This window comes from Eleutherodactylus coqui, chromosome 8, assembly GCF_035609145.1.
Source record: "Eleutherodactylus coqui strain aEleCoq1 chromosome 8, aEleCoq1.hap1, whole genome shotgun sequence".
In the NCBI taxonomy this organism is placed as follows: domain Eukaryota; kingdom Metazoa; phylum Chordata; class Amphibia; order Anura; family Eleutherodactylidae; genus Eleutherodactylus; species Eleutherodactylus coqui.
This window is the reverse complement of record NC_089844.1, coordinates 111,717,821-111,771,383: the sequence shown is the minus strand read 5'-3', so window position 1 is coordinate 111,771,383 and position 53,563 is coordinate 111,717,821. Positions and strand designations below refer to the sequence as shown.

General features: G+C 45.9%; 1 protein-coding gene across 2 annotated transcripts; it reads right to left on the bottom strand.

Annotated features, from left to right (window-relative positions):
* Positions 1 to 580: 580 nt before the first annotated feature.
* Positions 581 to 29,960, bottom strand: GSPT1 (G1 to S phase transition 1). 2 transcript variants are annotated; one of them, XM_066576211.1, is made up of 15 exons: positions 29,564 to 29,960; positions 14,452 to 14,499; positions 12,794 to 12,835; positions 12,191 to 12,418; positions 11,983 to 12,016; positions 11,680 to 11,757; positions 9,843 to 10,023; positions 9,311 to 9,465; positions 7,774 to 7,917; positions 5,091 to 5,184; positions 4,366 to 4,446; positions 2,455 to 2,628; positions 2,036 to 2,125; positions 1,776 to 1,944; positions 581 to 1,078 (listed from the first exon to the last, which is right to left on the bottom strand). In XM_066576211.1, the coding sequence occupies exons 1-15, from the start codon at positions 29,754 to 29,756 to the stop codon at positions 1,026 to 1,028; spliced, it is 1,764 nt and encodes a 587-aa protein (XP_066432308.1). In that variant the 5' UTR covers positions 29,757 to 29,960; the 3' UTR covers positions 581 to 1,025. The 2 variants fall into 2 exon arrangements, with proteins under 2 accessions (XP_066432308.1, XP_066432309.1); XM_066576212.1 differs by having other exon boundaries at positions 12,191 to 12,415.
* Positions 29,961 to 53,563: the final 23,603 nt, after the last annotated feature.

Genomic DNA, 53,563 nt, shown 5'->3' with positions numbered 1-53,563 from the left:
GAAAGATTCAAGCCTTCATATTATACAACACAAAGACTGAACTACGGCTGAGAAACGAACCCTTCTCAGGTAGTAATAAAAAACGTAGCTCTTTGTGGGTGGGATGGGAGGGGGGGGGGATTGGTGGGAATGGAGCTACCTAGATCTTCCTTGTGAATTGGAAATCTGAATTTTCAAAAACAGCCATTCACTCCCTTAAAATTCCAGAATTAATACAGATTGATGCCCTGATGCAATTTCCATTTTTTTCTTTAATACACAGAGCAAAGTTACAATTGGATTGCCGGCCATCAAGACTATTACAATTAAAGCAGTATTAAGTTTGCTTAAATATTGTCTCCTTCAATTAAAAAAAAGGGCAGTTTAGTTTCTTTGAAACTGGTGGTGTTAGAAACTGTTGGAAGTCCTTTAAATGGTCGGGCCACTGACTTTAGTGGTAAAGAGTGGGGGTTGAGGGAAATCAAAGCCGATAGGCTAATAAAATACTTGGAAGTTTAAAAAAGTTAATGCAGCAGTGTTACATTCAGGTAAAAAAAAAAAAAAAAATGAAAGCATTCAAAAGCAATTCAAATACCGAAAAAAGGTTTCAAACTGATATTTTATTAACACGGTAGTTTTCTCTGTAACATGTGCTTACACACTGAGCGGTCTGCTTAGAATTACGGTGTTTATGTACTGGACATGACAGGGAAGTATTGCATGTATTTAATCATAGAAAAAAAAAATTCTTAGGTTTTCATTACTGTAGGCAATTTTGTCCACATCACTTATGAAGCTATTGCCAATTCTTTCCAAAGGTTGCAGAATTTGAAAATGGAATAAAATAAAATGTTGAGGGAGGGAACTCATCAGTGGCATAGCAGAGCTCTCAATATGAGAAAGCTGTCTATGTGGACTTGTTTTCTGTTTTTTTTGTTTAAAAGGGGATACCAGTTTGTCAATGGGCTGAAAATAAGAAGGCGATGTGAAGTAGGTTTCCGTAGAGTCAATATCCTCACAGTATTGTGCAGGGTCAAGAGGAAAGCTTAATCCTTTTCTGGAACCAGTTTCAAGACCTTTCCAATTGCGATGGTCTTACCTAATCAAGAAAGAGAACAAGTTAGTAACAGTCAACATAAGAAAGCTGTAATCCTCTGACAATTCATTGCATATCAAATATTCATGTCAAAGACCACAGAATCTGCAGCACTTGATAAAGATACAGAGACCCCTGGCAGCTGAAACTTCCCTTTAAGTGGTTATTCCAGAGAATGTTTTTTTTAGGTTTTCATCCATCTGACTACTCCCCCATCCCCCATGGTCCCAAAAATATGAGTTCTGTTGGACTCCAAAAGAACGGAATTTCCACAAGCACACTGCCACTCCATTTCCATCTCTGGCACTTTAACTAAAATAGATTGGAGGTGAGCGGTCGTACCCCCATCTGCACCAATCTCGCAATTTTCACCCATCTAGTGGATGGGTGAAATATTAAAGTCTCCAAAATACCCCTTTAAGGAGGGTGTATGGGATTAGACAAACATCGCCGCTTTCTTCCTGAAACAGTACCACGTTGTCCATGGCTCTGCAGTTCGGCCCAATTTGATATGGGCTGAGCTCCAATATCACATACCGAACAGCAGTTTTAGTTGTTCTCTCGTTCAGTCTCAAACTTAGTCTATTCTTTAATTTGATCATAAAGTTTTGGTACATAAATATACCACCAATAACTGCAATGAAACAGTTGGCAAAAAATAAAATAAATCTAAAGTTGTGTCAGTCACAGAAGTTCTCACCTTCGTCTCGCAAGGTAAACCGTCCCATCTGAGGGAAATCTTTGAATGTTTCAAGGCAGATAGTTCCCGCTGTCCTTAAGCGGGCAATGCATACTTGATCTTGTTTGACAAAGCGGGGTCGTGTCTTACTTTTTTCCCCTGATTTTTTGTCTACCAAGCAGATTAAGGCCTTAAGAGGGGTAAAGAGCATATACCATTGTTAGTTCATGCATCCGTGCCCAAGGATACAGTTTAGAATGCAGAGGAGCAAAGTCACTTACGGTAATTTCAACTTCTTCAATACATGTATGAATGTGCAGCACTGCATTGTAACCAGGACAAATGATTGATTTGTGCTCAATAATCACAATCTGAAAGCAGAATTAAAAGATTAAGAATAAAGTGCTGTAACAAGAAGAAAACGTACATACATACACACAAAGTTAACGCAACACGTATGCAATGTTTTGTGTATGCACAGCTTTGAATACGTAACCCACAGAAAACAAAAAGAGCTGTATCCGCGTAATATGCAATAAAATAAAACATGCGTCTTTTTGCACACAATGTATATATGCTAATGTAAAAGGGGCAAAGAAAAATCACTGTACTTTCACTGACTCCATTCACCGCATAATACTTGGTGAAAATAGGTTCATGGGAATGATGCCTAAGGTATTTGAAAATCAGATAGCTGTACCTGGGCATCAAATGTGCGCCCAGAATGACAAAGGTTGTTTGGGTCGCAGAGAATAAATCCTGGAAGAATTTCCTCTTCTTCTATTCCTTTGAGTCGGAGCTTCAGATTTTCACCAGGTGCTACAAGCTCAGTCTCTACTTCATCGGAGAGCAAGCCAAGAACTTCAACGGTGTGCTATAAAGAGAGAAACCAGGACCAACACAGTTACTTGCATAATCCGGTCTACCATCAACTACATTCTGCCTACCCCCTGGAAGAAGCCAAGGGCAAAATGTTCGCATCAGGGTGCAGGGATTTCCAGACCCTCAGTCACCTGGTAACACTTTACTATATGCATGACATTGAGCTTGGTTGCACCTATTGTAGGAGCAGGATTTTCTTATACATGTGTGACCTGTGGTGATGCTTTTCCCTTGTATTGATGCTGCATTTCCTTCATGTTCGGTTTTAGTTTTTAATTAAATTCTAGTTTGTTTAGGTGTTTGTATTGTGTGTTAAGTGTCCCGTTACACAAAAATCTCTAATAAAAAGGATTTGAATAATAAAAAAAAAATATATATATAGTTTATTGAAAATCACATATTATAAGGATAATTTCTGCATTTGTTTGAACATTGATTTTGGGATTGTCTAAATACGTAGGACTGACATTTTTGGTCGGATTAAAGCAGTTTTCATATAAGATTCATCAACGAAACGTAAGAAACATTGTACTACTCAGTGCAGAACAAAATACAAAAGGCCAAGACACAGCTCCCACCATTCTGTTCTATGGGAGTTATGGAAACAGCTGAGCCAGCATCAGCGTTCAGTGGGATTCAGAGGTAAAGGCCCATTTACATGGAGTGATGATCGCTCAAACGACAGTTTGAGTTACAGTTTTGAGCGATCATTTTGCATAAGTTATTAAGTAGTTACTCAGCTACTTAAAGGGGTTGTCCCGCGCCGAAACGGGGTTTTTTTTTTCAAACCCCCCCCCCCCCCTTCGGCGCGAGACAACCCCGATGCAGGGGTTAAAAAAGAACACCGGACAGCGCTTACCTGAATCCCCGCGCTCCGGTGACTTCTTACTTACACGGTGAAGATGGCCGCCGGCATCTTCTCCCTCCGTGGACCGCAGGGCTTCTGTGCGGTCCATTGCCGATTCCAGCCTCCTGATTGGCTGGAATCGGCACGTGACGGGGCGGAGCTACACAGAGCCCCATTGAGAAGATAAGAAGACCCGGACTGCGCAAGCGCGTCTAATTTGGCCATTAGACGGCGAAAATTAGTCGGCACCATGGAGACGAGGACGCTAGCAACGGAGCAGGTAAGTGAAAAACTTTTGATAACTTCTGTATGGCTCATAATTAATGCACAATGTACATTACAAAGTGCATTAATATGGCCATACAGAAGTGTATAGACCCACTTGCTGCCGCGGGACAACCCCTTTAAGAGCAATTAAGTGTGCAAATGAAGTCTTAGCTTAAAGCAGTTAATAGCCTGAGGGTTCTTATCAGCTTTCAGTTCCTTACTTCTCCAACGGGAAACAATGCTATCAGCACTACCCGTGGAGAACTGCTGATAAGGCTGAAGGATGATATTTAGGTTGGACTGAATTTAACTAACAGCTAGCAGTGCATGAAAACTGCACGATGGGCGCACATTTAGACGCAACGATTATCGCTCAAACGATTGCTTTTTAGCAATTTTTGAGCGTTCGCTCTGTGTAAATGGGCCTTTAGGCATTTTTTAAACATGCATTGTATTCCACAACAGGAGGGCTATCTATATAAAAAGCTAGATCCCAGAAAACCCTGTAAACCAAGAAGAAAAACAAAGCAAAAGAGCCATCTAATGTAATATGTTTGCATCAGAATAGCCTTCTCATGCAGTGTTCCCCAAAGCACAACGCAACCAGACATTTACCTTGTTTGGCATCATGACCAGCTGCTGTCCTTTGCATATGGAGCCCGACTCGAGTTTTCCTAGAACGACTGTTCCCATGTCCTAAAGTTAAAAAATGACAAACATGAATACCCTGCAACATCCCCAGCCATGAAAAATGTCCGATACCACAGCGACACCTATATATTCTAACAATGAAGCACAAGTACTTATCACAGGGCTGATGTAAATCAATGCTCTATGTAGTACAGTTATCACCTGTATCCCCCTTTAATGTAGATTTCATTTCTTAACTGAAAAAACAATGAATAAACTGAAGGATAAAAATGGTACACATTTACGACACATCACAGACCCCAGTACTGCAAGCCAGTATTTCCAGCATGTGTGAAGCTGGCCTAAGGGCACTTCTATACACAGCGTTTTCTGGAAGCCATTGTTTGTGGCAATTTCCAGGGTTTTTCTTAACCAAAGCCAGAAGTAGATATTAAGAGGAATGGAAAATATGAAGGATGGGCTTATACTTTGGCTGGATGAGCTTTTTGTTGGTCTCCAAAAAACTACATCAAAAACAGCAGCAGTAATTCTCTAAAAAACACTGAAATTATGCTTTAACCAAAAAATTTAAAAAAAAATTAAAAAAACAACACTTCAATTTTATCTATTAGAAGCCATTCAACCAATTGTTAATCTGTATAAGTCAGTTACTATTCATAGCTTCCAGTATAAGGTAAATGTTGAGTCACCTTGTATTTATCCACAATCGGAAGTCGGACAGGTCCATCATATGATCTGTTGAAGTTTGGCAAGTTATCAAGATATGGAATAAACGGTAAACCACTGGAAGAGAAGTTACATTGTATTACTTAAACATATGAAAAGGTGGTGAGGCAGACAGTCAAGACCCCTACGTGCAGACAAAATGCACCAAATTAGGACCAGCGAACAAAACTTTAGTCTACACAAACCAATTCCTTGAAGACTGGAACTACTGCTAGAGGTTTTAAAACAATTTTATAACATACTTTTATAAGGTTTTTTTTTTTTGCAGGACTAGTTCTTTTGGTACTTTTTGTACATGTATGTTAGCAAGTAAGTTTATACTAGCAATTAAATTTATGTTAAAAAGGGACTGTCCAAGGGGAAGGAAAAAAGGGCAATGGTGGAAAATGCCATAAGATAATAAAAGCAGTACTTGCCCATTGCTTTCCCTGCAGCTCCAGTACCACTGAGGCCAGGGATTGGCTGCAACAGTCACGTGTGTCAACGTGACGTCAGTCCTGCAGCATAGTAAACACACCGGCGGGGAACACCGGAGCTGGAATGGCAAAGTGTCTAATAGGTAAGCACTGCTTCTTTCATTACTTGACAGCATTTCCCACCAATGTCTAGTTTTTCTTTCATCCCAAATAATTCCTTTAATAGTTTGACAGGAATATAAAGTCCTACTGCACTTTACTTAAAGCAAAGGTAATGGTGACAACCAATGTGTGTATGTTTGTTGCAATTTTATAACAATGTATTATATGTAAAAATACAGTTTGAATGTTTTCAGTGATTTTTAACTTTAATTCCATAATGGGCGTTTTTGATCTTACAGAATGTTCTGCAATATATACATAAGTATATAGGCTATGTATTCTCTAACAGAAATCCTACAACAGTTCTAGGGTCCTTAAATTGGGCCTGCACCATCTGCACATGCTTATAGACAGTATCATAGGAAGCAAGAAGCCCACAATTCAGCATTGTTCTCTGCTGGTGTAAACGCCATCTACTAGTGTCAATGACCTTAGTGGTAACGTCAGCGCTCATGCAGTTGATTAGACGACTGTCGTCCCGTCTAAAATGGGACATTAGTAATGTTACAAAACACTTTCCAAGTTCCAGTCTGCATTATTGCCCAGGACAGTATTTTGCTTACCAATAATATAAAGGGCCATTTACATGGGATGATTATTGCTCAAAATTCATTCACACAAAAAATTTGCGCCATAGTCGTCGTGTCTAAATGAACAGCCATCGTGCACTATTAATTTACAGAGTGTTGGTTGCTCACTTTTAACCGGCATGCAAGTCGTTGAGTGTCAACACTTCCTGTTTCATGTGAAGCGCTGATGATCTGTGATCCTTTTGTCTAAACGCTCTGCACGAGCGCCAACAACCTAGCAGTGACGTGAGCTCTTTGGTTGGCCAACACCCCTAAGGACTCATTCACACGGCCGTATACAATTTCAGCCCATGAAAAAAAAAAAAAAAGGACCCTTTTCACTGCATGTTGCATCCGTTTTGTGCAAGCGCTTTGTGCCATCTGTGTATTAATTTTTCACAGCAGCAAAAAAGGAAAAAAAAAGGCAGCTTTATCCCATGTGATGTTTTCACTGTCTTCCAGCAACATGTATGACGACACAGAACACACGTAACATCTGCATTCTCTGCAGGGTTTTTTTACGCCCCCCATAGAATTTTATGGGAGATTTAGGTCCATGAATGTAGACCAAAATAGGTAATTTTTAACGCAAATCAGTCTGCATATGAAATTGTCTAAATATAGCAGTTCACTTAATTCCGTTAGAGGCAACCCCCCCCCCCCCCAAGAAAACACTGCAGCACACAAAGGGGAAATATGACAGGGCGAATGAACCCCATTTATACTCTCCACTCCAAGTAAGGCCTCATGTCCATGGCACAGATGGAGAATCCAGCACAGAATCTGCCCATGCCCGCTGTTGGCGACCTTGCGTACCTGTCCATGTCTTTTCTTCTGTACTGAGGATGTGCCGGCCGTCAGACATGCGCAGTACAGTTTTTTTTGTTTTTTTTTAAACCCCCTGCTCTTCCTACGGAATCCGGGTCGGACGGCTTCCGTTAACTTCAATGGAAGCTGTCTGTGTGGGAACCACAGTAAAATGAAGCATGCTGTGATTTTTTATCCACAAGCGGAAATTGCAATTGGTTTCCGCTCGTGTGCATGAAGAATTGCTTATCCATAGCACGCCATTGGGGGGGGGGGGGGGGGGTTGTATTGTTGCGGACTTCGGAGACAGACACTCGCTCCAGATTCTGCAGCAAAATCCGTGCAAACAGAATGCTGAATGAGGTGAGCTTAGACAGTCTGTAGAATAATGTGACTGATAAAAATCCCACCACACCACATTTAGACCTCATGCAAATGGTAGCAGTGTGCTCAGAATCCCTATAGCTTCATAGTATGAAGCCAAAGGCATTCCACACACCTCCGTAAGTCAAGCATCTATGTTAAAATACAGAATCAAAACAGGGAAAACCTCCTAATGGAAATTGTGGTATACCGAAATACATTAGGACCTCAGATTGCTGTGTAAGACCCCCTGTATAAGGCATTGGTTCTGATGAGCCGCAATATGCATGTGGGTCTTGAATCAGGGGCGATTTACTTTCTATACTTACATGTACCATGGGCAGGAGGAATCCACTGGGTCCTTTAAGTTGGCGCCAGTCAGACCAGAACATGGCATAAAGTGAATATCTTTTTTAGGGTTAAAACCAACTTTTTTCAAAAAGGGTACAAGTTTTTCTTTACATTCTTCATATCTGTAATAAATAGTCAGAATTAGTTTGTAAGGAAACAAGACCATCAATGCAGAGTGGTCCACGCACAGCCGTTATTACTAGGACAAAGTTATCTATACAGAAACGCTCATTTATGGATCAAACACTGAATATGGTAATGCAGCACAAGCAGCCAGTTTACATAAAGACATTACCAAATAAGAGTACTTACTGCAAACACAAGTGTTAGTTTACCATTACATGTAGAAACAAAAACCATCCCATGAAATAGTTTTACCATTCCTTAATGCCCATTTACACATCCGCCCATGAGAACGTGTGTCACCCAATACATAAGAGCACTTCATAAAACTCGCATGGCCAGACCTAGGATACAGCAGGCTGCTCAACTGTGAAGCTGACCATAGGAAGGAACCACTGAAAAAAACAACCTATTTCACCCTCATGTCTATGGAAACAAAACATCTTGTCAGGGTAAATGACTTGAAATCTTGTATTTTATTTAGAGCTGGGTGATGTGGCCTAAAAATAAAATTAATTTTTACTATATGGATTTTCTCTTTATTTTTGACAAAAACGATAAAAATATATGTCTAGGAGACAAAACAATTGTATCAAATATTTGTGTACATTCATTTTACATAATCGTACTTAGTTATTTTTCATCCTAAAAGCCCCCAAAAAATTATAATACATTAAAAAAAAAATGGAATGAACAAACAAAAAAAACAAAACAAACAGAAACGACTTGCTGTACCTACAGGACACTCCTACTGAAATAGCAATCAACACAAGTGGTATTTTGCTGCTAGGTTACCGTTGGTAAGCTACTGTGATGGTACCATAAGCAATACAGAAGCACAACAGATATTATAGTACCGGAAATAGGGCAGCGCAAGTCGCTAAAATAATGCCAATGCCTAACTATATTACTAGCACTGCTATTGTAGCTAAGTGAGAATAGTATTTTAACACTGCCCCCCCCCCCCCCCCCCTCCTTTTGTAAAAATGAAAAGTGCGATTCTGGCTGTTTGTGTAACATACAGCGTACACCCTACATCGGAGACAACTTTGATTCCAGCTTTCTAACCTCTCAGATGACCGTGGCATCTGACTGGTTAAACAGAAGGAATGTCAACCCCATCGTTGTGCCTATGATTGCAGGTTGTTAGGGCAGCTGCGCACCTAATGAAGGCCTCCAGAGCTGCCATCTTTGTACACCCATTAGTCCCTGGAATGCCGATAGGCATAATACACTGCAGAGCCAGAATTGCTGTTTGGGGCACTTTCCACAAAATCAGAATAAAAATTGATCAAGAAGCCATGTGTACCCTAGAATGATATCAAAAAGAAACTACAGCTTGACATGCAAAAGACTAGCCTTCACACACAGCGATTACACTTTTGTGCATACCTGTCATTGCTCCAGTTAACGGTTGGATCGTCCATTTTATTAATAAGAACTATTAAATGTTTTACACCAGCTGTTTTTGCCAACATGGCATGTTCTCTCGTCTGTCCTCCTTTCTCAAATCCCGTTTCAAATTCTCCTTTTCTTGCAGAAATTACCTGGGAAGAAAAAAGTAAAGTTCTTGAGAACTTGCCAAGCTCATACAATATTAAAATTTTGTTATAAAGCTGTAACAAATGAATCAGGTAACCAAGTACCAAAATAGAAAAAAAGAAAACTTTATAAAGCTGACAGGATACTGTCCCAAAATCCACTTCCCAGGTTTTGGATAAATGCACCCTGCTTCGGTGCCAAGTACCCACGCTATTCTTAAGCCAGAAGCTCAAGATGTTGGACTGAGGGCTACAATTAAAGATGGGCATGTTTGCCAAGTTTCACCAGTGTGCAATCCACACACCACTGGGATATTTTGAGCAACGCGCATATAATTTTAAGCCACGGATGTTTAAGGCAGAGAAGGACAAGACAGACATACCAGCACAGCCAGATCTGCTTGTGAGGCTCCCCCAATCATATTGGGAACAAAGCTCTTGTGACCGGGGGCATCGAGGATTGTGAAGTGTTTCTTCTCCGTTTCAAAGTAGGCACGGCCAACTTCTACAGTTTTGCCCTTGTCTCGCTCCTCCTGGTTGGTGTCTAAAGCCCATGAGAGGTACCTGAAAGCAGAATATTACCATTAATACAGCTTCAAACTTGTCAACAGGAAGGGAATATCTGCAAGGGAAATATTACTATATCCAAGGTGTGCAGGCAGCATTCTGAAAATGCATGTAGCTCTAAGGTGGTTGTTTTTTTTTTTATACAGACATAGCTACTGATACCCCATAACCCACTGCCCCGAACATCTTGGATCAACTGCATTCTACATAGTAGTATTGGAGGATTTCAACAGTGTTGTCAGACGATACAGACTGGCATAGGCTATAAGTTGTATTTTACAGGCACTGTGGCTGCCTGTATTCAGGTCTTGGGGACTCTGCTAACAACTAGTCTTAAAGAGGTTCTTCAGCAAATACTTTTTTATATAAAAGCTAGAGAAAGCTTTATACTTCGTTTCATGCGCCTGGCCGTTTCCACTCGCCTCTAGGCAGCTGTTCACGTGTCATCTAAGCACAGTTGTATGCAAAATGTTGGTTTTCAGTTTGCCGCTTCAGTGTTTAGATCTTTTAGTTGGATATTTCTATGGTTACTGAGGTACAATTATAAGCATTTCATAAGTTTTTAATCGTTTGACAAATAAACAAAGTTAAGGCAAAGACTGAGGCCGCCTGTACACGGCTGCGTCAGATTCTTGCGGGATCTGGCCCTATGCCCAGCCGGTGACCCCGTGTTCCTGTTTTGTCTTTATTTGTACTGCATGCGTAGTACAAATTATATCGCATCATTGCTAGGTGATGACGTGGATCCCGCGGCCTTTCCGCAATGATGATTGCTGAAGGGCTGCTGGTCGAATGGTTTCTATTCACTTCAATGAAAGCCATCCTCACGTAATCCACCGTGAAATATAGAGAATGCTGCGATTTTAATCCTGCGGGCAGAAAATCCACTTTTCCATGGCATGCTATGGAAGGAATTTGCTGCGGAATCCAGAGGTGGACGCCTGCTCCGGATTCTGCAATCTTCTGCAATTCACCCTGGAATGCTGAAGATCAGCTTCTGGGCCAATTCCTGAGTAATGACAACTCATTCTTGTCCACTCAGTGCTTGGAGTTGATCACATTCTTTGCATTTTTGTTTGACCACAGGTTCTCAATGGGTTTGAGATCCGGGGAGTTTCCTGGCCATGGAAATAAAGTGGCAATTTTTGTTCACCGAGCCACTAAATCACTTTTGCCTTGTGACATGCTGCTCCATCATGCTGGAAAAACATTTTTCATCACCAAATATCTCCTGGATGGTTAGAAATTGCTTTTGGAGAAAGTTTGGATATTCTTTATTCATGGCAGTGTTCTTAGGCTGTGAGTGCCCCACTCCCATGGATGAAAAGCAACCCCACACATGAATGGTCTTAGGAAGCTCTACTGTTGGCATGACACAGGACTCGAGCAGTAAACTTTGTGAAAACCAAAATTTGTGTGCAGGCCTCAAAACTTTTGGCCCCAACTGTCATCGCTGTAGTCACTGCTTGGCCTTAGCACTGGTGGTGGATGTACGTCTAAGGGGCTGTTAGACATTATTCTAGTATTGAGCAAGCACTGCCCCACGCCTGCTGTTGATATACAGAGATGGCTGAGATGCCAGCACAATGAACTTTCAGAACATGTAGATAGCCCTGGAACAGTTCCTCTATACAGAACCATTACATAACTCACCAGGTTTCTCTGTTCTTCTCTTTTGCTTCCCTTTCATATTTCTCTAGTGTTCTTTTGTCTACCATACCAGTCAAATACCTAAAAAAAAAAAAAAAGAAAAATTCAAGTTAATATAATTGACTGTATAATGAGGTAGAAACCAAATAATACATAGCACTGGCCTCTAAGCTGTGGCTCTCCAAATGTTAAAACTACAAGTACCAGCATCTCCCAAGGCATGCTGGGAGTTGTAGTTTATCTGGAGACTTCTATTCAATAAAGAGTCATTTTTCATTGATCAGAACTGAATAGTAATTTACTTACATAATCTGTCCTCCAATAGTTGATTTTCCAGCATCTGGTGGGGAAAGAAAATATTTCAAAGATCACAGATGTTATGGTTAGCAGTCAAGTTGGACACAAGTTTTGCTATGAATGGTAATTCAGGTATTACCTACTATTAGTATTCTAAAACATTACTTATTCTGCCCCATTTTCCTTTAGCAAAGCTGTGAGTCTCAAGTCTACACACCTACGTGTCCGATGAACACTACATTAACATGTTCTTTTTTGGGTGCATCAGGTGGTACAGCAATAGTTTTAGGTTTTGGAATTTCCTCTTCTTCCTCCATCATTTCTTGAGCAACTTCTTCAGAGGAGCCCCCGTCTCCCGAGAAGCCGCCTCCTGGCTCCGCTTCGCTCGGCTCATCTTTGTGGTCCCAGGACTCTTCAGGTGACATCTCGGTCTCCCCATTTTCTACTAGAAGGACACCAATGTTAGACAGGAAAGTGAAGCTGCACAGTTTCTATATATCACTTCCCTATGAATGATGCCATCTGCTAGTGTTGGCTGCTTTTTTATCTCTACTCCATTAGGGCAATGCTGTGAGCTGCTTTGTCAACAAGCGAGAATCTGAAATACTACTTTTTCAGAACTTAAAATGCCTCTGTCAATCCCCCATGTGTTATACGGCAGCCCTTCTTCATATGCTTTGAGCTCATTATGGGCCTCTCTTTATGTACAAGCAAGTATGTGGCTACAAATGCCAACAGCCTCAACTCAGGATGGCTACTTCACCATGGTCAATTTGGCTTTAACTTGGAGTACATGATGATATAATAGAGTGCTACTTACCTACAGGTTCAGAGATCTCCATGCCAACAACCGCATTGGAACCTGCATATAGAGAATATGGAAGGTGGAATATTTTGCAAGATTCACAAAGTTTCAAACAATTACAACTCTTTAAAAGAGGTTATCCAGCAAAACTTTACACCTACCAACACAATAGGTGATGGGTATCTGATCAGTTGAGGTACAACTGCTGGGACTCACTGATCAAGTTAACAGGGGGGGGGGGGGGGGTGGAGGAATTCAAGTGTCCCAAAAATGAATTATTTGGTGGTCACATGTGCACCACCACTTCACTCATCTCTATGAGACTGCAGAGAACTGTACTCCGCTATCTTCGGCAGCCCCTTGATAGTTAATTCAGCGGTAATGCACACGCGTGACCACCGCTGCGGTAATGCAAGACCCCAGTTATGGTGATCGATGAGGGTCTCTCCAGTTGAACCTTCACAGGTCAATTACTTATCACCCATCCTGAGGTTAGGTGATTGTCAGTTTAATGGGACAAACCTTTACGCCAGCTACACATGCATTTTTGGAACACACGGACAAGCGTATTGGTATTATTGTATCTTTACGCCACCAGAAGTAGTGGTGGAGCCAAGATACAGGGTGTTTGACGCCCCATGTTCTTGATTGGCTGGCTGCCTGTCTCCCCGTGCTCGGCCTGACAGGTCCTGTAGGCGCCGCTAGGCTCCCTGCAACGCTGAACCTGATGCTGTGCTCCCTCCAGTGACTGGTTGCCGGGTGCGTCGTAGCTCCTGACAGCCGGTGGTCGGTATTTATCTGCGCTAGCCCTGCAGGAAGGGCACAGCCGCCTGCTGTGCGACATCTCTGCGCTGGGCTTTCAGGAAAGTGGCAGCCGCTGGACTAAACTCAGGAGCGGTGGTGAGAGGGGCCAGGAGCGGAGCTTGTTACCCGCAGCGCCGCCCAGGGGAAGGCACAGTTTAAGGAGCGCAGCTTGTTGCCAGCGACGGGGTGCATGCGGGCGGGGCCGGGAGCACAGCGTCAGGAGCGGAGCTTGTTGTCCGCACAACCACCGGGGGCAAGGGGAAGGCACAGTGTAAGGAGCAGAGCTTCTTACCAGCAGCAGTAGCGGTGGGGTGCATGTTCCCAGGCCACCGTGTGCATGCATTTTTGCCTCAGCTGCAGGTTTTGGGTTAGGGATTTGTGTTTAGCCTTACATTCTTTGCAGTTAATGCTTCCATGTTACCGCTGTAACATGGAAGCATTAACAGCTAATAAAGTAAGCTTAACAAGAACACCAATCCCTAAACCTAAGCCTCCAGGCCAGGCAAAAGTCTATGCAGACGCTGCTGCTAGGACCTTCTTGAATTTAGCCAATCAGAAGCTAGGGGTGTGAGAGGGGCAGTCCCCAGTCAAAACCCTAGCTTCTGGTGGCGTCAAGATACAATACCAAGCGTATTAATATGCACAGCGCAAGGGGGCAAGAACAGGTTGCAAGGGCTTCTCCAGTGTTATGCTGACCCTATGCCTGGATTCAGATGTTCGCCCGATTAGCTATATCAAAAGGCCAGACAGAGCCGTACATAGACAAGAGCTGCTTTGTGCATCATGTGGCCGAACTTACGATAAACACAATTTGATTCCAAAAGAAATGCAACAGCCCAAATCAGCACAAAGTCTGAATACATAATTACCTTCTGAAGACTGGGACTTCTCTTCTTGCGCAGAATTATCTGTTGTATCTAGATAATAGGAGGGAAATGGAAACCAGTTAGGTGACAACAGTAGTTTAGAGTGAACAGTAAGCAGATGTCACTTTTTAAACTGGCTTTGACAAGATCTGTCACCAGAGCAAAAAAAAAACCAAAAAAACAAAAAACCAGAAACAAAAAAAAACGCTCAAAAGAACAATTACAGGCGACTGTCGTTTACATGAGCCACTTAAGTTACTAAGAGCTATGCAAACAGTGAAGCCCACCTCCAGGACCCGCACCTTTCAGACTCTTATGGTATATCCTATGAATGTACCATGAAAGTCCCAGATGGGGATACCTCTTTAAAAGGAATATATAAATCAGGAAATTACCCCATGTATAAAAAGGAACGGTAAAAATTATTTTTTTCCTTTAAATTCTTGATATCACAATCTACATTTAGCCTAAAAAGCTGACACTTCCGGTTCTGTTGAGAAAGCTTTTCAGTAATTTCCTTATCAAAGGCAGTATTACAATGAAAGGTAACACGCATGTTGTAAGGTATCAACCATTCACAGTTGTCAGTTTCACAACTCACCTCCTCCCCCTCCCTGCAAAATGACCTTTGTACAAGTTACAGAGCACGCCCACAACACTCTTCCGTAGAAGAGGAGTGCCTGTCTATCATGTGAATGACGCAGTAGGCTGGTGTAAAGACTAACTCTGCATCTCAGACAAGATGGCCACCCTTAGTCATTTTTTTTTTTTTATTCTTCTGTCTGTAATGCTACTTTCAGAAAATAAAACCCAATTTTCACGGTTTAGATAAAAGATATTTGTAGCCCAAGATTCCATGTGCTAACCCATCTGAAGCCGAGCTACTAATCTGGAGCGCGCACCCAGATATTACTGTCCATAGGAATGGATGCTAGAAAGCCTCTGCTGCAGTCTAGTAGCTATTTTTTTTTAATTTATTTATTTATTTATTTTTTTAATTGCGGCATTTTTGTATAGCAGTTAATATTCTCCTCCATAATGTTAAAGTATTGTACAAAAAATCCAGTGTTCAAATCCCACTACAAGACTAAGACCACTGCAATGACAGAATTGCTGGACTGTCACCTCAACTCCCCCAAAACCTCACAGCTCTGTCAATTTGGGAGGGGGAAGAGTTGAAGGAGTTATCCATTGAGCGCCTGCTGGGATGTAGCAGAAGCGCTGCCCTGACCCTGTGTACCAGCCGGTACTCCTAACTGCAAGCGCAGCTCTCCTTGCAATCAATAGGAGCTGCACTTATAACTGCAGGCACAGCTCCATTGATTGCAATGAGAGCTGCAATTACAAGAGCCGGCTGCTACACATGGGTCGTAGCAGCGCTTCCGCTCCAACCCCATGTATTCCAGCGGCTGCTTCCTGGATAACCCCTATAAGGCAAACTAATTTTAGTTTAAGGGCTCATGCCCATGGACACAGCGGGATATGCCCACGGTTTTACACCACAGGAATCCCGAGGGTATAAACAAAAAAAGTATCGCTGGCGATCACGGAAAAACACGCTTTTTATCATTGTCTCCATTAATGCCATATTAAAGGGGTTGTCCCGCGGCAGCAAGTGGGTCTATACACTTCTGTATGGCCATATTAATGCACTTTGTAATGTACATTGTGCATTAATTATGAGCCATACAGAAGTTATCAAAAGTTTTATACTTACCTGCTCCGTTGCTGGCGTCCTCGTCTCCATGGTGCCGACTAATTTTCGGCCTCCAATGGCCAAATTAGCCGCGCTTGCGCAGTCCGGGTCTTCTTCTTTTATGAATGGGATCGCTCGTGCAGGATGCCGGCTCTGTGTAGCTCCGCCCCGTCACGTGCCGATTCCAGCCAATCAGGAGGCTGGAATCGGCAATGGACCGCACAGAAGAGCTGCGGTCCACGGAGGGAGCAGACCCCGGCGGCCATCTTCAGCAGGTGAGTATGAAGACGCCGGACTGCCAGGATTCAGGTAAGCGCTGTGCTGTTTGTTTTTTTAACCCCTGCATCGGGGTTGTCTCGCGCCGAACGGGGGGGAGGGGGGGGGGGGGGGGGGGGGGTTTAAGAAAAAAAAACAAAAAAAAACCCGTTTCGGCGCGGGACAACCCCTTTAATGAAGACTTCCCACAGCGGAAAAACGCACTAAAATAGAACATCTTTCCCCGGGCGTAAATCCGCAGCAGAATCCCACATGTGAGGACTGAGCTATTAAAGGGGTTGTCCCGTGAAATCAAGTGGGGTTATACACTTCCGTATGGCCATATTAATGCACTTTGTAATATACATCGTGCATTAAATATGAGCCATACAGAAGTTATACACTTACCCACTCCGTTGCTGGTGTCCCCGTCTCCATGGCTCCGACTAATTTCTGCATCTTCTGGCTTCTTTAGACGCGCTTGCGCTGTCCGGTCTTCTGCTCTGTTGAATGGGGCCGCTCCGGCGTGCTCGCACCGGAGAGCTGGTCTGCGCATAGTCATTGTAGCTCCGCCTCCGTCACGTGGTGCCGATCAGCCAATTAGGTGGCTGTAATCGGCAGTGGAACGCAAGAAAGGGGAAGATAATCCACGGTGCACCATGGGAGAAAACCGTGGTGCACCATGGGAAAGGACCGGCGGCCATCTTTAAAAGAAGAAACTGCCCGAACGGGGATGCAGGCAAGCGTTTTTGTTTTTTTTAAATAACAAAGGGATTGTTTTTAACGGGGCACAATGTGGGGGTAGGTAGAAAATTTTTTTTTGATTTCGCCGCGGGACAACCCCTTTAAGTCGAATAGAACCCAATAGCTGCGTTATTCTGGCGCGGGGGACGTGGCATAAATCTGTCCGTGGGCGTTAGCCCTAATGCTATTTAATGGGAGCAAGCTGCAATACCAAACTGGGTCACTGTGCTATAGATCTCATCTTGAAACGTCTAATCGCTTGTATTCTCTTTTAAGTCTATTTTTAATTTTTTACATCACCAATAGCAGATCAGCAGGGATCCACCGCTCAGGACCTACGCCGATCTGCTATTGGGGACCTATTCTGAGGAATACCCCTTTAAATATTTCCATCCATAATTTCATGAACGCGGGTTTTGTAGAAGCAGGTTATTGCTGGGGAGCAAGCAAGATTACTGAACCGAACGCATGTCACTGCTGTATTCTGGCAACAGTTTTATCTTGTCATGCAGTGGACTAAGTTAAATCTTCTGGATGATCTGTAACAATCTCATTCACACTTTGTATCTGAAGATCGCGCCTATATATGAACAGAGCGGATGCCCCAAATTATAATCTAATCCTAGAAGTTTACTTATCCAGGCCCAACTCCAACGGCTCCCGCTGGCCATGTACTGTCAGCGGAAGGAGGTCGGATTAGTTCCAGCAAGGACAACAAGCATCCTTACACATGCCAGTGACATTTTATTCTCTTCAGACAAGCAGAACATGATCACTAGATATATACACACTAGTAGGCAGTGGGTGACAGTCACAGGGCAAGACGAGATTGCATCATCTACCTACAGCCCGTTAAACTTTGTTTTACGTACTTCTTGCACGCACTTCAGACATAAAACTCACTTCATGTATTATGAAGAGTCCAAGTTTTCTGAACTACTTTGTGCATTTTCGAGATCTCTGCATGTAGTCAGTGAATAAATATTTCTAGTTTGCTTCCAGGGGGCTGTGGGTACATGTGGTGCTCGGCTCTGATAACTGTTGTATAACTTTTCACCATATACTAGAGTGACGCGAACATAGAACGGGTTTATTCACATTTGCAATGTTTCCCTGCACGGCACCATGTTTGCGATACCGCCCATTGCTTTCAATGGAGCCTGCGGCAGAAGTGCCGGCCCAGTGAAAACGATGGGAGAACATTGCGTTCCTCTGCCGCAGCTCTCAGAGCCGCGCCGGGGGATTCGTCTAGGCCCACAGATTTCTTGCCAGATTTTCAGACTAGAATAGCACATGTCAATGTACTGCGTTCAGCATACAGACAGGATGTCCCAGTGCTGCCCAATGCGAACTGCCCACAAGAATATCAGGGGCACGTACCCTTATGGAGTGGATTCACACAATAGCGCAATTCCACGCCATGGAATTCTGAACGCTGCTTGCTGTCACACAGCTAGGATTATAACCCACTGCATCAATGCCAAGTGTGAATAGAGGCAAACCTGGTGTGCATTCGCAAACACATCCTTAGCACACAACTCCGGCTAGGTACATGTACAGAACTAGAAGTACTCAAGCCATGTCTCCAGAGGAAATAAGGAGAAGGCTCATAAGGCGATCGTTTGCCCTTTTGGATGCTCATTCCTCATCTGCCTACAAAAGAGGAAATATTTGTATTTTGCTGATCTTGCCGTTTATGCGGGCATACAAATCACTGCTTGTGAGCAGCACATGGGCTGCCGAGAGTAGTGCAACTATGTGCCCAAGTGATGCTACTAATGATCAGCCACATCCTGCACCAATAACTGCCCGCGGCGCTCAGCATAGCGCAAACCAAACACCAGCCTACTTGCTATGGTTGATCCTCATTAACAGTGAAAAAAAGTAATAATCCCAGTGAAAACGGGCCTTCAAGGGAACCCGTCAAACTATGCTATGGGGCACCTGGGGAGTCGTGCACAGGGCTCTTTTCAACTCTTTTCAGCCCACTCGATGTGCGTGCGCCATATTTGCAGGGACATAGCACTGGATAGGGGTGCCCAGCGAGTACAAAACCGCTCCCCAGACTCAGCTCCTTGACCTTTGAGCCCCATAATGTAGTTTATAAGACTCAACGGTCATGATAGTTTCCCTTTAAGACATTACTAATAAAGGCCAATTCACAGTCTTTGGGGGGGGGGGGGGGGGGGCTGTGTTGTCCATAAATTGCACGGACAGCACTATTGTAACCTTTGAAGCTATGCACAAATTTTCATGTGAAGCATTGGTTTGCGTGAAAAAAATAAACCCATGGCATGTCCTATTCCTTCTACGTTAGAGCCAGCAGGCTTGAAACACGTATGTAGTCTAAGGAGCAGGAGTCTGTTATGTCTTTTATATATTAGAGATTCATGTGGAATTGACTTCCTTTGCTGGAGATCTATTCACACACACAATGCTGTAATCCTCGCTGAAGCTGGTGCTGCCCCCACGCGCCGCAGACTGTAAGTGAGACCGGTCATATAAACCACGTCTGCAGCAGTCATCAGTTTCCTTATGTCCTATTCCCATAGGGTTTCACAGACCGGAATATGACATAGTGTCCGTGAACAAGTAAACTGTGCTGTCGATTAACAGGTGCTCCTGAGTTTCTTGAGTGCAACTCACTACAATTAGGTGCCTTTGGTCTAAATTTTATAAGAGTCCTCTAACTAGAGCTCAGCGTTGGGGCCTAAAATTCTAAACTAAAGGACGATTTTTGATTTAATCTCAATTTTCTTCTAGTTTTGCCAAGCAAGCTAAATAAATACCACCACACGTTTGGACCTAAGGGAATTGCATGCACAGCAATTCCTTAACACTACATATACCAATTACAATTGGTATTTGCAGGCATCCTCACTATGGCTACACCACTGAGACTTTCTGCAGCGCTACAAATTGATTTTTACCCATCAAGTGCCATTTGCAGTCCATAAGATTACATCGCCATCAGTGTATTCTTTTGGGCTGTAGATTGTTAGTTAAAAATCTAACAGTAAGGCCGCCTGCACACGGGCGGAAATCCCGCGGCGGTATTTCCCGCGGGATTTCCGCCACTGAAAGTTTGCATAGGAGTGCATTACAATACGCACTCCTATGCAGACGGCCGCGGTTTGGCCGTGCGAAATCTCGTGCGGCAAACAAACCGCGGCATGTCCTATTTTTGTGCGGGGCACGCACTCACCCGGCCGCCGGCTCCGGTCTGCGCATGCGCCGGCTGCACCGCAGCCGGCACATGAAACAGCCGGGGCCGCCAGGCGCGGGTGAGTACGCGCTCGTCCCTGCAGGCTCTCGGGTCGGGTCCCGCGGCGAGAATTCTCGCTGCCGGATCCGACCCGCTCGTCTGCAGGCGGCCTAACGCTCTAAAACTTCTGGGTGGTCCTAAGCTTGTAGGAGTATTCCCTTCTAAAACATTTAGAACATGGCCACTAAATAGGCCATAAGTGTTGGATAAATGTGGATGAGCAGCGTCACGAGTGTAGTCTTAAAATCGCATCCATGTTGATGCCTCTTTATTTACTCCATAGAAGTTTGCAGCACAACGTTTCAACCCACGCAGGGGTCTTTCAAGTTCCTTGAAAACTTGAAAAAGACCCCTGTATGGGTTGAAACGTTGTGCTGCAAACGTCTATGGAGTAAAGAGGCATCAACATGGCTGCTCGTGCTTATTTTTGCATTGGATGGATATAGAGGGACTAAGAGTCTGGTCTCTTTACGAGCTTGGCGTCTTTTTCTTCATTTGCCTCCCACAGTTGTGCTTTACATGGTAGTGCCGCAGTGACATTATTTGCTTTTCTGACTGGATAAATGTGGGTCGCAACTTCTGGACCTAAATCTATCTCCGAAATAGGGGGTACTGGCAAAAATAGAGGTAGCCTCATTCCATTCACTTCAATTACAGTGGTAACTCTGGGGGACAGATAATATAGTAGATGTGACCTCAGTCCTATGTAAGGCTTTTTTACATGGGATGACTGTCAAGTCCCATCATCACAGAGCGGGACGGGGATCATTCCAGCCCACCCACCTCCATGCACAGTAAACAGGCAGTCATTCATAGATGAGCGACTGCCTGTCTACACCGACTGATTACGCATGCATAAAACCTGACTGACAAATTGATGAGTGAACTAATTAATTCAGTCGGCACACGTATTTACACCAAACGATAATCGCTGGAATGCTCTCGGGAGTCTGACCGATTAATCAACCCGTGTGAAAGGGATCCAACACCGCAGAGAACAGTGCTAGTGCAGTAGCTGCTCCCTGGAGTCCTATATGACACCACAGAGACCAGCGCTAACGTATTAGCTGCTCCCTGCAGTCCTATGTAACACCACAGATAACACGCTGGTATGACAGTCTCGGCTCTTGCGCCTGTGGCTAGCTTTGGAAATGACACTTGTGACCCGTTGCTCCTGTTCATGTGAGAGACGCAGGCACAGGTGTAAGTGTAAGATCTAGCACCAGTCAGCACATAGTCCGTCACCACTGATGCCAGCCATCTCTAAGGTAGTGGCGCCAATATCAATTTTTGCTAGAAACAGAATCTAGCTAGGTTGAAAGGACGGATTAATCTTAATTAATTTGATTAATTGCCCAGCCCTACCTATAACTCCGAGGGCCCCAAAGCAGACGTTTAAAGTCCTTCTGGATTTGTTCCTATGATTTATCAAGCTATTATGATCATACCAATATTTTATTCATTTTTTCAAAAATTTATTTGGCTTTTAACAAACCCCATTTACAGCGCTTAAAAATCTGCAGCCTCTTCCAGACCCGCTGGGGACCAAGTTCACAACATATCCATTACAATACAATGAATGAAATTAGGTGAAGTGTGACCTCAGCCGTAGGCCAGGCTCACACAGCCGTAAGGGTAAACCGCTGCAGAGGTCCCGCAGTGTTTTACTGCGTTTTTGCAGCTGTGGCGCTGGCCATGACAGTTCACATGGGCACCAAATATATACACTGGGTGCCCAGCAGCACTCCTCACCACAGTGTTGGCCGGACTTTCAGTATGCATCAGTCGCTGGAAACCTGAACATATTCTCCAATGCGATGGAAACATGAAATAACGCGGCAGCATCCAGGTTGCAAGTGGAAGTATCCAAAATCATTATTCTCCCATGACAAACACAAGCCAGCGACGTTTCGACTGGATGGTCTTTTTTATAGTTCACATGGGCACGGGACACAGCTGCACCCCAAGTTAAAAGGCTATTTAGCCTAACTAGCCACTGGTGTGTTCTTTTCACCGCTTAATAGCGCCAATGGGTCTTGGGTGCGCATTCGTGCCACCCCCATAGACCCCAGTGGGGCCTTTGGTGCGCAAATAAAATACAGCATGCTTCATTTTTTTGCACACATGCAAAAGCAAAGATGAGAAAGAAACCATTGAAAACAATGCGTTCCATCCTCTGTGCATTGCATCTGTAGGTTTTATGTGCGCAAATACGCCTGTGTGAAGCCGCCCTTATACAGTGACCGTTAACGACTGAGCGATTTCTCGTTTGAACGAGCCAACGATGCATATCTGTATAGACAGGCTGCATGAGTGAACTCCGACATTGTTAGCGTGTTCAAACGATGAAATCGATTGGTGCAAGTCAGCGTTTGGCTAACTGCGATCCTCATAACCCCCAACAGGCCATGTTCTCAAGATATCCTATAGAAGACACCTGTGGCGACGTCTGAGGCGCTGACGATACCAAAGAGTTCCTGAAAACACGATCTGTTTGGGAGTCCTGAAGGCTGGGTTCGGAAACCTTGGTGCAAAGGGACCCTTGGAGGTGACTGGTTCGACTGCAGTCCGGAGTCTACTGCAGTCTTCCTATATTGCCATTTTTAGGATGCCTTTACAGAAAACTATCAAAAGACACATTAAAACAGCGAGCGGTTTACAGCACGGTTATTGGTTGCACCATGTAAAATAAATAGGTTTCCTCTGTAAGAAGCCTCGTGGTTTTGTCACCAGGGATCCCGATATGACATAAGTCACATGTAAGCCCTCGCCTTCCTTGCATGAACAGAATGTGGTGACGAGGGGTACCAATGTCGCCACCTCACTAGGACTCGACAATCCCTTCACCGGCATGGCACAACACCTCTGTCTTCACGATCAGCTCCGCTAGTGGCTAATGTTAACAAGGCGCCGGTTTCCCACGTAATTGTGGCTCCTGCAGCTGCAATGAAAACCGGCACCATAAAAATAAAATTATAGCGTGAATTGTCTTCCAGAGGTTTTTATGACCTCTTAAAAGGACACGTTATGTAACAAAAAAAAAACAAAACACCCCACAACTTAGGCCTCCTGCCCACGGGTGGAATGCCGCCTTTGGATTTTGTAGCAAATTCAGCCGATAACATGCTATGGAAAAATGCGATTTCCTGCCCACGAGTGGAAATCCATTGCGATTTTCTGCTTGCGGGAAAGAAATTGCAGCATGCTGCGATTTGCCACGGAACACGCACGGCCGGCGTCCATTGAAGTTAATGGAAGCCGTCTGCGCCGCTGCCATTTTGCAACCATTGCGGAATCGCCACAGGAGCCGTGTCATCCTCTCAACTACGCATGCGCTGGCTGGCACATTCACAGGACCAGGAGGCTACGACATCACCATAGCGACAGCGTGGTGTCCCCTGTACTGCGCATGTGCCACCCGGTAAATTGGCAGCACAGGAGAAGACGCCAGACAGGTAAGCAGGCCTGGCACCGAGTCGATCTCCGCTGCGGGAATCCTGCATGCATGGGTCTGACCCACCCATATGCAGGTGGTCACCGGGTCAAACTCTGCCGTGGGAATCTCACATGCAGGATCTGACCCGCCCGTGTGCAGGAGGTCTTTTTTTACGCCTAATGAAATCTGCACACCCCGAGTTGCCCATGCGAATGGAGTGGTGGGGCGCAGTGACTACTGCACCACTCACTTCTATTAGATGGAAGGAGGTTGATGCCTTTATCAGCTCCGTATTATATTCACAACTTATGTGAATGAATCCATTGACATCAATAAGTTCTATTCACTTTGTATTTTAAAAAAATATAAAAATCATAACTTATTTTTCCGTCGCTGTATGAGGGCTTGCTTTTCGTGGGACGAGTTGTATTTTCCAATGATACTATTTAATGTATGATATAATGTACTAAAAAAACGTTTAAAAAATTCCAAGTGGAGTGCAATGGAAAAAACAAGATTCCGCCATCTTTGGGTGCGTCTTGTTTCTACGGCATACAGACTGCTACAAAAATGACTAATAACTTTATTCTACGATGGTTTGATCACTCTTGCAAAATTACAGTATACCGCAATCTGACAGTCAATCAAGCCACGCTACAGGCATGGCTAGGCAATCTGCAATGGCAGCCCTAGAGGTTTACGGAAGGCCTTACAGCCCCCCCCCCCCCCCCAGACATCAATCTGGGCATTTAAAGGGTTAAACGCTCCGATCCATGTCGCTGCAGATTGCAGCCGTTGTGGGCGGATGTCTGCTGTAAGAGCCTCCTCCATAGACGCCACGGAGTTAGCGTTAAGGACCCTTTTACATAGGATCACGTTCCTCTTATGGCTCATTTCGCAAACATACGCCCTGCTGGCAGAGACCGCGTATGGCTGCGAGTGCACTGCGCATGCCTGCGTATCACACGCACATGCACAGTGTTGCTTTTTAAATTCCCCGTTCTGTTTCAGAGCGTGGATGAGTTTGTGCATGGGCAGCGGTTTCAATGTATTGCCTATGGATAGTATATCATACGCAACCTATACAAACGTACAGGGCTCACGCTGCGCGGTACACAGAGGAACGAGAGGGTGCGGCCATTTATTTCTCTTGTGTATCTACACTTCGGTGTGCATGGATCAAGGAAAGTCTATTGACTCCATTCACCACATCACTCGTCTGTGCAACACATGCGTAATACGTGGTGCAAACACGGTCGTGATCATGGACCGTTAACGTTCATTCGCCTAATCACTGGGATGTGTGAAGCTGGCAGCAATCAGCCAATGCTAATTTGTCAGGCGATGGCATTTTTTGGGCAACACTTAAGTCATCTGCTGTCAGCCGCACATTGCTCTGTGTGAACAGAGATGAGATGCTGATAGCGAGTGGAGCTGTATGTGTCCAAACACCGAGCATTCAGGCAGGTACAGTAGTGCTAATGGCTTCATTTAAATGGAGCTGAAAGGGCGCTGATCAACGTGCAGAAGTGTTGATCAGCGCTCCTTCCTAGCAGAAAGCCTGCTGATGTAGAAGGGCCTTATACAAAAAGTATTGGGACCCTCACCAATCCTGTGCCATTAGGCGCAAATCAGATGTGTGAGCATTAAGCTGCCTGCACACAGCTGGGCTGGATTCCGCATGCGGGATCCTAAAGCGGAATCTGCCCCGGTGCCCAGCCGGTGACCCTGCATACCTGTCCAAATTCTTTATATCCTGTACTGTACTGTATGTGGCGGCTGTTGCACATGTGCAGTATATATAATGCCGCGTAGTCATTAGGCGATAACGCGGATTCCGCAATGATGATTGCCGAAGGGCCGCGGGTCAGCAAGTTTCCATTGACTTAAATGGAAGCCATCGACATAGAATCTGCCTAAAAATAGAGCATGCTGCGATTTTTCCCCTGCAAGCGAAAAATCACAATTGATTTTCACTCGTGGGCTGGAAAAAAAAAACACTTCCATAGCATGCTATGGCAGATATTTGCTGTGGAATCTGGATACCGCAATGCAAATCCTTTAGGCCTCATGTCCATGGGCAAAATAAGAATTAAAATCCGCAGCAGATTTTAACTCTTCTCCTGCCCGCGGATCCGCACCCCATAGGGATGCATTGACCAACCGCGGGGTAGATAAATACCCGCGGATGGTCAATAAAAGGGATTTAAAAAAAAAATGGAGCATGAAAAAATCTGGACCATGCTCCATTTTCATGTGGGTCTCCTGCGGGGACGGCTCCCGCGGGCTTCTATTGAAGCCTATGGAAGCCGTCCGGATCCGCGGGAGACCTAAAATAGGAATTTAAAAGAATTTACCCATCCGGAGCGGACCGGGAAGGTCTTCTCTTCCTCACGGCCGCATCTTTCTTGCTTCGGCTCGGCGGATGTGCCCGGCGCATGCGCGCAGCACGTCGGCGACGTGCCGCAGCCGTGACGAGTTCATCTGCCGGCCGAAAAAGAAGATCTGGCCGTGAGGAAGAGAAGACTTTCCCCGCCCGCTACGGATGGGTAAATTCTTTTAAATTCCTATTTTCAGCACTCATGTCCGCGGGGCAGGAGGGACCCGCTGCAGATTCTCCATGTAGAATCCGTAGCGGGCCTGATTTTCCCCGTGAACATGAGGCCTTAGTGTGCAGACAGGTTCCTGGACAGCGGTTTCTCCTTGACTGCATCATCCCAACAGTGAAGTTTGGAGGAGGTTCTGTAATGGTGTGAAGGCGTTTCTGCCAGAGCCATTGGTTATAGTCAAGTCCCTTCTCAACACCAACGGGTACAGAGACATTCTGGACAACGTGGCATCACCAAGTCATACAGCACACAGTGTTGAGTCTAGGTTTGAGGAGCAGAATGTCTGCAGACTTCATTGGCCAGCCCAAAGTCTGGATCTCAATCCCATTGAGCATCTTTGGTATGAACTAGACCGCCATATCCGTGCACGCCCAACATCCCCCGCATCACTAGCTGAAGCTCTCCTTGTGTGCAAGAACTTGTCTCCATTCCTCATCTATCGGAATTTGGTGGACATGCCTAGGAGGGTTACTGCAGTCACTGAGGACAAAGGCGGCCCAACACCGGATTAATAAATGTGAACATCGAATTTCATCATCTTCTACATGGGTCCCGATACTTTTGCCAACAGTGTATATAATGACATTGGCGTCACATTAGACCCTGCCCACGCTACTATCATGGCTTACAGTCGCACCTGTCTGCTTTCTGGTAGGATTGAGGGGAAGCTTAGCTCTGCCGGCCGCATTACTCTCACTGCTAAAATACTGGAACCTGCACAAAGCAAATAAGGCGCTGTTTACACTGATGTTATCTCAGCTAGTTGGGGCTGCTGGAGTAGAGTGTGAAATCAATCATCTTACAATCTCCCATATGTTAGAGGAGTTTGGTTTTTACGATGTTCAATTACTTTCAATAGAAAAGTTTTTTCTCAGCATATTCGCACGTACGATACCGGAGGCCTTGGATGGCGGAATGTGGACAATGGCGCTGTATGGTGCCTCCATGTATCAGTGTGTTCTCACCCACATATTATAGGTGGGTTGACTTCCGTTATACACGGTGATTATTTTTTATTTCTCATGGATTCCATGATTTGTTATGCAGTCCCTTCCATATTAGGTTATTTACAGTATTGTGATATATGGTTACTGCAACATCTAGCGCAATACTGTAAGAAGAGAGGATATTGCCCTGCGGACTCACCGGCTATGATCTTCATAAGGATAGGAACTAGAGATGAGTGAGCATACTCGCTAAGGCAAACTACTGGAGCGAGTAGTGCCTTATGCGAGTACCTGCCTGCTCGTCTCTAAAAATTTGGGTGCTGGCGGGGGAGAGCGGGGAGGAACGGGGGGAGATCTCTCTCTCACTCTCTCCCCCCCACAACTCACCGCTCTCCCCCGCCTGCACCCGAATCTTTAGAGACGAGCAGGCAGGTACTCGCATAAGGCACTACTCGCTCCAGTAGTTTGCCTTAGCGAGTACGCTCGCTCATCTCTAATAGGAACGATCTGTTTTTAGCAGGATTGTTAATGTTAAGGCCCTTTAACACTGCAAAATAAATTGGAACGCGAGTGTGACCAATGGTGAAGAGCGATCATCTATCGTTCGCTTGGCATGCATCTACACTGATAGGGTAGTTTTGATCGTTCGTTGTATCATAACTACACCTCTAGTCAATACATTTTATGACGCCTGTTTATACTTAGACTTGCTGTAAAGGATTTTTACGTTCGCATAAAAGATCCAATCAGCGATAATCTAACTAATTATCACTAGCTGTTCGATTGCAGCACACGTTAACACCTAATTAGTGGGGGAGGGGGGGGGACAACACACTCATCGATCATTCGCAGGATAATTGTGTCATGTAAAAGGTCCTTTACACGGGAGAATTGTCAGGTGCGTAAGCCGATTGGTTTTTAGTTCTGCTAAACTCTTGCTCCGTGCCCTGATGGTGCCCATGTGTACATGGGATAATATCCCCCAAATTTGCTCTTTCCAGTGAGAATTTGGGCAATCACTACCTTGTGGAAAAGTACATTTAGTCAATGAAAGTCACAACCAGACCTTCCCAGGGCTCCTCTTATTTATCAGACATCACAGTCGTCTTGCAAACAATATAACGTAACATAAGGGAAATTTTCTAACCGCAGCACTTCCTGCGCTGGGTTTAATATAATTTACAATGACCCATGAAGCGTTGCACACCTCTATATATTCGGGGTCCCTCCATGCGCCTTCAATGAAATGTACGCCTGGTCCCGACCAAGTGTGAATTTCTGGCACAAATTATAAATCTGTCGGTCCAGGGCAGCCCCACCCCCTCTCTGTAGAAGTGGCATAGCTATCCAGATGGAGAAAGTCCTAATTTTCACTGCAATAGGGCTTGCGCAAGAATTTGAACGTTTTCTGCCCCAGTATTCAGGCATAGATTAGTTTGTAAATGTCCCCCATAGTAGGTTAGGCTAAAAACAAATCATGATCATCCAGTCCCCCCTCATGTTGATCTAGAAGACAAAAAAAAAACCCCAAAACACTCAAGTAGAGTCAATTTCCCTCAATTTACAGGAAAAAAAAATTCCTTCCCAACCCCAATCTGGCAGTGAACGTAATATTATAAAGCTCAAGAAAGGCACCCAGGCTCCTCTTAAACTCTTAAGTTCGCTGGGTCACCGATACTTTTTTGGAAGGATAAGGTGTGCAGTTGTCATATTTACTGATGACCCCACTCACTAATTACACGATCCCATGCAGCCCTGCGCAAGTATCACGCAGAACGTACAACGCACATCATGGCGGGTTATCCATGGCATCTAACGTCGACATCACCACCTCGCCAGTCAGGAAAGTTGTATAGAATGTGGAATAAATGATGAAAGGGATTTAAATGGCCCCAATCTGACAGTTGTAGCAATGGAGATGGAGCCACGATGGGCAGAGGGGGAGTCAGCGGCCACATTCCATACTACATCACTACACCTGGGGCAGGGCACCCCTGTAGGCAGTGGTACGCTCCACAGAGGTAGTATGTAGACAGGAGCACAGGGCGGAGGTGTGCGGCTCCAGCAGGCACCTCCCTTATGTAGGGCGGTGGCGGCCGGGGCTCCGCACAACCCCCACCTGGGAGAGCAGCGACCCCCGCCCGGCCTCCTCCCGGTCCTTACCCTCCTCCTGCCCGTCTGCAGTCGCGCTGCCGCTCTTCATTAGGAAGGAAGGCACGAACTCGGCGGCGTGGACGTTGGGGACGAACGGCTTTGCGTTGACGTTGAGCCGGGCCAGGGATGAGTTGAGCTGGGCCTCCGGGGCGTCAATGTCCGCCTGTTCCCAGGAATCCGGAGCTGAGTCGCTGGGGTCCATGATTTCCGGGTGTGTGCTGCCGGGAGCAGGGTAATGACGGCGGGGCGCGCTGGACCGACTTCCCCGCTGGGGGTGTAGAGGCTGCGGCTATGAAGCAGGAGGAGACCCGGCTGAACCCGCTGGTGGCGGCGGCCGTGATAACCCGACTCAGCACTCACTCAACGGCTCCTCGTGTGTTGCTGCGACGTCACTGACGTAAGCCGGCGCACGGAACGCGACGCAGGAGGTGCCACTGTTGTAGTTCTAGCCAAGTCTAACTCTAGTTCCAATGCGATGTTTATGGACTACAAATCCCACAATTCCTAGCGCTCTTACAAAGCGGAACACCTCCCGTGTGCGTGCTCTAGGCTACGCAGCCGCAAGGGGGTGATGGGAAATGTAGTTCTCTACGTGACCGCAAGCGTTGAATAACTATGTCCATCTGTGTTACTGCCACACGCAGGAAAGCAAGGAGGCTGAGTTTTTTTTAATAGTATTTGTTTGTTTTCTTCGTTATTTAGAGAGGGGGATCTAAAAGTGAATATGTATTTGTTTTAGAACTATATCAGATGCACCCCAAATAAAGTACAGATAGTTAGTCCTGCAAGACTGATTGGATGGGATTAAAGGGACCCTCTGGTCTGATCCTGAACACCCAGATGGCTGCCCCACCTCTGACTAGCTGATACTCACTGTGCACTAGTATGCGTTATTAGGGTACCTTTACACAAGACAACTGTTATCCTACCAACTATCGCTCGTCTCCTTCCACATAGGAGTGATAGGCCTCCTTCACACGGGCGTATGTTTGCGGCAAGGGCGTTCGCACCGCGGATCCGCAGCAAATAGCGCCCATAGCATGTTATGGAAAAACGTTTGTTCCTGCACACTTGCGGAAACCAATTGCGGTTTGCGCAAGCGAAGGAAAAATCGCAGCATGCTCCATTTTTGTGTGGATTCCACCTAAACCGCTTCCATTGAAGTCAATAAAAGCCGTCCTATCTGCGGCCCATTCACAGTTAACCTTGCAGACAGGTTCGCGGATTCCGCATCACCGCCTAGAGAAAATCTGTACTGTGCATGACAGATGGCGATCTACAGGGTCCATCCGCAGTGCATCTAAAAGACGGGAAATGACAGGTAGGCACAGACACCACTGCTATCAGGGCCAGATTCCGCTGCGGGCTCCTGTGTGCAGGCGGCCATAGTCATGCAGTGAATGAGGGCTGAGCGGTCAGAGATCTCTTCCAGCCGTCCCCCTCTATTCACAGTAAACCGGCAGTCGCTCAGCGATTGAACAACTCCTGTATACGCCAAGAACGAATTTGCTCGCTACTTTGTTTCGGTGAGCTGAAACAACTAGCAACTATTGAGCAAGTTCTTCTTCGGTGGCTTGGGGGGCGCTGTGTACAGCAGACATTTGATATCGTGTGGACATTTAATGTTTTGTTTATATACTTGTGTTTTTTTAAGATACCCCCTGCGCGGGGAACTTGTAAAGCCTTTCAGCTTGTTTAAAGGTAAATATTTCAATAAAAAATGGTGGAAACAATAATAATAAATTACCTTATAATCACCTTTTCCCGCTCTTGCTGTGTCCTGTGCTGCTGCTCTGAGTCTCCCCTCTGACATCACTGTTACAGCTTGGGTCAAGAGGGCTGTTGTGTCTCCTTAAGGAGAGCACCAAAAAAGTGTGTGGAGGCACCTCGGGTTGAGTGAGTTAGGGGATGGCATTGTCTCTCCCAAACGAGAGCTCCCAGAAGCGGTGTGAGAAGACACCTGAAAAGTGAGTAAGGAGATTTATACGGCCATGCACGCTCCTCTGGGTAATTTATGCAAATAAGGAAGATGGAACAATACCTCTACAGTGCCACCTATTGGATTGCAGCATTCCTTCAACTCAATGTACAGCATTTTAACAAGTTTGTAAAACAATGATTGGGAATAGGAAACCAAGCCAGAAAAGCGTACAGCTGTTTTGGGGTGTTTGCCCCTCATCAGTGTGCGGTAGGTTTTTGGCTTGGCTGGTGAGAGGCCTGCAATGTGGGTCAAGAATGGTGTTGTCTCTCCCTGAGAGCACCCAAAAAGTGTGTGGAGATCTAGTGGGTGAATGGGTTGGGGGATCTCATCATCTCTCCTGTAGGAGCTCCCCAAGTTACAGCTTATTTACAGAACATGACAGGCCCTGTAGCCAATGATAGCTCAGCAATCAAGCACTAAGGTCTGTCATTGGCTGCAACGCCTGTGACATTCTGTAACCCAGGCAGGACTTCAGTCTGCACACAAACATCGGGAGTAGGATAAAGTGGTGGTGCAGAACACAGCGGCTGTGTAACCCTGGCCTAAATTGGGTACACTGGGAAAGTCTTCAGGTCTGATTTAGCCTACAAGGGGTCATTCTCAGGTCTCTGTAACTCAAGGGCTACGGACAGTTTCAGCAACTCCGTTCAACTGCAAAAATAAGGAAAATAATACATTTTGCAAAAAAAGTTAAATGGAGCCTGTGACATCCTCATAGCACCATAAACTAAGTGATGGTGCTGTTGGGGGACGTGACATGGAGCCGGGAGAGGTATTGTTTGCCCATTCCCACTATCCAGCAATGTTCCCCTCTGACGTCGTCACGGCATAAAAAAGGACTCTTCAGAGTACGGCGATTGTTCCGGACCGCCCTTCTTCATTCACAGTAAGCAGACAGTCATTCATAACTGAACGAGTGCCTGTTCATATGGAACGATTCGTTCAGTTTTCTGCATGCAGAACCTGAACGACGCACTAGAAGCGAACGAGTTCTCTTTTGTTGTTCGGTCACTGCATGCATTTACACTGAACGAGTATCTTGCTAGATCGCCGGAATCTTAACGATAATCATACCGCATAAAAGGTCCTATTTCCAACCCCTTTTTATCTAAAGAGGCTCCCCCTGTGTAAAAGTAACAAGCTGTGTCCAGCACCGCTGCACCCCATCTCCTCTGTGATGTAACATTTACAGGCTGCAGCAGCTATTGATGGAGACCAGGAGCAGTGGTGCTGCACAAGGTGGAGAGCTGGCAGAGGTAAGTATCCCCTTATTTGTTAGTTTTACACAGTGGGAGTCTCATTGGATAAAAAATGTAATAATTCTGACAACCCCTTTAAGTGCAAATTATCCATTTTTCAACATCCTGGGAAAAAAGAAAACATGTCTTAATCCTTTGCAATCCAATTTTGGATTCAGGGTTTCCTAGGGGGCTTTCTCTTTCTGCCATTATACAACGACACCATCTGCTGGCTAGAGCTAGTACTGCGTTATGGGACATGCTAGAGACGCCCCCAACAACAGAGCGGCTGGCAATATACAGTAAGAATACCCTGCTGGACGTCTTCCAACATCGGAGCTGTACAGTCTTTAATCAGAATGTCTTCAGACGTGAGACGGTGGGTTGGAAAAGGTTAAGGCTATGTTCGAGTGTTTGTGCTGCAGAACCTCACATGGATATAATCTAGTCAGTGGGAAAAGTCTGCATGTGGGTTCAGTGCGGAATCCACATCAAGAAGTGACAAGTTCTTTCTTTATTTTTTTGCATCAGATTTCAATTCCACGTGCAGAAAAATTCATGCTGCATACATTACAGCACAGATTTCCCCTACCACCAATAGGCCGTTTTAGGCTGCGGATTTGAGGCAAATTCCACATCATATCCGTGTCGGAAAATGCCATTTGAACATAGTCTAACAGAGCAAACCACGATTAAGACCCTCTGTTTCCAACACCACCTGGTATCCTACGACTAAGGACATTGGGTAGTGTCGGAAATGTATCAGCAGAGTGTCTTTATTGTGGTTGTTATTATAATGGAATTTTATTTATTATAAAACCTCAAGTTTTAAAGTACTTTAATTATTAAACAAGTTAGACTTTACTTCTTAAAGGAGTTGTCCCGCGAAAGCAAGTGGGGGTATACACTTCTGTATGGCCATATTAATGCACTTTGTAATATACATCGTGCATTAAATATGAGCCATACAGAAGTTATTCACTTACCTGTTCCGTTGCTAGCGTCCCCGTCTCCATGGTGCCGTCTAATTTCAGCGTCTAATCTCCCGATTAGACGCGCTTGCGCAGTCCGGTCTTCTCCCTTCTGAATGGGGCCGCTCGTGCTGGAGAGCTGCTCCTCGTAGCTCCGCCCCGTCACGTGTGCCGATTCCAGCCAATCAGGAGGCTGGAATGGGCAATGGAACGCACAGAGCCCACAGTGCACCATGGGAGAAGACCTGCGGTCCACCGTGGGTGAAGATCCCGGCGGCCATCTTCGCAAGGTAAGTAAGAAGTCACCGGAGCGCGGGGATTCGGGTAAGTACTATGCAGTTTTTTTTTTAAACCCCTGCATCGGGTTTGTCTCGCGCCGAACGGGGGGCTATTGAAAAAAACAAAAAAAAACGTTTCGGCGCGGGACAACCCCTTTAAGGTGTTTCACGATGTACGTTTGGTATAACATGGCCTGTGCTTTGTCCCATGAATCTGGATGTGGCTGGTAAGTTGGTTCTCATTTTTTCCCCCCAACCTTGTTAATCACATTTAATTTTGAGTAGTGGCCTGGAGCCACATTCATTGTAGAAATGCAGGAGATACATTTTTAGGCTAGGTATGGGTGCATGGCAACTTTGGCCTTAATGTATAATGTGTAGTGGCCCAGAGTTTGGGGTCCCCTCCAGCACTGTAGAATGTATGTTCTATGTATGTCTTATGTTATTGTCATGAATGTGGTATGAGTCAGTATAATGTATATTAGTACTTCCAGGCGTGAAAGGGTTAACCTATGATAATGTCTGGTGATGTCTGGAAAATGTATCAATTTGCCTAGTCATGTCGTGGTATGAGTCTGGAGTGAGGTGTCAAGAAAGAAGGTTATGTGTAGAGAGTGGAAGGTGGTCGAGTGATGGAGAGATGGGCTGCTGCTCCTGCTGGAGCTCAGCCATGGTGAAGTCCCTCCTTCTAGAAGTTTGCCCTTTCACGGTTTTGGGAAACTCGAACTGCACGAGTGAAAGGAAAACAGGTGAGGAATGTAAGCCTACTACTAATACTCTAATACTGTACAAGTTGCTTCTTACAAGTTATTCTTCTGTTGATCGAAAAAGACGTTGGAGTAAAAGAACAAGACCACAATCCCGCTTCATGTAGAAAAAGTACTTTCTGTGTGTAGACTACTCTTTATTCAAGTTAAGTAATCTGCCACTGATTCAGGAACGTTGGCACCACGGTGACAAAACAGGAACTTTAGGTAACCCAGGTTATTAAACGTGATCTCCCCCTGTTAGTAATGAGGTTGGGTTCTTAGCCACCCCTTTGGAGGAGACAGTAGAGCCCTGGGACAGGTTGCTACTTCGTTTACCCCGCTGTTTCCTCGGATGAAGGCCTGCTCCTCAGATGCGGCAAATGCACAGCCAAAAATCGCACTATGGACCTTCTACATCTCATCCCAATGTGGATGAATGCAGTCGCATCGTGACTCACAAGTCGCTGCAACCTGACAATTGCAAGCAATCCAAGTCTGAAGGATTTCTTGCGATTGTCAGGTCACGTCAACTTGCGAGTTGCAATGCACCCATATTCATTTACACTAGGATAGTACAATCTTTGATGAGTTGCGTCGAAAATTGCCATGTCATACTGCCCTGTATCTGCCGGAAACGTCTTCCACCAAATGCAGGTTAGGTCTGCACAGGAACTGTATACACAAAATAATAGGAGATTTATGATTTAAGACTATTTGCAAAGCTGCTTCTCTTTATATTCATTATAAAAAAATTATGTAAAAGTGGACCTTCCCTTTAATAATGATAAGATCTGGTGGAGTGGCCAGTTCATTACTCCGAGAACAGCAGCATCTACTTGAATAAGTCATCAAATCTTGGTTTTCATAACAGTTGCTTGGGCTCCATGTCTATTTATTCCCAATGACAAGGCTTTGTTGTTTTGTATTGCAGACTTGTGTGGTGCAGAGTGTTAATGCAACAGAAATGCAGTCCTAAGCTCTCGCTCATGACCTGAAGGTCAAGTCCCGCATTGTTCAAGTAGCTGGCTCAAGGTAGACTCAGCCTTCCATCCTTCCGAGATCAGTAAAATGAGCACCCAGCTTGGTGCGGAGTAATAAATAAAAATTACCTGAAAGTGCTACAGAATAAGTTGGCAGTATACAAATAAGATTTATTTTCACATCTCTGGTCTCCAATTTTAGTGTTCCAGTGCACTCATTAAGATTGAGCTCCATAGGGACAAAATGCACAGTGAAATTGTGAGATTACAGCAGTCTCAGTGTTTTCTCATGGGAGAAAAAACAAGCAACATTGTGATCATTGCAAAAAATCTTCCATAGTGGGATTTTTTGTAATGATGGGAAGGTCACCACAGGAAAACACAGAAGTGGCCTAGCCATAATCCCCAAATTGTACCATGACTTGTACGCAACCAATTGCACTAAAATACTTAAACTCCGAGGATGTTAAGGGTGCCTACCAATTAGCGTTTTTTTTTCTTGCGCTGCGAGAGCGAGTGAAAACACACGCCTCGCAGCGCAAAAGAAATACCGCAGTATCGCTAAATGCTTTCAATGGGGCCGGCAGCAGCGCCACCAGCCCCATTGAAAGCATAGGGAGTATTTCGTGGAATTCTGCCACAGCTGTGGCAGGGGTTTCCTTCCCCGATTTTCAGGGAAGGGCTTGAAATATAAGCCCTTCCCTGAAAATCATCCCTAGCTGTAGCTGTGAAGCTCCTGAAAGGGCTGTGCTGATTGGCTGAGCGCTCAGCCATTCATTACTGAAAGAGCTTCACAGCAGTGCTGGGGAGCCAGCCAGAGGACGCGCTTGAGCAGCAGATGGGTAAGTATATAATTTTTTAATTTTTTTTCACCAGCTAGGGATGATTTTTAGGGAAGGGCTTATATTTCAAGCCCTTCCCTGAAAATCATCGCTGCGAGGGTTGCCTACAACCCACCGCCTTCAATGGGGCCGCAGCAGCGCCGACACCATTGAAAGCAATAGGATAGCATCCTGGACTTCTGCCACAGTTGTCCGCGATACACTCCCTATGTTTTCAATGGGGCTAGCGCTGCTCCTGCTGGGCCCATTGAAAACACTGAGCGATATCGCAGATTCTTTCTCTCCGATGCGAAGCTGGAGTGAAAAATTGCAAATGAGTATGAAACCATTGAAAATCATTGGTTTCATAAGCATCGCTTTCGCATAGCAGGGAAAAGTATCGCTAGTAGGTAAAAGCCCTAAGAGTCTGATGTTAGTTCAGTTGAAATGTAACAACTTGAATTAGGGACAATCCAATAAAGGAATGTGACTTTCCATGGGAGTCCTGAGTTATAAACATATGCATTGGCAATTGACATTAATGCTGACATATCCTAACCACCAAATAGTGCCAACCTGAACAACATAACACAAGACATAATACTTTCTGCACACAAATGCAGGGTTTACATTGTGGCTTTTGGCGCAACACGTCACGTAACCAAAGATTTCCCTGCTACATTGCATCTGAATGCAAGTGTACGCGGTCATCAAGTTTGGATTTCTTGCTATTGTCAGGTTGTGGCAAGTTGCTAATCATGGCATGATCACCTTCACTTACATTAGGATACGATGTAGCAGGGCCATGGTGCAATCTTTAGCTACATGATGAATGTCCCACCCAAGGATTCCGTGTAGCCCTAGCCTAAACCTTAGAGATGAGCGAATGTACTCGTCCGAGCTTGATACTCGTTCGAGTATTAGCGTGTTCGAGATGCTCGTTACTCGTAACGAGCACCACGCGATGTTCGGGTTACTTTCACTTTCATCTCTGAGACGTTAGCGCGCTTTTCTGGCCAATTGAAAGACAGGGAAGGCATTACAACTTCCCCCTGCGACGTTCAAGCCCTATACCACCCCCCTGCAGTGAGTGGCTGGCGAGATCAGGTGTCACCCGAGTATAAAAATCGGCCCCTCCCGCGGCTCGCCTCAGATGCGTTGTGACATAGCTGAGGGACAGTGCTGTTGGTGCCGGAGCTGCTATAGGGAGAGTGTTAGGAGTTAGTGTAGGCTTCAAGAACCCCAACGGTCCTTCTTAGGGCCACATCTAACCGTGTGCAGTAGTGTGGAGGCTGCTTTTTGCAGTGTTGCACATTTTTTTTTTTTTGGTATATCGGCCGTGCAGAGCATTGCGTCCTGCAGTAATACTCCAGGGACAGAATTGTGTAGGCAGGGCCAGAAGACATATATTATTGATTGAATATACGCAGTGGTCCTTTCCAAAAAAATATTGGGCAAAAAATCTATTTGGCCTGCCTGTCACTGTGCTGCTCAGTATTCTGGGTCCGTGTGTGCTGGGTGTAGTAGTTCTACAAATAAAGACGCAGCCAGCTAAGTGTTACAGCAGGTTTGCGCCAAATTATTTCCTGGCTCAGAAATCACCGCTCTGTTGTAGTTAATAACAGTGCGACACTCTGCAGTTCTGTCACACACTCCAGGGCCAGAAGACATATATTATATTGACTGAATATACGCAGTTGGCCTTTTCAAAAAAATATTTGGCAAAAAATCTATTTGGTCTGCCTGTCACTGTGCTCAGTGTTCTGGGTCCGTGTGTGCTGGGTGTAGTAGTTCTACAAATAAATACGCAGGCAGCTAAGTGTTACAGCAGGCGTGCGCCAAATTATTTCCTGGCGTTCCGTAAACGAAGTCAGCCTCCAAGCACAGGCCAATAAGCGGCACATTTAATTACAGCGTTCTGTTTCTGCACTACTGCTAATACACCATGCTGAGGGGTAGGGGTAGGCCTATAGGACGTGGACGCGGGCGAGGACGCAGAGGCCCAAGTCAGGGTGTGGGCCCAGGCCGAGCCAGTGCGGTGGCCAGGGGTAGAGGCAGGGCCAGACCGAATAATCCACCAACTGGTTCCCAAAGCGCCCCCTCGCGCCATGCCACCCTGCAGAGGTCAAGGTGCTCTACGGTGTGGCAGTTTTTCACAGAGATGCCTGACGACCGACGAACAGTGGTGTGCAACCTTTGTCGCGCCAAGATCAGCTGGGGAGGCACCACCACCAGCATGCGCAGGCATATGATGGCCAAGCACCCCACAAGGTGGGACGATGCCCGTTCACCGCCTCCGGTTTGCACCACTGCCTCTCCCCCTGTGCCCCAACCTGCCACTGAGATCCAACCCCCCTCTGAGGACACAGGCAGTGTGCTGGATTACGGTTTCTCCAGCAGGCTTTTGGGGTATTTTGTCGCTTCCAAATTGAGTATCGTGTGCACACATCATCGAACCAGAATCAGACACCAATGTTGGTCTAAAACTGGGAGAGTCTCTAACATGTGTAGAGGCTCAGGCTTTTTATTATAACACATGACAACCGCCCTTCAATGGGCGTGCAACAGATTACATCAGTAACATATAAGATTCTCATTTGTCGGTTCATATAGAATCCCCCACCTCTCTGCCCACCTCTCTGCCCACCCTCTCTCACGTCCGCCATAGTATGGACTTTGTATTCTTTAGCTGAAGTCATCTCCGTGTAGTGATGACTCATTGTTTACCTAGCTTCAGGATGAGGAGTGGAAGGGGGCTAGACAAACACTCAGTATTAAACACAGGATATAAGGATATACACAGAGACTATGGCCCTTAACTCTTAGAAGCTGGTTGTGCAACTTGTGTAACTTCTATGTACTTAACTAACATTAGATCAGACATCCATTGTCTAGCAAATACTATGATTAGATTGTGTGTGTGTCCTTTAAACTCCTGAGCTAAAAGTCATTACAATAGCAAAATACATTTGGGTTATATTAAACGATAGACATTTTATAAATAATCATCATGTCTATCACAATCCCCCCTTAAAATGTCTATCCTCTAATTTTCTATCTAATTTTCACAGTTTTCTGCGCATGAGCCTATAACTGGAGCGCGTTGAAGGTTCGTTTTAGGGTCTTCAAGGGGGTGTAGGACTTGTCCACTCCTTCTGGGGATGCATCCAGCAAACTCATGGTGGGAGCGGCTTTTCCAGCATCAGTTTCACAGGTCTCTCTGACACAGGGAATAACACAGCAGACTAGAACAGAAAAGGTAACCATCAGTTCACATACAACAGCGACGCCCGTCTGTGCCAGGATCCTTTACCACCCGCTCATCCATGGCGAGTGCTGGTCCCAAAAGTTAGCTCTTTTTAGTTAGTGCGGTCAGCTTCTTAATAGCAACTGCGTCTTTACCCGCGGGTCACGTGTCGTCTAGGATGTAGGTACAACAAGTCTCCCCTATCACCTTACAGACACTCCCCTTTTTAGCTAAAGTCATATCTAAGGTCACTCTATTTAAAAAAAAGTCATAGTCGAGGTAGGTCCTATTGGTCGACTAGTCCCTATAAGGCGTCTCCAGTATAATTTATAAACCACTACTAATTATAATAAACATAATTAATCCAGTCAACGTTTATTTACCATAATGATCAGGAAAATGGACTTGAATCTAGTTTTAACTTGGTCTCTAATTTTTAAAACTTGTCAGGTCCCCCCCCTTGGCTATCCTATGACGTCAATGTACACGTGTAGATCAAAACTACCACCAGGGGTCTCTCTTCTCGCTCTAGCATAATGTTACAATACTAGTAGCGTGCACAGGTACGCACGGCGTGGGACTCCCTAATCTTCACCCACACCAATGTCCCTCCTGGAGATAGTCCTAATGGTGAACACGTCCAAGTCGCCTCACCCTTGCGTCAGGGCTTTCCCACTGCCCGTAAGTCCCTACTCCTAGGAGGGGGGGGATCCCTACCTTACCTCAGAGGGAGGCCATGGATTCCCTGGGCTCATTTCCGGGCATCCATACCCTCTATCTGTACAAGTTAACACCCCACAGGGTGTGCCCTCGCCGGAACCTAAGGTCTTCTGCACTATCCCTAGGCAAATGGGAATTCCACTGACAATCCATCTTAGGAGATCGGGGCAGGCACAGTACTAGTACATTTCTCCTTTTTCTTTGGTAGCGTATGTGTTTGGCATTATCGGAACTGGCTCTTCATCTTTTTCAAACAAGGGAAACGTTGGTGTCTGACAGGATGTGGAGGAGCATAAGGGCTTTACTAAGGCACACTCCCCTGTCCAATTACCCTCCAGGCGGGTCCTCTACCTCATGTCTCCACAAAGCCAGTAAACGTCTCCTAAGGACTGGACCTGATTCTGCATCTATTCCCCTCCTATCATACTGTAGGAGGAGCAATACCCGTTGGTGAGTTCCCCAAAAATCTCCCTCCACCCTGCCTATTTGCCTGGCAGGTGTAGTTTCCAGGGTAGTCAGTAATACTCTCTCCGGTGCAAAACACTTAAGTAGTTATAGAGTATTCCTTCTTCCATTTCTCACGGACGGTGTAATTAGCGGAAATGTTCGTGAAGAGACTAATAAACCACTCTTCAGCATCTACAGGGAGATTTAGGGGGACCATCCCCGAGTGTGGTCGGGCACTACCGCACACGCAACAGTTAGACTTGTTGCTCCTGTTAGCATTGTACCTCATCAACTCCAACCAGAGATTCTGGTCAGAGTAGCCAGTCGCTACTGTCAAGGTGTCCTCAAAGGTAGGGTCGGCTATGATCATCATGTTCGTCAAGGTCTTTATCTTACGGCGGAGGGGGTTAATTATGGGCACGGGACTAAGTGAAGGCTTCCATTCGGCTGCATCTACCATACCCCTTATTTTAAACTTCCCTAAGGGATCTATCCTCCCGTACCGGTATGTCCCCAGACTATAAGTCTCCCCATCCCCCGGGCTTGGATCTCCCATGGTTAATGTAAAAACCGCATTAAAACCAAGCAACATACTAAGTTCAGCCTTCCAATACCTGCTGTCCTTATTATTCTCAAGGAGGGTTATACGACTAATTAGGGATTTCCCGCTCCTATTTTTCTTATTTAAGGCACTTCGCGGTTTATAGGACTAGTCTGTTCCTGCGTTCCATCCCACTAATCCCCAATAACGGCAGTCTTCTCCCCAGACGTTATCAGTGGCGCAAACATATTGTATTCCCCGGGTATATAAGTCATATAACCAGCTGGACTGAGCTAAATCTGGCCTGCGGTGGGATCTTGCGCCTAGACACGGGACCACAGTACAATAGTCGAAGGAATATGCAGCTACTTGAGCATTGGACGAGTTATACTAGAAGGTAACCATACCCCCATATTCTTCCGACTAAGGATTCCAGTTGCCACCCTCCTCTCTCACTAGCCCTAACCAGAGTAACGTCTTTGGCACAACTAAGACTGGTCTCCCGGATCTGAAGCTTTCTTACAGTATGAAGCATGGATCCATGTAAGTCTTTCGGCTAGTTTCACAGCTGTGGCAGTAGTCAGAAGCACCTGGTAGGGGCCATCAAACCGGGGCTCAGGAGGGTGCTTCCTGGGGAACTTCTTGACGCACACCCAATCCCCAGGCTGCAAGATATGTGTCCCAGTGTCTGCCTCTGAGTCTGGAAGAGAACACCTGTGCATAGGCTTTGGTTAGTTCTTTAACAACGGAAATCACATACTCAGTCAACACATCAGATTGTAATTGTAACTACTGAGGATAGTAACGACCTAGCCTTGGAGCTAGCCCAAACAATCTCGTAGGGAGATAATGTATAATCCCCCCTGGGTTCATATCTATCACTGTATAAGGCTATTGGATGACAGTCTTTCCAAAGTGGCGTCATTTTTAAGTATCTTACTTTTTAGTGTGCCACTACGTCTCTCCACCTTTCCACTACTCTAAAGATGGTAGAGTATGTAAAAGGCCTGGGATACACCCAGAGCAGACATGACATGTTACATTCACCTGCGAAGTTTATACCTCTGTCTGACTCTGAATCACCTCTGGTACCCCATATTCACAGTTTACCTCTTTCATGAGCTTCTTTGCGGTTACCTACTTGTTTACCTTGGTAACAGGGTCGGCCTCCAACCTGCAAAGACATCAACAACAAGCACGTATTCATACTTCCCAACAAGTGGGAGCTGAACGTAGTCAATTTGCAATCCCTGAAATGGGTAGAGTGGTCCCGGCAAGTGTGGTGTGGCAAATTTACTTCTGCCCTGACTTACCCATGGCATAGATCATGCTAAACTGGACAAATGATGCAGCAGCTACAGAGAACCTAGAGGTCACCCAACCTCTTTCAAGCGTCGTCGTCATTACTGCTTTACTAGGTGGGTCTTTCCGTCCATCAGCTGGGCCATCATGGGATACAGGAACTGTGGTGGGCAAGTGCTGTTGACTGTTCACCACACGCTGTCCTGTTTCTGCTGCTCCCATATTAGTCCATTTATTCTTTTCTTCCTTGCTGGCTTGTAACTGTAAAAGTCTTTTAGCATATCAAAGTCCAAATTTTTGTCAATGTCCAAAGTTTTTTTACCACTGACTCATGCTGTCAGTATCTTTTCTTCTTTCTTCCACGGCTTGAGGGCCGCTGCCTTTGCTATGCTGTCAGCGAGGGTGTCGTCTCTCGCCTCTCCAGTGTAGGAATCGGTGCGAACTCTCAACTTTGTCAGGTAGAAGTAGGGCCTCCATGCGACTCTGTACCGCTGCACCATTCTCAATTGGTTGTCCTGCTAAGGTAAAAAACTGTCTGGCCTTCCATATTGGGCCGTAATCATGAGCTATGCCAAATGCATACCAGGAGTCAGTGTAAAGGATTGCCGGTCTTACCTCTCGCCACTCTACACGCCTCAGTGAGGGCCTTCCATTCCGCTTATTGTACTGTGACATGCGGAGGCAGAGCTTCTGCTTCTAGGACATCTTGTTGTGTGACCACTGCATATCCGATGTGGAGTCATCAATCCTCACCCTGGTACCATCTGCAAAAAGCTCAACATATGCATTATCAACAGGGGTTCTGGTAACTGTTTGCATATCTGCAGTTTCTTACTGAATTAGTACTAAATAATCGTGCTGATGTTCTATTTCACATGGCTCGGAATCTTGTAGCACAAAATCATTTATTTATTTTTCAAACCCAATAGCTGATCTACAACACCTAGATCATCTATGACCCAGATCACCTATGCCTCCCCCCTTTTGAACCGCAATACTCAATGGAAAAAGAGTCATTGCGTTCAAACTAGTAAACCAAGAGGCACAAAAACAAGCACTTTGTAGGTCAAGGTGACATTGTATGCAGCGAAGTCTGAGCGAAAATCTCCTTAAAAAAAAAATTTTTTTCTTTCAGGTCGCAGTTAGCATTTTTTAACACAAGGGGTCGCCACACGATTCAAATTTTACGTCACCCAGTGTAATAGTATTTCAGGGTATGGCCAGCGTTTAGCTTTTACTCTCCTGTCGGAATATAATTATAGCTTCAGTGTAGACTGACACTAGAATATACAAAAGACTTAAAGAAAAAACTAAAGAATACGGATGAATTAACATCCTACTCTGGGCAATTCAGTCCCTCTTTCTTCACATAAAAAGTAAAATTCCTTCACCAAATTGCATGAAAAAGTTTGCTGGGTGACTATAGGGAAATTATTCCATCTGTAGGAGCCTTCCATAACATCATCTGTCTGAGCATCCATTGGAGAAGCGGGCAGTGGAAAACAGAGCCCCTGGGAACATGAGAGAGCGTCCCCTGTCATGTATTCCCAGCCTCTGCCCCCCATGCATCAACTCCAATCTTCCATGCACTATAAACCAGCTTAGTCATCTACTATGTCCCAAGCTGCATCTCCACAAAGGTTTGTTTCCCTGAACTTATCACACATCCAAAGTGGCCACATCTTGGAGCGTAACAAAGTCTGGTCAAACAAAACCTTACTTCAGACAATCATGATGTTAGCACTGGATACAGTGGCATTGGGAAATATAGGCTTCCCAAATGCAGCAAAATGGCCGCCAGAGGCAGAAAGGGGCGGGGCTACAAATCTCCCAAGTGAGGCAAAATGGCTGCCGGAGGAACGGGCGGGGCCAGGGGCAGCAGCACTTCCAGGTGAGGCAAGATGGCTGCTGGAGGAGGAAGGGGCGGGGCCAGGTCCTGTCCCGGATGGGGAGGGACCGGAAGTAACATCACACACCCTGAAAGTGAGCACATGGGGGGAAGTAACTTCAGGGTGGGGGCAGGCCTCACTACATTTACTGCAGAGTCACACTATGTTGGATTGTAAACATTGCAAGCACGGCCGCCATTACAGGGAGGGGCCGCAGTCAACACAAAGACATTACATTGTTCATAAGCAATACACATACCCCCCCTACATGCTTTCCCCTCTTCAATCTCTTAAAGGAGATGTCCCGCGCCGAAACGGGTTTTTTTTTTTTTTAACCCCCCCCCCCCGTTCGGCGCGAGACAACCCCGATGCAGGGGTTAAAAAAACCACCCGCACAGCGCTTACCTGAATCCCGGCGGTCCGGTGACTTCAATACTTACCGCTGAAGATGGCCGCCGGGATCTTCTACCTTCGTGGACCGCAGCTCTTCTGTGCGGTCCACTGCCGATTCCAGCCTTCTGATTGGCTGGAATCGGCACGTGACGGGGCGGAGCTACACGGAGCCCCTCTCTGGCACGAGCGGCTCCATAGAAGAAAGCTGAAGACCCGGACTGCGCAAGCGCGGCTAATTTGGCCATCGGAGGCCAAAAATTAGTCGGCACCATGGAGACGAGGACGCCAGCAACGGAGCAGGTAAGTATAAAACTTCTTATAACTTCTGTATGGCTCATAATTAATGCACAATGTATATTACAAAGTGCATTATTATGGCCATACAGAAGTGTATAGACCCACTTGCTGCCTCGGGACATCTCCTTTAACTACATTATACCTCCTTCTAGCAATCTAAAAACACATTTCTTTCTGCTAGGCTTCCTGCTCATCTTCTGAAAACTTTCTACAATCTATCTTATCTGTCTATAACCTGGCATTTCTTTCTGCAACTTTTCCTGATCCTTTCCCATTGTTCAGTAACCAAATCACAAGCTCTATGACCTTTGTCCTTGCTCACTTTGCTCAACTCTATGCTACCTGCTTATTCTATTCTATTCAAAGTTTCTGCACACAGTACTGTTTCTTTTGTAAAATCTGCTTTCTTCAAATCCTTCCCATATAACCCTTCTTTCCCACTCAGATTACAATACGCATTAATTCTATAAAACACAGGGAAAGACAAAGTAAACAGAAAGGGTTAATTGAGAAGTGCTCTTAGTGGCTTAACTTCAGTCCACTCTCTTACCAGCACCCCTCCCCCAATAATCAACACTGCACATTCTTTCTATAATAGCAGACAGACGGGATTACTGGAGAATACCCACAACGGCTCAAGGTATATATATATATATATATCCACCTTTATATCAACCCAAGGTATATATCTCATCTACCTTTTTTAACAACCCACCGTCTAGTAATCCCCAAGAGCACTCCTTGTACACGATCTAGACAGGACATTTAGCTATACACAGAGACTGACGATTATTTTCAATGACCAAAACTTCAACAATATTCTGGAGAAATCAGCCGTCACAAAGCACGGCTATACTTCACAGTATATACCTTTCCACATATGAGAACATAACACGCTCAATCATAAATGTAAGTATACGTATCATAAATCTTCCTAACCTCACACTAGTTTTACCTAGGAGCACGTGTCACTGGCGTGTTCCCTCAGACTTAAACAGCCGAGTCCGCCCTCCCGACACATTAACCCTCACAGAATTTGTCTCTTGGTCTTGCATACACAATTCTTAACCGTCTCAGACATAATATACACAGCATACAAAATACCCCTTGAGCAGGTTAAAACGGTGGTCTTTTTTCCGAGTAAGAAAGAACTATATTACCTGCCTTTCATTGATTTATCACTCTGGATCAGGAACAGGCAGAAAAGCAGTCAGAACCCAGATCACATCGGTAGATTTACATAAAGCAATCTTACCGTGTTCTGTAGATTTTCGGGCCCCTGAGTTCTGCGTGCCGTCTGCCGATCTCTGTATTTTTCCAGAATGAAAGAAATCAAAATCTCTTAACTCGGTCCACCCAGGAGACGCCAATTGTGCTGGATTACGGTTTCTCCAGCAGGCTTTTGGGGTATTTTGTCGCTTCCAAATTGAGTATCGTGTGCACACATCATCGAACCAGAATCAGACACCAATGTTGGTCTAAAACTGGGAGAGTCTCTAACATGTGTAGAGGCTCAGGCTTTTTATTATAACACATGACAACCGCCCTTCAATGGGCGTGCAACAGATTACATCAGTAACATATAAGATTCTCATTTGTCGGTTCATATAGAATCCCCCACCTCTCTGCCCACCTCTCTGCCCACCCTCTCTCACGTCCGCCATAGTATGGACTTTGTATTCTTTAGCTGAAGTCATCTCCGTGTAGTGATGACTCATTGTTTACCTAGCTTCAGGATGAGGAGTGGAAGGGGGCTAGACAAACACTCAGTATTAAACACAGGATATAAGGATATACACAGAGACTATGGCCCTTAACTCTTAGAAGCTGGTTGTGCAACTTGTGTAACTTCTATGTACTTAACTAACATTAGATCAGACATCCATTGTCTAGCAAATACTATGATTAGATTGTGTGTGTGTCCTTTAAACTCCTGAGCTAAAAGTCATTACAATAGCAAAATACATTTGGGTTATATTAAACGATAGACATTTTATAAATAATCATCATGTCTATCACAGCAGTACCGTCTCCTGGCCTGCACCCACACCCTCACCTCCGCTGTCCTCGGCCCCATCCAGCAATGTCTCTCAGCGTAGCGTCCAGACGTCGCTAGCGCCACTGTTGGAGCGCAAGCGCAAGTACGACGCCACGCGCCCGCACGCTCAAGCGTTAAACGTGCACATTGCAAAATTGATCAGCCTAGAGATGCTGCCGTATAGGCTTGTGGAAACGGAGGCTTTCAAAAGCATGATGGCGGCGGCGGCCCCGCGCTACTCGGTTCCCAGTCACCACTACTTTTCCCGATGTGCCGTCCCAGGCCTGCACGACCACGTCTCCCGCAACATTGTACGCGCACTCACCAACGCGGTTACTGCCAAAGTCCACTTAACAACAGACACGTGGACAAGCACAGGCGGGCAGGGCCACTATATCTCCCTGACGGCACATTGGGTGAATTTAGTGGAGGCTGGGACAGAGTCAGAGCCTGGGACCGCTCACGTCCTACCCACCCCCAGAATTGCGGGCCCCAGCTCGGTGGTGGTATCTGCGGGGGTGTATGCTTCCTCCACTAAACCACCCTCCTCCTACGCAACCTCTGTCTCGCACTCAAGATGTGTCAGCAGCAGCAGCACGTCGCCAGCAGTCGGTGTCACGCGGCGTGGCAGCACAGCGGTGGGCAAGCGTCAGCAGGCCGTGCTGAAACTACTCAGCTTAGGAGAGAAGAGGCACACGGCCCACGAACAGCTGCAGGGTCTGACAGAGCAGACGGACCGCTGGCTTGCGCCGCTGAGCCTCCAACCGGGCATGGTCGTGTGTGACAACGGCCGTAACCTGGTGGCGGCTCTGCAGCTCGGCAGCCTCACGCACGTGCCATGCCTGGCCCATGTCTTTAATTTGGTGGTTCAGCGCTTTCTGAAAAGCTACCCCCACTTGTCATACCTGCTCGGAAAGGTGCGCCAGCTCTGCGCACATTTCCGCAAATCCCACACGCATGCTGCCACCCTGCGGACACTGCAACATCGGTTTAATCTGCCAGTGCACCGACTGCTGTGCGACGTGCCCACACAGTGGAACTCTACGCTCCACATGTTGGCCAGACTCTATGAGCAGCGTAGAGCTATAGTGGAATACCAACTCCAACATGGGCGGCGCAGTGGGAGTCAGCCTCCTCAATTATTTACAGAAGAGTGGGCCTGGTTGGCAGCCATCTGCCAGGTCCTTGGAAACTTTGAGGAGTCTACCCAGATGGTGAGCGGGGATGCTGCAATCATTAGCGTCACCATTCCTCTGCTATGCCTCTTGAGAAGTTCCCTGCAAAGCATAAAGGCAGACGCTTTGGAATCAGAAACGGAGGCGGAGGAAGACAGTATGTCGCTGGATAGTCAGAGCAACCTCATGTCTATATCTCAGCGCGTTGAGGAGGAGGGGGAGGAGCATGAGGAGGAGGGGGAAGAGACAGCTTGGCCCACTGCTGAGGGGAGAGATGCTGCTTGCCTGTCATCCTTTCAGCGTGTATGGCCAGAGGAGGAGGAGGGGGAGGAGCATGAGGAGGAGGGGGAAGAGACCGCTTGGCCCACTGCTGAGGGTACAGACGCAGCTTGCCTGTCATCCTTTCAGCGTGTATGGCCGGAGGAGGAGGATCCTGAAAGTGATCTTCCTAGTGAGGACAGCCATGTGTTGCGTACAGGTACCCTGGCACACATGGCTGACTTCATGTTAGGATGCCTTTCTCGTGACCCTCGCGTTACACGCATTCTGGCCACTACGGATTACTGGGTGTACACACTGCTCGACCCACGGTATAAGGAGAGCCTTTCCACTCTCATTCCCGAAGAGGAAAGGGGTTCGAGAATGATGCTATACCACAGGGCGCTGGTGGACAAACTGATGGTAAACTTCCCATCCGACAGCGCTAGTGGCCGAAGGCGCATTTCCGCGGCCCAGGTAGCAGGGGAGGCGCAGAGATCAGGCAGCATGTACAGCGCAGGCAGGGGAACACTCTCTAAGGCCTTTGACAGCTTTATGGCTCCCCAGCAAGACTGTGTCACCGGTCCCCAGTCAAGGCTGAGTTGGCGGGAGCACTGTAAAAGGATGGTGAGGGAGTACGTAGCCGATTGCACGACAGTCCTCGGTGACGTCTCTGCCCCCTACAACTACTGGGTCTTGAAGCTGGACACGTAGCCTGAACTCGCGCTGTATGCCCTGGAGGTGCTTGCTTGTCCTGCGGCTAGCGTCTTGTCAGAGAGTGTGTTTAGTGTGGCTGGGGGAATCATCACATATAAGCGTACCCGCCTGTCAACCGACAGTGCCGACAGGCTTACACTCATCAAGATGAACAAAGCCTGGATTTCACCAGACTTCTCTTCTCCACCAGCGGACAGCAGCGATACATAAACAATACGTAGGCTGCACCCGCGGATGGAAGCATTGTTCTCTATCACCATCCAAAACGGGGACCTTTTTGCTTCATCTATCTGTGTATAATATTCCTCCTCCTCCTCCTGCTCCTCCTCCTGAAACCTCACATAATCACGCCGAACGTGCAATTTTTCTTAGGCCCACAAGGCTCAGTCATATAATTTTTCAAAACAATTTCTTTACGTTTCAATGCTCATTAAAGCGTTGAAACTTTCACCTCAACCAATTTTTATTTTAACTGGGCTGCCTCCTGGCCTAGTTACCAATTAAGCCACATTAACCAAAGCGATTAATGGGTTTCACCTGCCCTCTTGGTTGGGCATGGGCAATTTTTCAGAGGTACATTAGTACTGTTGATACACCAATTTTTGGGGGCCCTCGCCTACAGTGTAATCAAATTAATTTTTAGCCCACCTGCATTACAGCTGACGTTACATCAGCTGTGTTGGGCACTGCAATGGGATATATTTATGTACCGCCGGTGGGTTCCAGGGAGCCACCCATGCTGTGGGTCCACAGGGAGTTGTAAATGCATCTGTTTCCACTTCTAAAGAACCCCAGTCTGACTGGGGCATGCAGTGTGGGCCGAAGGCCACCTGCATTAAACATGACATTACTACCTCAGCTGTGTTGGACAATGCAATGGGATATATTTATGTACCGCCGGTGGCTTCCTGGCACCCACCCATGCTGTGGGTCCACAGGGAGTTGTAAATGCATCTGTTTCCACTTCTAAAGAACCCCAGTCTGACTGGGGCATGCAGTGTGGGCCGAAGCCCACCTGCATTAAGCACGACATTACATCAGCTGTGATGGGCACTGCAATGGGATATATTTATGTACCACCGGTGGGTTCCAGGGAGCCACCCATGCTGTGGGTGCACATGGAATTCCCATTGCGGAGTTGTACCTGCCTGTGACTAAAATTAAAAAAACGCGGTCTGACTGGGGCATGCAGACACCTTGACAGAATGAATAGTGTGTGGCACATAGGTTCCCCATTGCTATGCCCACGTGTGCAGCTCCAGATGGAGGTGGCACAGGATTGGATTTCTCATTGCTTCTGTACAGCATTGTGGGCTATCGCCCCGCCCCTTTTAAAGAGGGTTGCTGCCTAGCCGTGCCAACCCTCTGCAGTGTGTGCCTGCTTTTCCTGTGGCAGACGCACTTATAAATCGACATGAGGGTGGCGTGGCATGAGGGCAGCTGAAGGCTGGGCAGGGACAGTTTGGTGTGCGCTGTGGACACTGGGTCGTGGGGGGGATTTGGCAGCATGTAACCCAGGAGAAGTGGCAGCGGAGTGTCATGCAGGCAGTGATTGTGCTTTGTTGGAGGTAGTGTGGTGCTTAGCTAAGGTATGCATTGCTAATGAGGGCTTTTCAGATGTAAAAGTTGCGGGGGGGGGGGCCCACTCTCGCTGCTATTGTGGCTTAATAGTGGGACCTGGGAACTTGAGATGCAGCCCAACATGTAGCCCCTCGCCTGCCCTATCCGTTTTTGTGTCGTTCCCATCACTTTCTTGAATTGCCCCGATTTTCACAAACGAAAACCTTAGCGAGCATCGGCGATATACAAAAATGCTCGGGTCGCCCATTGACTTCAATGGGGTTCGTTACTCAAAACGAACCCTCGAGCATCGCGAAAAATTCGTCTCGCGTAACGAGCACCCGAGCATTTTGGTGCTCGCTCATCTCTACTAAACATTTCTCTCCATCTCTTGAGTTTAATAAGGCTCTTGTCTGTCAATCAAAGTTGAATGTGGCTCACAAGGTATATAAAGTTGGTGACCTCTGCTTTACAGGGTGATTGCCTGACTTTGCTATTGATTACTTTTTTGTGAAGAGGATTGTGAGCCTACAGGCAGGGAAAGGGTGACTTGGGCTGCTAGGAGGTTGAAAAGTGAGATAAGTTACAAAGTTTCTTGCATTCACATCTGCTGCTGATTTCTGTAAAAGTTTTTAAAAGTATGCACTAAGATTCTAATTGAAATCCTTTTAGATCATCTATGGATTGCGTACCATACCCTATTACACTAATGACAACAGGGTGACAGGCAGCAAATTAAAGCTATGTACCCATAGTTGCATTCATGAAATAATAATGCATACAAGAATGGCAAATATCATTTACAAAGTATTATAAATCTAAAACAATGAAATGAGTCAGTCACTGCTTTCAAATACCCTTAACAATGCGTAAATTCCACCACTTGTTTTATTCTGAATGCAAGGCTTAGTCAACTTTAGAAGTCTGGTATCAGAATAACAACCTTCTACTGAATAAAGGGCTGGATTTACGTAGATCGATATTACCTATCAGATGGATATTCATACTACAGACATCCATCTACAGTCTCCCCTTTTATGCACTGATGTGTTGGTAGAATGGAAACAGGAAAGCTTGTTTGCATCTTACTTTCAATTTCCATTTTCTTTACAATATCAAGAAAAAACATTTTCTTTAAAGGGGTTGTCCCGCGAAAGCAAGTGGGGGTATACACTTCTGTATGGCCATATTAATGCACTTTGTAATATACATCGTGCATTAAATATGAGCCATACAGAAGTTATTCACTTACCTGCTCCGTTGCTAGCGTCCCCGTCTCCATGGTGCCGTCTAATTTCAGCGTCTAATCTCCCGATTAGACGCGCTTGCGCAGTCCGGTCTTCTCCCTTCTGAATGGGGCCGCTCGTGCTGGAGAGCTGCTCCTCGTAGCTCCGCCCCGTCACGTGTGCCGATTCCAGCCAATCAGGAGGCTGGAATCGGCAATGGAATGCACAGAGCCCACGGTGCACCATGGGAGAAGACCTGCGGTCCACCGTGGGTGAAGATCCCGGTGGCCATCTTCGCAAGGTAAGTAAGAAGTCACCGGAGCGCGGGTATTCGGGTAAGTACTATCCGCTTTTTTTTTTTAACCCCTGCATCGGGTTTGTCTCGCGCCGAACGGGGGGGCTATTGAAAAAAAAACAAACCCGTTTCGGCGCGGGACAACCCCTTTAAGCGTCTTACAGTCTTTAAGTAAACAGAACCTTGTCATTTTATACATATTTCTGTTCTGACTGTTGTGTATTACCGGAAGACTCAATATACTCCTATCCTCATTTCTCTTCTGACAAGATAAAACTTAGAGTCGATTCAAGAGTCTCATACAAAATTGCTTAAACAAAATTAAACCTCCTCATAGAATAAAAAAATAAAACCGTTATTACTCTCTGCCACTCTGTTGCATCTAGAATACAAAAAGGGAGGAAAAGGAAGAGTCCCATAACAAAATTCCTCATCACTTGTTGGGGTCATGACAGGGGATAGAGCTGAGTCTCAGGACTTTTATTGCATTTTGCAATAACACCAAAGTGATAATCCCTGGAACATTGCATATAATTCCCATGCTTCTGATATCCACCCCTTCAACCGAATCGTACTATACATAAAGACAGGACACAGACGGGAGACAAACATATGACCAACTAAAGAAAGGGAGAAAAAGGGGGGTCAAGGGAAAAGGGTGTAAAGAAACTTAGGCACGGAGTAGTTGCCGGTATTCCTCCAAACTCTGAAACGCTATCCAGTGGTACCAAGTCTTCCTAAATTTCTCCTGCAAACCTTTAAGTGATGCCGTAAGGTCCTCCATCTCCATGATTTGGTTTACTGTGTTGAGCCTCAGGCCCAGAGGTGGCAGAGTAGCCTGCCTCCAGAGTCTAGGCATACAGGACCTCGCCGCACCTACCAAATA

Bases quoted from the DNA above. Each gene is read 5' to 3' on its own strand.
- GSPT1 (XM_066576211.1), bottom strand. From the start codon at position 29,756: ATGGACCCCAGCGACTCAGCTCCGGATTCCTGGGAACAGGCGGACATT. The intron at 12,836-14,451 runs GTAATTATGTAT...CTCTATATGCAG, and splicing joins GAAGTCCCAGTCTTCAGAAG to GTTCCAATGCGGTTGTTGGC. The intron at 1,945-2,035 runs GTAAGTGACTTT...ACCCCTCTTAAG, and splicing joins TTGAAGAAGTTGAAATTACC to GCCTTAATCTGCTTGGTAGA.